Source organism: Lupinus angustifolius, chromosome LG19 (genome assembly GCF_001865875.1).
Source record: "Lupinus angustifolius cultivar Tanjil chromosome LG19, LupAngTanjil_v1.0, whole genome shotgun sequence".
NCBI classification, from domain to species: domain Eukaryota; kingdom Viridiplantae; phylum Streptophyta; class Magnoliopsida; order Fabales; family Fabaceae; genus Lupinus; species Lupinus angustifolius.
The window spans coordinates 4,655,331-4,727,419 of NC_032027.1; the positions used below are offsets into that span (position 1 = coordinate 4,655,331).

General features: G+C 33.9%; 5 protein-coding genes and 1 pseudogene across 8 annotated transcripts; 3 read left to right on the forward strand and 3 right to left on the reverse strand.

Annotated features, from left to right (window-relative positions):
- On the reverse strand, positions 15,354-25,032 carry LOC109333694 (uncharacterized protein At3g28850-like). 3 transcript variants are annotated; one of them, XM_019569243.1, is made up of 2 exons: positions 23,715-25,032; positions 15,354-15,370 (listed from the first exon to the last, which is right to left on the reverse strand). In XM_019569243.1, exon 1 carries the CDS (start codon positions 24,929-24,931, stop codon positions 23,717-23,719), a length of 1,215 nt encoding a protein of 404 aa, XP_019424788.1. In that variant the 5' UTR covers positions 24,932-25,032; the 3' UTR covers positions 15,354-15,370; positions 23,715-23,716. The 3 variants fall into 3 exon arrangements, with proteins under 3 accessions (XP_019424788.1, XP_019424787.1, XP_019424789.1); XM_019569242.1 differs by lacking the exon at positions 15,354-15,370 and adding an exon at positions 23,441-23,663 and having other exon boundaries at positions 23,710-25,032; XM_019569244.1 differs by lacking the exon at positions 15,354-15,370 and having other exon boundaries at positions 23,689-24,341; positions 24,372-25,031.
- LOC109333587 (pentatricopeptide repeat-containing protein At2g36240) lies at positions 27,880-30,018 on the forward strand. The gene has a single exon (XM_019569095.1). It carries the CDS (start codon positions 27,926-27,928, stop codon positions 29,426-29,428), a length of 1,503 nt encoding a protein of 500 aa, XP_019424640.1. The 5' UTR covers positions 27,880-27,925; the 3' UTR covers positions 29,429-30,018.
- On the forward strand, positions 41,258-44,450 carry LOC109333615 (iron-sulfur assembly protein IscA-like 2, mitochondrial). Its single transcript, XM_019569136.1, has 4 exons — positions 41,258-41,565; positions 42,130-42,260; positions 42,353-42,461; positions 44,193-44,450. Exons 1-4 carry the CDS (start codon positions 41,371-41,373, stop codon positions 44,256-44,258), a joined length of 501 nt encoding a protein of 166 aa, XP_019424681.1. The 5' UTR covers positions 41,258-41,370; the 3' UTR covers positions 44,259-44,450.
- LOC109334387 (protein CIA1-like) lies at positions 50,953-55,908 on the forward strand. The gene is made up of 10 exons (XM_019570139.1): positions 50,953-51,240; positions 51,367-51,513; positions 51,595-51,813; positions 52,106-52,170; positions 52,472-52,537; positions 52,629-52,700; positions 53,472-53,534; positions 54,035-54,104; positions 55,140-55,223; positions 55,626-55,908. Exons 1-10 carry the CDS (start codon positions 51,049-51,051, stop codon positions 55,689-55,691), a joined length of 1,044 nt encoding a protein of 347 aa, XP_019425684.1. The 5' UTR covers positions 50,953-51,048; the 3' UTR covers positions 55,692-55,908.
- On the reverse strand, positions 54,277-58,644 carry LOC109334388 (annotated as a pseudogene).
- On the reverse strand, positions 67,055-71,628 carry LOC109334386 (cell division protein FtsZ homolog 2-1, chloroplastic-like). Of its 2 annotated transcripts, XR_002106094.1 has the most exons (9): positions 71,494-71,628; positions 70,454-71,216; positions 69,550-69,849; positions 69,050-69,140; positions 68,294-68,418; positions 67,965-68,057; positions 67,597-67,662; positions 67,139-67,517; positions 67,055-67,095 (listed from the first exon to the last, which is right to left on the reverse strand). XR_002106094.1 is itself a non-coding variant. In XM_019570138.1 (8 exons), exons 2-8 carry the CDS (start codon positions 71,105-71,107, stop codon positions 67,389-67,391), a joined length of 1,458 nt encoding a protein of 485 aa, XP_019425683.1. In that variant the 5' UTR covers positions 71,108-71,216; positions 71,494-71,628; the 3' UTR covers positions 67,135-67,388. The 2 variants fall into 2 exon arrangements, 1 of the variants encoding a protein (XP_019425683.1); XM_019570138.1 differs by lacking the exon at positions 67,055-67,095 and having other exon boundaries at positions 67,135-67,517.

Here is a 72,089-nt window from a genome sequence, read left to right on the forward strand (position 1 = left end):
AGTTCAAGACTTAATGTTGAAACTTTATTTTCAAGAGCAATGCAGTTCTGACATGAAGATGATGATGGTTTGTTTCTAAATACATCTAACTCAGTTTTTTGTTTTAGAAACATTTTTGTGAGTTAGACATATTCATCATGCAAGTCATTAAATGTAGTTTATAATTCAGAAGAATATAGTTTAGTGCCATTTACCTCTTCATCATCAGAAAGAGGAGATGCCATTAAAGAGAGACGTGATTGTTCTTCATTTTCTTGTTCAGATGCGGAACTGGTATCATTGTCTTCCCAAGCAATATAGGCTCTCCGCCCGGTCCTCATTTCATTTTTCCCTTTGAAAGAATTCTTTTTCAGGTTTGGACAGTCCATCTTCATATGACCATGCTTGCCACATTCAAAGCATGTGAATTTTTGGTTTGAAGTGGAGGCGTCAATGTTCTTGGTGAATTTCCTCATTTGTCCAGTTTTAGCACCCTTGTTCCTTTTAAGGAACTTGCTGAACTTCTTTAAAATAAGACTCATGTCTTCCATCTCCTCCTTCTCAGATTCATCTTCTGATGATTCATATTTGTCTACTTTTGCCTTGAGAGAGATATTCTTCTTTTTCTTCTCTTACTCTTCATGTTGGTCAAGTTGGTCGAGTTCTAATTCATATTCCTGCAATTTACCAAACAAAGCAGCCAAGGACATTTTTGATAAACTTTTCTTTTTAGAAATGGATGCTACCTTCGGTTGGCACGTTCTGGTGAGTGATCTTAGAACTATCAAGTTCAAGTCACTATTTGATAGTACCTTACCAAGTGCAATAAGGTGATTTGTAAGGTGAGTAAATCTCTTTTGAAGATCCAGAATTTTCTCTCAAGGTTTTATACGAAACATTTCATATTCTTGGGAAAGAGTGTTAAGTTTCGATCTCTCTACTTCCTCAGTTCCTTCCTCAGCTCCTTCATGTGTAGTCTCTAGAGTATCCCACATTTCTTTGGCAGATTTGAAGTTTAATACTCTAAAGAACTCGTCAATGCTAAGTGTTGAAGTGAGGATGTTCTTTGCTTTAGGATCATATTGCACCTTCTTTTTATCTTCATCATTCCATGAAGATTTGGGCTTTACTTCTCTTACACTATTGACTACGATGAAGAGTTCATATGGTCCTTCTTTAATTGCATTCCATATGTCAAAGTCTTGAGATTCTATGAAGATTCTCATTCTGATTTTCCAAAATTCATAGCACTCTCTAACAAAGCTTGGAGGGTCATTGATATTGAAACCTTCTCCTAGGAATGATCACGAGGCCATCTTCAATATAGGACCAGATTTGAGAATAACTTACTCAAAAATAGCTCTAGTGTCAATTGTAAGACTAAGATTGCAACTAAGAGGGGGTGAATTAGTTGACTTAAAATTATGGCCACTTTCTACAAAATTAAGAGTTAAGTGCAGTGGAGAAATTATGTAGAAAATTAACAAGTAAAAAATCAAGAGATAAAGAAGAAGAGAGTACACTGAAATCTTATATTGGTTCACCTTCTTGTCCACCGAAGGCTAAGTCTAGTACCCTTGCAGCACAAGAGATTTCTTCACTAAATATTATGAGTTGTAATTACAAAATCTCACCTTGAGACCTCTATGCACCTTACACACTCACTAATACTTATGTCACTCTTGAAAAACACATTTTCAAGTGACTCTATCCCTTTTCTTATCACAACCATGTGAAAGAAAGATTTCTGAAATGTCAATGAAGAATTTACACCAATGGCAGGATTGCTTTTACAAGTTTGGAATGTAATATCACTTGCAATCCGATAACTCTTTGTATGCTAGGTAATAATGCTCTTATATGTTTGTAAAACATTGAAACACTTTACTTTAAGCAACTCAGAAAATTCACTTTGAAAGTTTAAGAAAAAGTTGCAAAAAGTGCAGAAAATATTTCAAAGAATTTTCAGATTTTTGTTTGAAAGTTTGTGTAAGAGTTCTATGTTTGATTCTGAGTTTTCATCTCTTTAAATAGGCTTTCCGACCAGCCATAACACCTCTTTGAAAGGGTAGGAAATGATTGGTATGAAACCATTTTCTTTGGGGTGAAAACCATTCATTTAGAAATCTAAAAGTGATGCAACAACTCTCAGTAATCGATTACAGCCTTGAGTAATTGATTACTCAAACACGTTGTCCAACTAGGTATTTAAAATTTAATTATAGTAATCGATTATCCTGCATAGTTTTTGTTGGGTAATTGGTTTTCTCACTTATATAACATGTTACTTAGATACACTAACATGTTACACACTATTTTTTAAAATTGTTTTGTTTATACTTGAAGTGTTTCAATTTTATTAAAAAATAGTTTGAGCATTATTATTATTGTATATTCGAGAGTATAGGATAGAAGTACCTATGTGGACTTAGACTAATTTGTCTTAAAGCTTTGTTTTCTTTGTCTTCATAAGTATTCTTCCTTTTCTTATTTTTGGTGATGTTGGTATCTTCATCAAAACCGTGCCACGGTCAGGAGTAAAGATCTTCTTCACAGAACATTTTCAGGTACCTCCACTGGCGGGTCCAGGCACTATTCCGAACAAGATATAATATCTCCTCCATTCTACCGGGCACTCGTTACGAACCATTCCTCCTGATAAAAAAGCACATTGGGGGTTTAGACAAGATCTCTAGCTCGTCAGAACTAGATTCTCCATCGGACATAATTAAAGAAGTAAAAAGAGGAAAGAGGAATTACCAGTTGAAAGGAAAGAAGCCTCTTGAAGGAAAGATTATTCGCTCGGATTCAAAAATGATCAAAGATTCGGCAATAAAAATCGCAAGTAAACAATATGGAGAACATAGAAGAAGAGAACCCATATTTATAAGGAAGGGCCCAAGCCCAGATCTCCCTAGAGGCCCAACCCAAATCGTATATGCCCATCCAAAATCACTCAAGAGCGATCCAATAGTGGCCTAAGAACCTAGACAGCAGACCTGAAACGAGCAGATGTGTCGGTTGGATATTCCAAACGTTTAGAAAAAACGCCAAGCGTCCCTCCATGTGTCCGAAGAGGACATATAACCATCATGACCTACTCCTGGACCTAGATGCTACCATAATCCATCAGACCGGATGATAGGGCAAATCGCAAGTGCACGATTATATCGTCAAGTAATAAAATATTGATCCCACAAGGACTAGAAAATTCCTTTAATTTATACTTAACTAAAATAAGGAAATAAAATTGAATTTAGAACGATTGATGAATTAGCAAGAATAATTATGAAAGTATTAAAAAGGATTTAAATCTAATTTAGGGAGAGTTCCATGATAAGGATTACCGCCTTTACACTCCCAAATCCTTGTTTTACTCATTTTCATGAACTTTAAGTTGTGAGGGTGAATTGCTCTTTGATATGTGTCATCATCTCTCAAGATCCGACATGTATACTCAATTGAAGTCGCACCTACTCTTGTGGTACAGTTATCAACCAAATCTTTTACTTGGATCTTTCTATCCAATCGCTTTGTAGCAACCCAGGGTGAATTCCAGAACCCCCAAGAATCCTAATACTACTCTCGTGAATTAGGATTCTAGTTTGAATAACTGAATGGTCAGATAGTTAGTTTCACCTCTCGGTTCTTCCCCAATGTATCTAAGAAGTGTAATTTGTTGGCCAGACAACTCACACGAATAAAACTCAGTTTAATGATTCAAATCACAACACTCAATAAAATATAAGTAAGAACAACTATTTATTGAATATAAAAGGGCATAGCCCCAATCCTATAAACAAAGGGAATTATTCACTCATGATGGAGAAGAGAATACCAAATTCTAAATTACAGAGACGTAATGTAAAGTATAAAGTGTAAAGTGTTTATCATCCTTGAGAGAGAACCATTATTTATCCTCATTACAAAATATTGGGATAAGCCCAACAAAACAAATCTAAAAAATAGGAAAATAATATAACATCTATGATTTCTTTTGGCCCTTCAATTGCATAGCCTCAACACTAAATTCTATCTTCTTGCATCCAATCTCTACTTTTTTTTGCTTTAATTCATCTAAACTGCACAACATAGCCAAAAACATCCGCTCAACCCGAAAAAAGAGAAATAAAAGCTAAAAACAATCCTAAAGTCCAAATTTTGTCCTAAAATGCAAGTTAAATGCAATGCAAAAGTAGCATAATTTCACACTCATCACCGGAACATCGTGAGTCTACTAGCTCGGTCCGCTTTCGGCCGACCTAATAGACTGGGGGCAAATGTTCCACCCCAGATAAATTCGAGTGTTTCCTAGCCCGCCCCGGTGCGTGCCTGTGTCTAATCCTACCATTGTTTACTTGCCCATGGTGGGTCAGACCCTCTGTCAGCACCATAAGTGCTCCTAACGCGTCTTTAATGCCTCTGGCACATCATTAATATCTATAACTCCGTCATTAATGTGTCACAAATGCCTTTAATATTGAATGACATTCCACCTGCCATAACGCCTGCACATTCTACCTGTCCCCGACAATTCGACAAATGAAGACCTACAAACGGAGCAATGACAACCCAATATGTCCCCATTATACCTGCTACGCTCTAACCAATAGTCGAGTGTCATGTCAACGATCTCTAGACTCTATAAATATAGAGCCCTACACAGGGAGTATAATTAATTCTCATTCCCTCAATTATTGTTACACTTATTTCTATTGCTCTAACTTCTCTCTTATTTACTCTCTCTCTAAACATTTTACTGACTTGATCGTCGGAGAACCTTTTCAGGTACCTCCCCTGACGGGTCTAGATGCTACTCCGAACAAGACTTCTGATCTTCTCCATTGTACCGGGCACTCGTTACCGACCCTTCCTCCTAATATAAAAGAACAATATCCAACCTCTTCATTTAATTTGGTCTAATTTTAATTAACTTATATATTATCGGGTGTTATTTGATTTAGATAAGATTTAAAATTAAAATTAGAATTGATTATATTTTAGAGCTTTAAATTAGATAGTGCCATATTTTAATAATGTTTTAATTGTTTTAGCTCCTCACTTAAGACACTCTTGTATAAACTATTTGGAACCGAAGTACCTACATTATATTATATGTCATTGTTTTCAAATATTTTTACCATATGTACATATTTAAATGTTTGGCAAAATATTTGCATAAAATATAATTTCATATTTCAAACTAATATATATAAGAATAAACAATGTTAAGAAGACTTAATGAGTTATATTTAATCAGATTTATGATCATATTCGAGTTCAAAACTTAGATTAATCAACGTTTAAGATATGGTCTAATTCGAGTTCAAAAATTAATGTGATTAATATTTATTTCTGGATAAGGGAAAAACCTGATTTCACCCATGTTCACTCCAACTTTGTACTAGTAATGAAAAAATAGATAACTTACCATTTAATTTTATGATGCATATCATTCTTATTCTTATCATTAGATCGCAAAGGGCCCATAAAAAACCATAACATAAGAGCAAAAAAGTTATCTAAGATTTCAGCTAGTCCATCAAAGTCTTAAAAGGGTTGGAGTTCGATCCACAGTGTAATTATAATGGAAGACACAACTACAAGGCATTTAAGAGTCATCATAGAGTTCATATATTAGCCCGGCTGATTGACATGATAAGAGCATGATCTCAACCATGACGTCACTATAGTTTTATTCAACTTAAGCTAAGTTCATATCACTTTTTATAAATAGAGAAAATCATTAAGCTGTCTAATTTCACTCAACCTCACTTTTTGTAGCATACATTTGTTATCTATAGTACTGAGTTACGCATCATAGTTCAATTTTAGATACTCACCCAAAATAATCTAAGGTCAAATCTCAACATGATACAACATTGTTGAGACACTCCAAGGTCGATCTTCAGCTCAGTTCAAGGTCAATTCATTAAACTCAAAGTCAACTCTAACACATTTCAATTCATAAAAAATCACTACCACATTATCCCTCATTCCAAAAAAACACTCACATTCGTGTAGAAGCAATTAAGCCACAATCATATGAATTACGTTAGACGTTTTTGGTATAATTAAGGGTATAACCTCACTCTATAGGTAAGGAACTAATCCATTTTAAGATGTGTGATTGTCCCTTCCAAATAAAACATTTGACATTTTGGCCAATCTATGGATCCAATGAGGTCTTACACTACTAGATAAAAGATTACATTACTAACACATATGAATTATCATGTTATCGTAAATGCCTGAGTCAAATTAATTAAGTTACATAATCATAGAGTTGAAATCTTCCCGAGTACTAGACCCTCCAATAAGGTTCTGAAAACCCTAAGAGCCCTCCCACAAGACTCTCATGACACTCCTTCAAAATGGTGAGAATTCTCTTGAAGTTTTTGGACAGTACTAATCTTCCCTTATGTAGCAATAACCCTCATCTGAACTCATACCCCTCATGGCTGTTTGGTGACACTAGTAGATCCTGAATTACCTACTTCCATATGGGATCTAGTGTTACTTCTTTGGTTCATTCCTCCTTCTCAAGCATGGAAACCAAATATAGGGCTTTATACATCTCCCTTCTAGATAAGACATCTACTACAAAATTTTCTTTGTTTGGTTTGAACTGGATCTCAAAATCCATCCCGATCAATTTCACAGCCCACTTGAACTGCTCTTCTGTGAAAGATTTCTGATTAGTGAGGAACTTGAAGCTTCTCTGATCAGTCTTGATGATAAAATATCTTCCTAATAAGTAGTATACTAGTGTCTCCACCTCTGCACAACCTGAACTAGAGCCATGAGTTTCCTTTCATAAAATGATTTTTGTTGAGCCCTTGGATACAACCCTTGACTCCAAAAATCCAAAGGCTTACCCCATTTCATTAAGACTGATGTTATCCCCTTGATAGAAGCATCTATTTCTACTACAAATGTTTGGGTGAATTCAGGGACTACTAGTAAGGAAAGTTGAACCATGGCTGATTTCAAAGCTTATGTAGCCTTCTCAGTTCATAAGAACCCATCCTTCCTCAATAGATTAGTGAGGGGTTTGGCTATCTTTTCATAATCCCTCACAAATCTCTTATAATAACCAGTGAGTCTCAAGAACCCTCTAAAACTCTTCATATCTTTGGGTCTGGGCCAAGAGCACATGGCTGCTACCTTTGTTTTGTCAGCTTCTACCCCTTGACCAGAAATCACATGACCCAAGTATTCCAGCCTAGCTTGAGCAAATGTGCACTTTTTTGTGTTAGCTCTTAAAGCATGCTTTTGCATCACCTTTAATACCAACTTCAAATGCTCCTCATATGTTCCCATATCCTTACTAAACACCAAGATATCATCAAAAAAGACTGAGACAAACTTTCTAAGAAATGGTTTCAACACTTCATTCATCAATGCTTGGAAAGTAGAAGGTGTGTTGGTTAGCCCAAAGGGCATAACCACAAACTCATAATGCCTTCATGAGTTCTAAAAGTAGTTTTCTCAATGTCTTGGTCTCTCTTCCTAATCTGGTGGTATCCAGATTTAAGATCCAGCTTAGAAAAAATATGAGCTCCTCCTAACTCATCTAATAATTCTTCTATGATAGGAATGGGAAATTTGTTATGGATAGTTACCTTGTTGAGTGCTCTATATTCCTTACAGAATCTCCAACCTCCATACTTCTTCTTAACCAAGAAAATAGGACTGGAATATGGACTTATGCTAGGTCTAATCACCCCTACTTGTAGCATTTCTGTCACCAATTTCTCAATTTCAGTCTTTTGGTAATAAGGGTACTTGTAGGGTCTCATATTAAGTATATTGGCTGCTTCCTTTAGGTAGATGCATTGGTCTTGCTTTATCCTAGGAGGAAGGCCTTCTAGGCCTACAAATACTCCCTCAAAATGTTGCAACACAGCCTTCACCGATGTTGGAATACTAATAGAAGGACTAGGGGTACCCTCTGGATTATCATAATGCAGTAATAACCCTTCACCCTCTTCCCTCAACACCTGCATGAATGCTCCCAAAAGGAGTTGAGTATTGGTTAGAGCTGGATCTCCTCTAATCTTGTGGACTATTCCTCCATTTTTCAATGTTAACTCCAACTTTTCAAAATTTGCCTTCACTTCCTCCAAGCTAACCTAGAACCATATCTAACCCCTTCAATTCAAAAAGATAAAACTCTTGGATTAATTCTAATCCTTGAAACACAAGCGTCAACTAAATGCATTTACCCTGGCAATGAATTTTGTGTCCATCCCTTACCCCACCATGTATCTATGAGTAGTTTGTACCTCAATTTGCAACTGATCCACCATTTTAGAGGAGAAGAAATTGTGGGAAGCCCCACAATCAATGAGTATCACCACCTCTCTATCCTTCACAGAACTAGTAACCTTCCAAGAATTTGCAGTGGTTAGTCCTGCCATGGCCTAGAGTGATAATTGGAAACAATGTAAATTGGCCTCCATTGGTACTTCAAGTTCCCCCTCCACTTCATCCTCATCCTCCTCCGTCAAAAGAATTCTTAAATGTTTGTTCTTGCATCTATGATCCCTATTATAGGGCATATCACACCTGAAGCGCAACCCTTTTATCTTTTTTCTCCCTTATTTCAACTCCAATGAGGTGTTTGAAACCTCCTCCTCTACCCCTACCACCATCCTCTAATTAGGAACTGCTCATAGTGATAGAAGCACTGCCCATAGAAGACTAATCAGACCTCTTATCTGCCTAAGGCTTAGACTCTACAGTTACAAGTCTAGTAGGAACATTAGATCTAGTGTAACTAGTAGATCTGGGATAGCTGCTGCCATTCACCTTTCTTGCACAATAACATTCTTTTCCTCAATCATTAAGGACTTGTGTATTTACCTCAGATAGACTTGGATGTTCAAACAACCTTACCTCAGCTTTGATCTCATCCTGAAGCTCATTCAAGAGGATTCCCTTGACAAATTCTAGGTCAATCTCCCTGACTGCTCCAATATACTTCTCAAATTCATCCACATAGTCTTCAATTGTCCCCACTTGCTTCATGCCAATAATTTTTCGAAAGGATTTTGCACCATGGAAGGTTGGAACCTTCTAACCACAAATGTAACACCTTAATTTGGATAATAAAAATGTAAAAGATAAATACCCATAATATCACTTAACTCTATAATTTAGTTCACTACTTATAATTTAAATATAAATAAGAGGAATATAATTCAAACACATCATGACATTTCAATCAATTTTCATATAACATCAATCGTCTCGAATCCTCAGTCCATGATTAAAATTTTGCACACAGCATGACTGCTAGAGGTGTCTGCCCCTCACCCGGTGCTCTGAGTTCATAGGAATGTCTTATCCTGTTTCTAGTAATAAGTCCGTCTTCATACGACTGAGAGTTCATTTGCTTTTATCCATGCCAATCAACAGACCATAAGATCCCCTCAATAATCAACATAATTGAGTAATAAACTTCTTCAACAGTTAATAATCAAACACCATAATTGGGTAATAACCATCTTCAACAATTAACAATCAATCAATATAATTAGGTAATAATCATCTTCAATAGTTAACAATCAAACACTATAATTGGGTAATAAATTAATTAAGCTAAGGCTGGAGGGGTACTATCTCCAACTAACATATATTACTTACGTTAAGGAATCAATTGAGCTGCAGGGTTGGCAATTGGCATATGGTATATGTATATAATTGCTTCACCGTGGATATTTTTGTATGTATAATGCATAGTAACAATTGAATCCATACCCACAATGGTAAAAAATTGGATCAACATGCACATGTTTTTATGATATAATATATCTTTTCACAAAGCATATTCATTTGCATCAATAAATATACATTTAGAATCCTAGCAATATACACCCAACTTCATTTGCATCAATGTGGTAGACATCAATAACTCAACACCACAAACATTGGTGAACGTGAAGCACAAAGTAATTCACATTCGTTTTATACAAATTTAACATTGTTTCATCATTGGAAAATTATAGAAGCATTGGTAAAAAAAAGTCTCTTTCATATCTAATTGAAATTGATACAAACATTAGACGTCTACCCATGCAATTGATTATAGAACCACATTTTGAAATCAGCACAATAATTCCAAATTCTAGAGTTGTCCTATCACTTATAGAAATTCTCTCATTTACAATCTTATGGAGCTTAATTTTAAAAGGGCTATAGTGTTACCTGATAATGGATTGATGGAGAAACTTTGTCCCTTTCCTTTCTATTTTCTTTTTCTTCTCTTATAATGTGGAGGAAAGGCTATTTGATAAGTAACAATTCCAGCTTTTTTAAGAATTTGGAAACGGTCAAGAAAACGAGGATTTAGCTTTTTAAAACGAATTACTATGCCTATCCCAATGGTTGGGGAGACCCTAAGGAATATATGGTCTCCTTCATTAAATTCTAGAGGTCTTCTTCTTTTATCAGCATAACTCTTTTGTCTACTTTGAGTAGTAAGCATCATTTCTTTAATCAAGTTAATCTTTCATGTAGTCTCAACCACTAGATCTGATCCTAACATGGTTTTCTCTCCTACCTCAAACCAGAAAAGTATGGACCTACACTTTCTTCCATGTAGGGCTTCATAGGGTGTCATCCCAATATTATAATGGTAACTATTATTGTAGGCAAACTCTATCAAAGGTAAGTATCTATCCTAACTATCTCTTTCATCTAAAACACAAGCTCTAAGCATGTCTTCTAAGGTTTGGATGGTTCTCTCAGTTTGACCATCAGTTTGGGGATGATAAGCAGTGCTAAGGTTTAACTTAGTTCCAAAAGCCTCCTGAAAGGCCTTCCAAAATCTAGAGGTAAATCTAGGATCTTTATTAGAAACAATGTTGAGAGGCACACCGTGGAGTCTGACTATCTCCTGAATATAGAGTTCTGCTAATTTTTCAAGTGAGAAAGTTGCTCTAATGGGTAGGAAATGTGATGTTTTGGTTAATCTATCAACAATCACCCAAATAGCATCCTGCTTTGTTTCGGTTCGAGGCAAGCCCATGACAAAGTCCATAGAAATATTATCTCACTTCCATTCAGGTATTGCTAAAGGTTGAAACAGACCTGCAGGCTTTTGGTGTTCTATCTTAACTTTTTGGCAAACTAGACACTTTGCTACAAACTTAGCAACATCCCTTTTTATACTAGACCACCAATTCTATCTCTCAAGTCTTGGTACATCTTAGTGGCACCAGGATGCACAGTCAACATACACATATGAATTTCCCCTAATATTTCCTCCCTTAGGCTCCCCTCCTTAGGAACACACAACCTTCCATGGAACAAGATAAAACCTTCTTGACTCTTATAAAATCATGATTCATGTAGTATATCCTGAATTCCAAGATCTAACTCTTGTGCCAACTTCAGCTTAGTCAAAAGATCATTAGATATTTTCAATGTAGTCAATCTCAAACTAAGAGCACTTAAGGTCAGGTCAAGGTTCATATCTCTAAATTCTTCTACCAATGACAACTCACGAACCATCATATGTAAGGTCTTTCTACTCAAGGCATCTGCCACAATATTCGCCTGCCCTGGGTGATATTTCAAGTCAAAGACATAATCCTTAAGAAATTTCATCCATCTCCTTTGTCTCATGTTTAATTCCTTTTGATCAAATAAGTATTTAAGACTCTTATGGTCACTAAACACCTCAAATTTCACTCCATACAAATAAGGACTCCAAATCTTTAAGGAAAAAACTACAACTGCAAGCTGTAAATCATAAGTAGGATAATTTCTCTAGTGAGGTCTAAGTTGCCTAGAAGCATAAGCTATAACCTTTTTACTTTGCATAAGTACACATTCTAACCCATTTTTAGACGCGTCACTATAAACCTCAAAATCACCTAATGCGTCTGGAATCTCTAATATAGGAGTGTTGGTTAATCTCTTCTTAAGCTCAAAGAAACTTTCTTCACACTCTTGGGTCCATACAAAAGGTACTCCCTTACGAGTTAAACTAGTCAAAGGAAAAGCCAAAAGAGAGAATTTAGGAATGAATTTTCTGTAGTAACTAGCTAAATCTAGGAAGATCCTAATCTCACTAACACTCTTAGGTTGTTTCCACTGTAACACTACATCAATCTTATTTGGGTCTACCGAAACACCCTCATGAGAAATCACATGCCCCAAATTTTTTACCTCACTTAACCAAAACTCACATTTTTCAGGCTTGGCATATAACTTTTTCTCACTCAAAATCTGTAAGACTATCCTCAAGTGTTCCTCGTGTTCTTGATAGGTCCTAGAGTATATCAATATATCATCTATAAATACCATAACAAACTTATCTAAGAAAGGCCTAAAGATTCTATTCATGTAATCCATGAACATAGCTGGTGTATTTGTCAACCGAAAAGTCATCACACGGTACTCATAGTGCCCATACCTAGCCCTAAAGGTAGTCTTAGGTATATCTTCAGGTTTAATCTTAATTTGATGATACCCTGACTTTAAATCAATTTTTTAGAATAATAAAGCTCATCTCAATTGATCTAGAAAATCGTCTATCCTAGGAAGAGGGTACCTGTTTTTAATAGTTATCTTATTCAATTGTCTATAATCTATACACAACCTCATACTCCCATCCTTTTTCTTAACTAAGAGAATAGGTGCTCCCCAAGGTGAAACACTCGGTCTAATGAATTTCTGAGCTAATAATTCCTCGATTTGTCTCTTAAGTTCACTTAGCTCTAAAGGGGCCATCCTATATGGTGCTATGGATATGGGACCAGATCCTGGAATTAAGTCTATTGAAAACTCTATTTCCCTATTGGGTGGTAAGGTAGTAATTTCCTTAGGAAAGACATAAGGAAACTCACTTACTACTTTAGTAGACATTATATCAATAGGGGCCTCAGAATCTAAGGAAGCTAAGAGAATGTATCCTTGGGCTCCTTCAAGCAGGCAATTCGTGACTTAAGTGGTATTTAAAAACGTGTGAGATTTTGGAAGTGATTGGGAACACAAAGAAGGAAAGTCAACCATCTTAGTGGAACAACTTAGTACCACCTTGTTGGAAGACAACCAGTCCATACCAAGAATAACATCAAGACCCTTTAAAGGCAAACATATTAAGTCAATCAAAAACATCCTATCAAAAATAAAGAGTGGGCATTTCAAACAAGCATAAGAAGTAACAACGTTCCCTTTTGTGGGGGTTGAGACAGTTAAATCATAAGGCAACTTAGTCACATGGATGTCTAACTCTACCACACAACTTTGAGAAATGAAGGAGCGTGAAGCTCCAGAATCGAATAATACAATTATAAAAAATTCCTTAATCATGCACGTACCTTGGATCAGATTATTTGATTCGGTAGCCTTCTCCCTACTAAGAGTGTAGACTCTCTGTGTGGCTTAGGATCTTTGGTTGGATTGATCATTCGTCTTTAACTGTGGGCAGTCCCTTGCAATGTGTCAACTCTGAGTGCATCGGTAGCATTTTCCCTGTCCAAAAAGGCAAGGTCTTCCTCCATGAATCTTTCAACATTTCATAATATCAGATTATAAGGTTCAACTTTCCATTGAGGTTGTTTTCTTTTCCCAATATCAGGTCTAGGCTTGAAGTTCTTGTTAAACCTTCCTCCATCATTTTTATTATTTTGTACTTGCCATTTGTCTTGTCTTTCTATCTCCACTGCTTTTTATGTTTGTTCTGCAATCAAGCATTTTTTCACTACTATAGAGTAGTCTATAATTTCAAAAGCTCCCACTATGTTGTTGATGTTTGATTTCAATCCTTGTTCGAACTTCATCGCCTTCCATTCATTGTTAGGATGGTTCACTAGGTACCGAGAAAACTTTGAGAGTTCCTCAAACTTTCCTACATATTGACCCACACTCATCTCTCCTTGCTTTAACTACAAGAACTCGGTTTCCTTCTCATTCCTTACATTTTGGAATATACTTTCTCAAGAATGTTGACCAAAATACCTCCTACATGATAGTAGTCCTGAGTGCATCAAGTCTCCCTCGAGCACTTCTCCATCAATGTTTTGCCTCCCCCTTAAGCATAAACACCGCAAAGTCAACCTTCTATACATCACTACATCCCATCACCTGGTGGATCTTCTCTACATCTTGAATTCATCCCTCGGCAGCCATTGGATCATACTCCCCTTTGAAAGATGGTGAAGCATGTTTTCTGAATTCATCCAAACTTGCATATCATTGATGATTAACTCCTTCATTCACATTATTCTGGAGTTGTGCGAGGATCTGATTAGTAGCAGCTGTCTGCTCTGCTAATGTGTTGGCTATTTTCTGGAAGGTAATAATTAAAGGGTCATCAATGGAGTGCTCATTATTGTTGTCACTCCTTGAACTCCCTGGTCCTACCATAGTTCTGTATACAAAGCACAAAATATTGAGTTAGTTACTCACAACATAATGTACTCAAGTATTTAGAATGTTTGGAAGACTAAGAACAAACAAGGGAACACAACAAGACTCCATCCAGTTTCTAATGTCCAGTTTAGAAGTGATTGAGTGTTACTACAATCCGAGCTGAATCGAACTGCTTTGATACCAAAAATATAACACCTTAATTTGGATAATAACATACAAGCGAAAACATGTTCATTAAAAGGATCTCATAGCATTAAACTTTCCTTAATGTAGAAGAATAACACCTCAATATATAAAAATGAAATAAAGTATTATTAAATTAAATCAACATCATAAATTGGACTTCATCTAAAAAAGATAAGAACAAAGTCTTAAAATACCCTCAAACACATAAATATCTCCTTAATAAATCATAAGATAAAAAAAATAGCAAATAATAAATAAGCTATCATCTACAATGGTTGCTTGACTACGGTTCTTCCACGTGGTACTTAATCATTTCTTATAAGACCCTAGAAATGTCAAAACCCAAGCATAGTGAGATGAAATCTTAGTAACACTATAATGACAAAACTTTAGAAAATATGATATTACTAGTCACACCAAGTACATAAAATCTCCATAAAAATGTAAAAGATAAATAGCAATAATCTCACTTAACTCTATAATTTAGTTCAATACTCATAACTTAAATATAAATAAGAGGAATATAATTCAAATACATCATGGCATTTCAATCAATTTTCATATAATGTCAACGGTCTCGAATCCTCAGTCCATGATTAAAATTTTGCACACAGCATGTCTGTTGGAGGTGCATGCCCCTCACCCGGTGTCCCGAGTTTGTAAAAATGTCTTATCCTGTTTCTAGTAATAAGTCCGTCTTCATATAACTGAGAGTTCATTTGCCTGTATCCAAGCCAATCAACAGACCTTAAGATTCTCTCAATAATCAACATAATTGGGTAATAAACTTCTTCAATAGTTAACAATCAAACACCATAATTAGGTAATAACACTCTTTAACGGTTAACAATTAATTAATATAATTGGATAATAATCATCTTCAATAATTAACAATCAAACACTATAATTGGGTAATAAAATAATTAAGCTAAGGTTGGAGGGGTACTATGTCCAACCAACATATATTAGTTGAGTTAAGGATGCAAATCACTTGAGCTGCAGGGTAGGCAAATGGCATATGGTATATGTATATAATTGCTTCAGTGTGGATATTTTTGTATGTATAAATGCATAGTAACAATTGAATCAATACCCACAGTGGTAAAACATTGGATCAACAATGACATGTTTTTATGATATAATATATCCTTTCACAAAGCACATTCATTTGCATCAATAAATATACCTTTAGAATATTAGCAATATATACCCAACTTCATTTGTATCAATGTGCTAGACATTAGTAACTCAACACCATAAACATTGGTGAACGTGAAGCACAAAGTTATTCACATTCATTTTATACAAATTTAACATTGTTCCATCGCCTATTAATTGGAAAATTATAGAAGCGTTGGTAAAAAAAAGTCTCTTTCATATCTAATTGAAATTGATACAAATATTCAACGTCTACCCATGCAATTGATTATAGAACCATGTTTTGAAATTAGCAAAATAAATCCAAATTCTAGAGTTGTTCTATCACTTATAGAAATTCTCTCATTTACAATCTTATGGAGTTTAATTTTAAAAGGGCTATAGTGTTATCTGATAATGGATTGATGGAGAAACCTTATCCTTTTCCTTTCTATTTTTTTTTCTGTCTCTTATGGTTGCTAGGGTTTCCTTTTCTCCTTACTTTTATGTTTTTGAAGAATCTAATCTCTTATTTACTATTAAATAAAAATACTATCTATTTTATTCTCTTAATTAATAATCATTATGATATTCAAATCCTACATATATTTTAAATTATTACACAATTTATTTAACTAACACTAGACATATTAAAAAAATCAGATACAATCATTTCATACAAGCTCAAAATCATACACACTAATCATTAATAATTCAATTTATTATTATTATTATTATCATTATTATTAGGTGTTACAACAGCCACCTTGAACCCCTCCCACGAAGAATGGGCGTTGCACCTGCTCCACTATTTGTACCAGCTTAGTGCTTTGCCTTCTATAGCCATCAACATAGCTTGCATTTTCTCCTTCTTAGTTACCTCCTTCATAAAGAAATACCCCTCTAACCTATGGGTCCAGTCAAAAGCAACATCTCCTGAAAAAATGGGAATTTCCAGCTTTCTCCACCTTTCCCTTCCACGATTTTCCTTGAATTCATGCTCACCCCCAAATTCACTTCCTTCATCTTGCGAATTAGGAACCCTAGCTCTGGTTGTGAGTTGGGCCATGCCTCCTCCAAACTTGTCATCTTTGCCTCATTCAATTCACTTGAATTTGTTGTTCTTCTCATCTCCCCTCATTCTTGAACCCAATCTTTAGCATTTCGTGTCATTCCTCCTGTAGAAACCATAGGTAGAGTTCTCCTTAGAAGCATGTGAAATCAAGGCACCAGGATGGTACTCTGATATTAGTGTTAGAAATAGATTTTTAGAAGAAGAGATTTAGAAAGTAAGTGAAAGAATAATGTTTACGATCTTCAATGATCTTGAACAATTTCTGTATTATTCAACTTAAACTTAATGTTATGATTAAATTAAACTTTGAGAAGAACTCCCAAGAATAACTGATTCCCCAATTAGTTATCTTTTTCCTCCAATTCCTCACTTTACAAAAGATGATTAACTAGCATTCCCCCACTTTCTATTTATAACATTTCTTGCCTAACTAACTTTTATTCTAGCCTTATTTCTTCTAACACACACTTTTTTAATAAGGGGTTTATCCTTATTCCTAACAACTAGACCCTCCAATACTGGAATGTGAAGGAAATGAAGAACTGTAACATGTGCAGAAAAAGGAAAAGAGGAAAAGACAAATTTGGTTGTGGACAGAGAAAATGGAATGGAAATTGTTACATCCATAGGACACGTGGCTGAAGATCCTGAGGCAGAAAAAGTGAGCAACAAAAGGGCCAAGAAAGAGAATATAAAATGGAAGGATTATGTGATGATTGGGGGATGATATGAATGATGATAACTTTCTCTCCCTGACAGATTATTCTTTTTCCCACTAAATCTTCTTCTTCTGCACTATGACACATTTATCTTTCTGTTAATAATGTACTAGCCATGAACTTCTATTACTTCATGAGTCATAGCTCATATGCACCTTTTTCTACTTAATGAAGTGTTATTTTTCTCTTAATTCCTACATTGCTATTTCTACTTGTTTCAATTGGTGCTTTCATTGAGCTTCCATGGCGTAGAACACCAGATTGAAGGATTTACAAGCTACAGTGACGTTTCACTCTGATGAGCTTCATCGATTGACTCAAACGATGGATGCTAGATTCAACGAGCATAATGATCATATGGATCAAATTCAAAGAGCACTGCAACAAATTCTGCTCAACACTTCTCCCATTGGTGGAAATTAATCGAACTCAGGTACCTCTCTTATTGCTCCAGAGCATGCAGTTTTGTCGGTGAAAGATATTTCCTTCGGTTTTCCTCATTTCGATGGCACTACACCAGTTTTGGAATGGATTTTCAAGGCTGAGAAATATTTTAACTATCACAACACCCCTGATGTATCTCACGTTGATATTGTTGCAATGCACTTTGATAAAACACAGGCATTGGAGTCACAATTTGGGCCTTCCCCATATGATTTTCAACCAACTAGCCCCTAAGATGAGATCAGCCCCAGAAATGGGCAGAAGAAAAATAGGTAATTGGAATGAGTTCCCCTGAGCGTGTACATTAAGATGTTGTATTAATCCTTCAGCATTCATGTAATTGCCTTTCCCCACCATAACTTTGAATCTAGGAATGGGAGGGCAAGTTTACATCTCTCAAAGGGGATTCAGATCTTATTCTTGCCCATGCTGAACTTCACCACATCAGACGAATGGTTCACACAAAGTCCATTGTTGAAATTTACAGCATGCACTTATTGGAGCATGTTTCCAATTCTCCTAAATTGTAGCTAGACAATGATGTTATGCACCCTGAGTTAGCATTGTTACTTCACAAGTACAGTGAGGTGTTTTCCACCCTTGTTTCACTTCCCCCATCAAGGTCTCATGACCATTATATTCCATTGTTGTAAGGCTCTAACCCTTTTAAGGTTAAACCTTACAAGTATCCTCATAGTCAGAAGGAGGAAATTGAAAGATTGGTCAGTGAGATGTTGACTCAAGGCATCATTCAACCAAGAAAGAGTCATTTTTCTTCTCCAATCATATTGTTTAAAAAGAAGGATGGTTCCTGGAGAGTGTGAACTGATTATAGAACTCTAAACGCAATTACAATTAAAGACTCTTTTCTAATTCCAATATTGGATGAACTCATTGATGAATTGTTTGGTGCATGTTTTTTCTCCAAGCTAGATCTCAGATCAGGCTATCACCAAATCTAGCTTAATCTTGAAGACAGATTCAAGACTGCATTCAGAATTCATCAAGGCCATTGTGAATGGTTAGTCATGCCCTTTGGCTTGACCAATGCACCAGCTACATTTTAGAGTCTCATGAATGACATTTTCAAAGGTCTCTTAAGGAAGTTTGTACTTGTTTTTTTATGACATATTGGTCTATAGTTCTTCATGGCAGGATCACTTATTTCAGTTGGAAATTGTGTTGCAAATCATGCAGAACCATAAGTTGTTTTCCAAATTCTCCAAGTGTTCATTTGGGGTTCCACGGATTGAATATTTAGGCCATACCATTTCTGGTGCAGGGGTTGCTATGGATTCAGATAAATTGGTAGTTATACAACAGTGGTCATAACCTATAAGTTTGAAGCAACTAACAGGTTTTCTTGGCCTTACTGGGTATTATAGGAGATTTATCAAGAACTATGCTTCCATTGTTGCTCGCTTATCTGATTTACTCAAGAAGGATTCCTTCAAATGGTCTCATCATGCCTCTATTGCCTTCTCACACCTCAAACAAGCCATGATGTCAGCCCCTATTTTGGTTGCCCCAAATTTTTAAAGCTCCTTTCATTCTTGAGACTAATGCCTCTGGTTATGGTATTGGTGCAATTCTCAGTCAGAATAATCATCCCATTACATATTTCTCCAAAACGTTTTCCCCTATGATGCAAAGGCAATCTGCTTATGCTAGGGAAATCTTTGCTATCACTTAAGCCTTAGCCAAATTCAGACTTTATCTCTTAGGTCATAAGTTTGTAATCAAGACTGGTCAAAAGAGTCTGAAGGAGTTGTTGGAACAGACCGTACAAACTCATGAGCAACAACAATGGTTGCCTAAGTTTTTAGGCTATGATTTTACTATCCAATATAAGCCTGGCAAGGATAACATTAGAGTTGATGCTTTATCCATAAGCTTCTTTATAGCCTGGTCCCAACCCATTAGCACTTGGTTGGAGGAATTGATTGCCTTACAAGAACGGGATGTTGTCATCAAACCCTTAAGAGCTACTACCTTATTTGTCTCTACACCCAAAACTGAGTATGCAATGTGTCAGGGTGTGATGCTTTACAAAGGACGAATTATGGTGCTTGTTGTCCAGGAGTTCAAAACCAAGTTGTTGCAAGAATTCCATGCTTCTAAAATTAGGGGTCATGCTGGTATGACCAAAACCATTACAGCTATCTCTTCTCAATTTTTTTGGCCTGCAATGCATTAAGAGATCCAAAGATTTGTGAGAGAATGCTAAGTTTGTCAGCAGGCTAAGGTTGAACATGTTATGCCTGCTGGTTTGCTTCAATCCTTACCCATTCCACATCATATTTAGGAGGATATTGATATGGACTTCATCACCAAATTACTCGGTTTTAATGGTTTCACAACTATTTTTGTGGTAATTGATAGCCTCTCTAAATTTGGTCATTTTATTCCCTTAAAAATAGATTTCAATGGTAAATCAGTAGCAGAAGCTTTCATCAACAATATTGTGAAGCTCCATGGTATCCCAAAATCCATTGTTTCTAATAGAGACTGGGTCTTTGTTAGTTCTTTTTTGCAACACATCTTCAAAGCTCAAGGAACCAAGTTGGCCATGAGTTCTGCTTATTATACTCAGTCGGATGGTCAGACTAAATTTTGAATAAGACATTGGAAATGTACATACGATGTTTTGTTTTTGACAATCCAAAATCTTGGGTTAGAATGTTGTCTTGGGCTCAATACTGGTATAACTTTTCTTATCACCACAGCCTCAAAATGACCCCCTTTCATGCCATATTTGGCAGAACACCTCCCTCAATTCTCAAATATGAATGGCATACTAAGGATTCTCCTTCGGTTCAAGCTGCATTACTTGAACGAGCCAAATTGTTGAGACAACTTAAGGCAAACTTGTTAAAGTCTCAGAATTATATGAAGATCCAAGCTGACAAAAAGAGAAGAGATTATAGATTGGAAGTGGGCGACTTAGCCTTGGTAAAATTGCAACCGTACAGACAGAATTCAGTGGCCTTAAGGAAAAACCATAAACTCAGTCTAAGATACTTTGGCTCATTCCCGATAATCCAGAAGATTAGGGAAGTTTCTTATCAATTACAGTTGCCACCCTCAGCCAAAATTCACCTTGTTTTTCATATTTCTCTTTTAAAGAAGTTTCAGGGCACCTCGGCTCATCAGTACTTTCCTCTACCCTTAACTATTCTACCTGAAGGTCCTCTTGTCCAACCTCTTAAAATTCTTAAATTGAGAATTGTGGTCCAGAATTCCAGAGAAATTCCTCAGATTTTAGTTCAATGGGAGGCAGCTAATATTAACGAAGCCATGTGGGAAGACTTAGATGACTTTCACCAATTTTATCCTCACTTCAACCTTGAGGACAAGGTTGTTTTTTAGGGAGGGAGAATTGTAACATGTGCAGAAAAAGCAAAAGAGGAAATGACAAATTCGGTTATGGATAGAGAAAATGGAATGGAAATTGTTACATCCATATGACACGTGGTTGAAGATCCTGAGGCAGAAAAAGTGAGCAACATAAGGGTCGGGAAAGAGAATATAAAATGGAAGGATTATGTGATGATTGGGGGATGATATGAATGATGATAACTTTCTCTCCCTGACAGATTATTCTTTTTCCCACTAAATCTTCTTCTTCTGCACTATGACACATTTATCTTTCTGTTAATAATGTACTAGCCATGAACTTCTGTTACTTCATGAGTTATAGCTCATATGTACCTTTTTCTACTTAATGAAGTGTTATTTTTCTCTTAATTCCTACATTGCTATTTCTACTTGTTTCACGAACTTATAATAATTTAATTTAAAAATAAATAAAAATATGGACTCTTACAATTTTATTAGTGTTATATGTTAATATCTCTACAAAGTAATGGACTCATGATGATGTAGTTGTTGATGCAAGCGGGCTTTTTATTTCATAGCCTCTGGTTGCTATGATAGTAACCTATGAGGATTATAATTAATTAAGAAAAATACATAAAAATGGTTATAACCTTCAAATTTAATAACAATTATATTAACATTTCAAAATTACTACCATGTAATAATACAACTACGGGAAAATCTTTCAGTTTCTGATTTATGAATAGGATCAATGGATTAAACTCAGGGTCCAGTAATGCCTTCAGGAGCTCCAGCTGTTTCTTGGAGACTGATCTCACCTGCATGTCAAAATAATCATTCATTTCTAAATTTGAAAACAAACAAAAATGACCAACGATGCGCTTGAACTGAAGAGAAAAGCTATTAGGCTATCAATCAAAGGTGGTGAAACTGTTGGGGGAGTGATTACAAAGTGAATGGAGAGCCATTGTGATCAGTTTCGAGTTATAAAAACGTTACAGATTTTGTTTTAACTGTTAGAGTCTAGATTTGTATAGTGGATCAAATATTAGATTGAGTTTTCTTGTGTCAAATATCTAAAAGCCAGTTAAAATATATGTAATTATGGAATTCATTAAGTGAATGAAAATAGATTAGTCACATTTATATAATTATATTCATAAATGAGTATGTGTGAGAAGTAATTTAGATGACAATAATTATTATTATAAAAAATGAGAATAATTACTATAAATTACTAACTTTTTATGTGAACAATGAAAATTAAAAGAATTAATTATATGACAAATAAATAACTTTTAATCTTACATGTGGTTATAATGCCCAAATTAATTATTCTCACCATTTTTATATGAAAATTATTCTCCCCTCTCTGTATCTTCATTAAAAAAATGATCCCATCCAATGGACAATTAAATAGACAAACATCTTCTGAAATACGAAATTCAGTATTCTCTTATTAAAAAACAACGTGGAGAAGAGCATGTTGAGTTTTATAATGTCTTCCTGACCGTTGGTTTTAGTGTCTTGTACATGATCAACTTAAAATAACATAGATGGGTGGCTAATATATAGTAGGATTATGCAGATATAAAAGATACATCTACTGATATGATTACGGTATAATTGACAGGCTGTGAAACAGTGAAAGCATTTTAATAACTTCACAAATGATTCATATAGAACATGTTAAATCAAACATTTATGTAGTTTGTACATTTGATTAGAATATCCATATATATTCTTTTCCCTAACAATCAAAGTATCTTATTACTCTTCTTTTTAAGTTATGGGTGAAACTGATAGAACTTTCTACACTGCATTTCTTAAATCATCATCCTTAACTAACATACCACATTATAAAAAGATACATGAATACTTATTTTAACTACTTAAAGTTTTCCCAAAATATCAAAAAATGTGTGTACAATTAATACTTTTAAAACATATTTTATGTGTTACAGACTATTTTAACTTCCATCTATGATTGACTATTAGTTTTTTTCCATCAAGGGTACAAGTGAAAATTTTAAGGTAAAATGGAGTATTAACTATTAACTGAAGATATATTTGTAATGATGGAAAGGAAGTGACAATAAAGCCAATATCGTGTAAACTTGAATTAGGTAATTAAAGTGAAGGAAACACAGGCATATCTTAACTATATTAAGAAAAACTAATCATTGTGTAAACTCGAATTAGATTATTGAAGGAACAACAAGAGTCTTAAATACAATGGTGTGAAATAAATCTAACACCAAACTTGGGACTAAAATAAGCTTTAGAACCCTCTAAACATTAGGAACATGTAAAACATACCAAAGATCACTCTTTTTTCTGTCTCATCCAAGAAATTGATGACAGAAAAAACCATCACAAAATCCATACAATCACACCACACATGTCCAATTTTCACTAACATTAAGAACATGTCCAATTTTCACTAACATTAAGAACATATAGGACACTGAATTATCCCATTCTCATTACACTGGCTACACCTCACACTCTTCTTTTTATCCTCATCAAGAACCTTACAACTTCCATCACATTCCATGCACATCACAAACCTCACACCACCACACCATTTACACTCACCTAATGCCTTAGGAATCCCTTCAAAAAGAGCACCTAATTTATCCTCTTCTTCCAACTTCACAACCTCTTCTGCTCCTCCAATAAACTTTCCCTTCACAAACATAACCGGAACCTTCACTTCTTTAGTCCCCATTAGCTTCCTCAACTCCTCCTTGAACCCCGAATGCATCGATACATCGCGCTCAACTACAAACACATTGAACGATTCAACAATTGCTCGAACCTTATTGCAGTCCTCAAATGTCTTTCTTATTCCTCTTAGCGTGGTAGTGTAGATCACAACACAATTTTCTCCTCCCTTAGGACAATTCATCTCAAATTTCTGAAGAAAAGTCTCTGAACCAAAACATTTTCTCACTCTTCTTGCTTTCGGCGTAGCCCAAACCATTCTCTTGATATGTTCCTCTTCCTCTACAGACAGTTCCTTTTCATATGAAGCAACAAGCTCTGGATCAAACAAAGGACTATCACTATTCTTTCTCAATGAATCACTTCCAAAACCGTTCCTTGGAGACACTTTCAAATTATTCAACTTCAACATTGACTTACATGTACTTGGACAAGAATAACTCTCTTTAAGAATTCCTTTAGGACTATAACTATAATCCAAACATCTCATTCCTTTAACTCCATTAACTTGAACCTTGTTCTTATTCTCTTTACCTGAAAGCTTCCTCATACTTTTTGGAGAACCAAAATCATTGAACGATTTCAAAGGGCTTGATCTTTTATCAGGGGTATTGATCAACCCACGAAGAAAAGGACTCGACTTTGGTGTTTTCTTGAGTTGAGTTGAAATGGGTACTCCTTCTTCAAGACCCTCCATGAGTTCCCAAGCATTTATAACTTCTGGGTCTTCACCACCGCGAACAGGTGAACATTTATGGAAAACAACATTCTTTGGTTCTGAAACAATGGTTGTTGTTTCAGTGAAAATGGGTTGTTGGTGATTATCTAAGTTGAGTGCTCCAAGGGTTGAGGAAGTGAGAGAAACCACGTGGTTGAAGCCGCCATTGTTGAAAGTGACATGTTCTTTCTTGACATGTTTGGAAGAGACGCAACCCATGGAAGAAGAGAGTGAGTGGGGTTCTATGTGAAAAACTATGTTTTGTTTTATTTGGTTTTTAAGGTTAAAAGGCTTTAGTTAGAGGAATGGAAAAAATGACAAACAATACAAACGGCTCTGAAAGCCCTTTACCAACCGTTACTCATTCTACAACGGGCCTAACGGTCGGAAAGTTTGAATATCTTCATGTTACGAGGTTTTCTTTGTTCTTTTTGTTTGAGTAAGAAGCCCGTGTAAATGTAATAACGTAAACACAGTAGTGAAAGATATTGGTTTAGTGTTGTGGGACTCATGGGATATTCTATTCATGAGAGTGAGAATAAGCACAATCCAAGGTTTACTTGCTTTACTCATACATACAGTTAATAAATAATTAATTTATATTTTAATTTTTTTGACCAATAAGAAATAGGGATACATGAAGTAGTATAAAGTTTGATAAAGAAGATGTGTCTCTTCCTTGATATACTTGATTATGTACAAAAAATACTTTGATGTGTTGTTTACTTACCAATTAATACATGTATCATGAGTAATGATCATTTTTATTAATAGAGAAATAAATACTATACAATAACAAATAAAAAATAATATGTAATATCATCTTTATCATTTTATTTATTATAAAATTATATTTTTGAAACAATTATTTTTTATGATTGGGCAATATTTTATCATTATGTATAAAATGGCCTTAATTGATAGAGTATTAAATTTATGCACTGACAGTGTAAAGATGTATACAGTTAGTGCATCATCTACAGTTCATTTGGATTACTTTTTCTGAAAAATCAATGATGATTGAAAATGAATATTGTATGATGCAGTGACAGTATAAAAAACTCTTATATTGTCAATACATACATCTTTTTCTCTACTTGATAACTTGGGCGAGAGAATATTTCAAGGGGAATTCTTTAAAGAGTAAATGGTATTTGTATCTTCTGAATTTTAATGAGATTATATACATAATTTTTCATTTTTTACACATATATAAGTCACTCCTAATTTATATATATATTCTATTGATTATCCCTACTAGAGAGATAAATAGTGTAATTTTTTAAATAAAAAACTAATAAGTGTATATTAGATAAGCAGAATATGATATATATTATGAAAAGAATTTCAAATATTATAAGAGACAATATATCTTTATTATTTTGGTTCGTTGCAACATAGTATAAAACTGATTTAAATATTTACATAGAATTATTGATGCAATTTGTAATGAACGAAAAACAATGAAGAAACATTTATTCTTTTATTCTATTTGGATTTGTCTCCACAATATACAATGTTTTGTTTAATTTAATTATACTTATTATTTTATTTTGCTTAAAATGTCACATTTATCTCTCTTCTCGGGATAGTTAATGTAATTATATATATAAGTTTAAGGTTATTTGTGTAAGTAAAAAAATAATGATTTATATAATTTAACTAAAACTCAAGAAATATTAGTGTAATGTATCTATATCTATACTATATATAAAGTCAAAACTTGAAATAACTTCTCTTATGGTGTAATTTTCATTTCCTATATTGCCCTTAACATTATTTAATTTTTACAAAAAAACTATATAATCCTAAGCAACTACCACCAATACATTAATTAACCATATATCTCACCTTAAATTAAACATTATCACAATTTACTCATAATTTACTAATCAAATTTGTAAATTATAATATATTAACTTAAGTAGAGACATACAATACGTTATATTTATAGACAATTGTATTTATATTTTTAGTGTTATTATTTATGATGAAATTTTATTTGGAATTAAAATTTTAATATGTTGGTAAAATTTTATTGACTGTATGTATATACATATACAGGTTTATTTCTCTTTTCTTGAAAGAGCCAAATTTAATTTTGAAGTGATTAATACAATAACAATTTATTTTAAGGGCTAAAGTTATTAACAAATATATTAGTGACTAATAATCTAATATGATAATGAAGAGTCAAATTTATAAAGCCTTAGCCTTTGTTTGGGAGTTAGGAGGGAAAGAAAATGATAGATATCAATGAGTTAGGAAGGGGGAAGTGAAGGGAAAAGGAAGTAAACTAATGATAATGTAATAATATTTCTTTATTTTCTCCTTAAAAATGTAACAATATGGACAATAATATATTATTACTAAACATATTTAATATTTTGATATTTTATATCTAAAAAACCTCAAATTGGAGGAACTTTAAAAATAGACACATAGAGGATTTGAGAAACTCTCCAAAACTTTCTCATCTCTTTGATCCAACTCCCAAACAAGGGGACGTCTTTCTAAAGTCATCTCTTCCCTTCCATTTCCCTCCAAAACCTCACTCTCAAACAAAACCTAAATCTATCAAAAATAAAATCTGTTATTTAACTCAAAATCTTATTATTTGGTTTGATGAGTTAGAGGGGAATGAAACAATTAAAGCAATTTCCCATTAGGGAAATTGAGATTGAATGAACTTTAACCATCAAGCTCAGAATTCTTCTCAACAAATTTGGGTGCACCCAAAATCCCAAATATATAAAATGAGAAACTTTCTAATTCTTTTTCCATTTCATTCAATCCAAAACTCCTATAGCTTACAACTAAAATGAATTTATCTTATACTCTTTGTCACCTTTTAATATTTTAATTTTTTTCATATTATTCCAAATCTTTTACTGTGTTAGAAATTCATTATATATTTTGTTTTTCAACTATACTAATTACACATTTTTTCACCCCAATCTCTTTATTTTTTATAACATAATTTTTAATGTGGACTAAACAAAGTCATTTAATCAAATTGTACCAAAATTCTATATAGTTCAAGATTTTGTTAAAATATGATAATCATACCCGAAAAAATGTATGCACATTATCAAAAAGAGAGAGGACTAATAAAATGAGTCCCACCAATGGGCCACTCTTTTAAATCTTCCAATTCCATAGATTTTTGTCTATAGATCAGTCACGAAAGCATCAATCTCTGTATAGACCAAAATGGGTTTGAAGAAATTCCTAAAACCAATATCAAAAGCACACCTTGATTACCATCCCTTACCACCACTTTCTCCAATCCCAAACCCACCACTTCCAACTCCACCACCACACACTTCACCTCTTCCACCATCTCCTCCCACTCTCACCCTCTCTCCCATCCCTCACCACCACTTCCACCACCTCCAACTCTTCCTCAAAACCCATCTCTCTCCTCCCTTCACCCCTCTCTCCCTCCTCCACTTCCTCAAATCCAAACTCCACCACCACCCTTCTTTCTCACACTATGACTTTCATATCTTCAATTGGGCATCAAAAATTGATTCTTTTCGCCACACCCATCTCACTTTTCATTGGATGGCACAGAGTCTCTCCATAACGCACCGTTTTGATCAACTTAGAACCCTCATTGAGTTCATTGCATCAAATCCGTGTCCATGTTCTGATGGTACTATATTCTCTTGCCCACAAATTGAACCTATTTTTAGGTTTTCGATTCATGGGTATTGTAAAGTTGGGAACTTTGATGATGCCCTTTACGCGTTTCGGACAATGTGTAGGTTGATTGATGGGAGGCCTAGTGTTGAGGTTTGTAATATTTTGCTTCATGGGTTTGTGAAATGTGGGAGGTTTGATAGGGCTTTGGAGTTTTATAATGATGAGATGGTTAGATATAGGGTTAAGCCTGATGTAGTTAGTTTTAATATTTTGATTAGTGGCTATTGTCGGAATTCACGGTTTGAGTCTGCTTTAGAGATGTTTAAGGAGATGAGGGAAATGGGGTGTGATCCGAATGTGGTTACTTTTAATACATTGATTAAGGGGTTGTTTAGAGAGGGGAAGGTTGAGGAAGGGATTGGGATGGTAAATGAGATGATTGAGTTGGGATACCGGATTTCGGATGTGACTTGTGAGATTTTGGTGCATGGTCTTTGTAAGGAAGGAAGGGTTTTGCAAGCGTGTGAGATGTTGGTGGAGTTGTCGAAAAGGGGAGTTTTGCCAAAAGGGTATGATTATTTTGGTTTGATGGAAGTTTTGTGTAGAGAAGGAAATGTTGTTAGAGCATTGGAGCTTATTTATCAGTTATGGGACCGAGGAAGTGTTCCGAGCTTGATTGCTTGTACTGTGATGGTTGATGGTTTAAGTAGATCGGGGAAGAGTGAAGAAGCTTTGAGGTTGGTGGAAAAGATGGTTAAAGAGGGTATGGTACTGGATATTGTGACTTTCAATTGTGTCCTCCAAGATATTTGCAATGTGGGAAGAACAGAAGAAGCAAATAAATTGAGATTACTTGCTTCAAGCAAGGGTTTGGAACCAGATGCCATGACATATAAAATTTTAGTGACTGGGTATACAGAAGAGGGCAATCAAAAGGAGGGAGAGTTAGTGGTAGATGAGATGTTGGATAGGGGATTCATACCTGATCTTGCTTCATATAATAAATTGATGAATGGATTATCTAATTGCCGACGCTCTACTCTTAAAGCCAACAAATTTGGTTGCTGAAAATACAAGCATTATATTTAACATGGTTATCAATTTACTAGACTTGGAGTTCCTGGGTTCAAATTATGGAAACAGCCCCTTAGCTTGCAAGGGTAAGATTATTTACATCTACCATCCTCAGGTCCCACTAAGTGGGAGCCTCGTACTTCGGTCGACAGCATTGGTGAACGTGGTTATGGAATGATTGGGACTAGAGTTATCATAATGCTTTGAAGTCAGCTGGAGTATGATTATTTGTTTTGCACAAAGATGAAGGTAATGCGAAGATCTCTTTCAATTTGGGGTGATCTAAACTTCCAAGTCCCATCCTACAATTTATTCTTTTGTGTGGTCAACGCAATGACCTCTGTCAAAATTTGAAGGCATACCTTCATGAAACATTGGTTAGCTTTCACTAGTTTTCTTTCTCCTTAGCACATTTTCACTTGTTTTTGTATCATATCAAAGAGTACTATATTTTTAGTTTAGATGAATAGTGAGATGTATTGGAGGTTAAAAAATGTACTAGCTCATGTACACAGATTTTGCAATGCAAACATACTAGGTGAAGGAAAAGAGAAAATATTAGATTTCTTCAAAACTACAGCACCCCGAAAATCACACAGCTAGAAGTATGACTAGATATACATGACAATTTGTTTGATTGCCTTTATCATCTTTATTGCCAGAAACTTGGAAGCATTTGAAAGAACAGAAATAATTTGGTATCCGATTGTTATTAGGACATCTCCTTACCTAGTTGCATAGTTTTTATGGGAGTAGGTTTCAGGAAACAAGGTTGAGTTAAACAGACTTGTGTTAGACATTATTAAACTTCGTAAATAATAAACATTTGAATATCTGTATTAAACATTTTGTTTTGGTCAAATTGCATTACGCCACTTCAATGTTTGATTTGTAATGATTTTGAAATTTCAGGGGCTTGAGTTTTATTGCCGCCATTGTATTACCACCTGATGTAAACCCTCCTAGGGCAGCCTTTGATTCCAAGGGCAAGAGAAGTTATGATGGTCCTACAACTAGGGCCAAAGCCAAGGCAGGGATCCTTAAGGTCTCAAAGGACACAATTGACCCAGGAGAGGGTATGTGAGGAGGACATTTATGTCCTTAGGTCACTTTCTACTTAGGTTTATTTTATTTTCATTGATTCAAATAAATGAGATTGCATTCTCATATAGTCTTAGGTTTATTTTCATTCAAGTATTTTTAATATTTAATTCATGTAATATGGGTTGGGATTTATTTGTAACATGGTCCATATTTCGTGACCAAGTAGTTCACTTAGGTTCAAGGGTAAGCCTTTCACGTGGCTAGGGCAAATGGAAGTCAATGCATGATCATTTCAAGGAAGGAGGCACGTAAGGAACTCTATCTATAAGGACAAACAAGGAGATAAGGCAATTCAGCTAACACTTTATCTCTAAGGCAAACAAGGAGATAAGGCATGGAGGGAAAACGAATTTAAAAGAAGATAGGTTTGTTTTAGCAATTTGAATTTGAATTTGAATTTGAATTTGGATTTGAAAGAAGATAGATTTGAATTTGAATTCAAGGGTATATGGCACACGTTTTCAAACTTGGAGATAAAGAGAAGATTATATGAAGATTAAAGAGAGATTAATCAATCTCCCAAAGATGCACACGGCTAGAAACAAGGAAAGAAGATAGGAAGCTCAATCTTTTAAGGTGCACAAGGCTATAAAATAGGGAATCCTAATCTCATCTCCAACCAACAACAAATCAGATTGGATTCAAATTAAATATGATTAGTTCCTCAAGATGAAGTCAAATTGATCAAGTCTCTTCCTTCTCCTCAACAAATTCGGCCAACCATCCACCAAAACCGAATTACACTCAAGACTAAGTCAAACAAGCAATTCAGCTCAACCAATTGATATTACTTAGGATTTTATTTTTATGTTTAGGTCCTCATCCACATCCTATCCTCATCCGCATTCTTGTCCTCATCCTTCCCTCTTCCTCATCCTCATCCTTAGCCTCCTCTTCATCCTAACCTCATTCTCATCCTCCTCCTATCCTCATCCTCATCCTAACCTCATCCTCATCAAGGAAAGAAGATAGGAAGCTCAATCTTTTAAGGTGCACAAGGCTATAAAATAGGGAATCCTAATCTCATCTCCAACCAACAACAAATCAGATTGGATTCAAATTAAATATGATTAGTTCCTCAAGATGAAGTCAAATTGATCAAGTCTCTTCCTTCTCCTCAACAAATTCGGCCAACCATCCACCAAAACCGAATTACACTCAAGACTAAGTCAAACAAGCAATTCAGCTCAACCAATTGATATTACTTAGGATTTTATTTTTATGTTTATTAGAAGATAATTTGATTTCTATCTTCTATTTTATCTATTCAGCCAAGGCAACTTTGCCTATTTATATTTTGATCAAATCATTAATAAAAGTTAAGTTGAATTTTGAGTAAATTTGAATTGTTTTAGTTGAGAGCACTTCTCCTAAACTCTATCCTTTGGCCGTGGCCATTGATGAGCTTTTATCAAGCTTCTTAAGCTTGTGGCAAGCAACACTTGACTTATCAAGCTTCCATGCTTGTGGCGTCTTCCATCTCATTCCTCTTCCACCTTCTTCCTTATCAAGCCATCACAATCTTCCCTACACTTTCCCACGCCCAAATCAAAAGACAACCCTTACATATAACCCCCAACCGAACCCAACCATCCCTAAATCACCTCATCTCCCATTGATCCGAAACCATACACATCACTTTACCCTAAACAGCCACAAATCATCATCTACAATTACAAGCCAAAAACCCTTAACTCAAACCCCTCCAACCCTAAAATTACCTAACCAAACCGAGGCCATAAAACCTCAAACCATACACAAACCCTAGCCTACTTATACAACCCCAAACCGAAGCAAATCAACCCAAAAATTGCCCTAATTTGACAAAACCGAATTCACACATTCACAAAGCCTAATTTCAAGCTAAACGATCCTATAATTCTAAGGCAGCCCCTTGAGGTTGTCATCAAGTGGTCATCAGAGCTACTTTAGCTTGAGCAATGTCAAGTCCAGAAAGGAGTCCTACGGTTTCACCAAGATCAGCCTCACTAACCGTGAGACTTCAAAACATGATGGATGCCCAATTCCAAACTCTTCAACAACAATTGGAGGAGTTGAGGATCCATTATGATAGAAGGCTGGATGAACAAAATCATGGTAATCATAACCATGAAAGAAGAAGAAGGAGGCCTAGGAGAGAGGAGAGGCCGAGACATGAGGATAGGTACAATTATTCAAGTGCCTATAATAGTGAAAGGAGACATGGCAGCCGTGGCCATGATGGAACAAACCGTGGCCATGGAAGGAGACATGGAGAGCACCATGGCAGCCCTGGCCGTGGTCATGCTAGCCCAATTCGTGGACATGGAAGGCAAAGAGAGGGTGCAAATACAAGCCCAAACCGTGAGCATAGAGGAGATTTGGATGGTGTTAAGATCAAAGTCCCTACTTTCTTGGGGATGAGTGATCCAGAGGCATATTTAGCATGGGAATTGAAGATGGAACAAGTCTTCAATTGTCACAACTATTCAGAGGCAAAGAAAGTCAAGGTGGCAGCCCTTGAATTTCAAGAGTATGCAATGGTTTGGTGGGATCAGCACCAAAAAGATAGAGTGAGATGTGGAGATGTAGCCATTGAAACATGGGCTGAAATGAAGAGAGCAATGAGAAGAAGGTTTGTACCTCATTCTTACAATAGAGATGTGCATAACAAGCTACAAAGGCTCACTCAAGGGTCCCAAACAGTAGATGAATATTTCAAAGCCATGGAATTAGCCTTGCTTAGGTCCAACCTCAATGAGGACCGTGAAGCAACAATGGCTAGGTTTCTTCATGGGTTGAATCCAGAAATCCAAGATGTGGTGGAATTGCAGCCATATGTGGAGTTAGATGACTTGGTTCAGAAAGCCATCAAAGTGGAGCACCAAATTAAGAGGAAGAAGTCTAAGTACTCCTCTAGTACGTCAAAATCCCACTCTTGGAGAGATGAGCAAAAAAGGGAGAGCCCTAAGGCCAAGGAGGCCGTGGGCAGCCACAAAACCACCCAACCAGCCATGGAGACCAATGGGAAGACTAGAAACGTGAAGTGTTTCAAGTGTCTTGGCCATGGTCACATTGCCTCTCAATGTCCTACAAAAAGGACAATGGTGATCACTAATGGTGTCGTTGAGTCCCAATCCGAACCATCTAGTGGAGAGGAGTGTGATGATGATACATCCATGTTTAATTGTGATATTTTGATGATGAAGAGGCTCTTGGGCAGCCAAGTTAAGAGGCATGAAGAAAGCCAAAAATACAACCTATTTCACTCAAGATGTTTGGTCCAAGGCAAGGTATGCATGTTGATCATTGATGGAGGTAGCTGCACTAATGTGGTTAGCCAAAGGCTAGTGTCAAAGCTAGACCTTGAAACTAAACCACATCCCTCCCCTTACAAACTCCAATGGTTAAGTGATGTGGGTGAGTTGGTTGTGGATAGACAAGTCATGGTACCCTTCTCCATAGGGCAGTACCATGATGAGGTCTTATGTGATGTGGCTCCTATGGAAGCTAGCCACATGTTGTTGGGGAGACCATGGCAATATGAAAAGAACACTAGCCATAATGGTTTCACCAACAAGATCTCATTTATGCACCATGGTCACATGGTGGTGTTAGCCCCTCAGAGCCCTAAACAAGTCCATGAGGACCAAAAGAGGCTAAGGGCTAAGATTGAAGAAGAAAGGAAGGAAAGTGAGGCAAAAGCCAAGTCCATGGCCAAGCCTACACTTGACATTGTTCCTACTCCCAAGGCTGAAATTTTTTCTACACTTAGCCATTCTTTGAAAGATCATGGCAAGGATAGGAAAAAGGATAAGAATGAAGGCAATTCGAGGACGAATTCATTTGAAGAGGGAGGGGATGATGTAAACCCTCCTAGGGCAGCCTTTGATTCCAAGGGCAAGAGAAGTTATGATGGTCCTACAACTAGGGCCAAAGCCAAGGCAGGGATCCTTAAAGTCTCAAAGGACACAATTGACCCAGGAGAGGGTATGTGAGGAGGACATTTATGTCCTTAGGTCACTTTCTACTTAGGTTTATTTTATTTTCATTGATTCAAATAAATGAGATTGCATTCTCATATAGTCTTAGGTTTATTTTCATTGTTAGTATTTAATTCATGTAATATGGGTTGGGAATTATTTGTAACATTGGTCCATATTCATGACCAAGTAGTTTACTTAGGTTCAAGGGTAAGCCTTTCACGTGGCTAGGGCAAATGGAAGTCAATGCATGATCATTTCAAGGAAGGAGGCACGTAAGGAACTCTATCTATAAGGACAAACAAGGAGATAAGGCAATTCAGCTAACACTTTATCTCTAAGGCAAACAAGGAGATAAGGCATGGAGGGAAAACGAATTTAAAAGAAGATAGGTTTGTTTTAGCAATTTGAATTTGAATTTGAATTTGAATTTGGATTTGAAAGAAGATAGATTTGAATTTGAATTCAAGGGTATATGGCACACGTTTTCAAACTTGGAGATAAAGAGAAGATTATATGAATCTCCCAAGTATGCACACGGCTAGAAACAAGGAAAGAAGATAGGAAGCTCAATCTTTTAAGGTGCACAAGGCTATAAAATAGGGAATCCTAATCTCATCTCCAACCAACAACAAATCAGATTGGATTCAAATTAAATATGATTAGTTCCTCAAGATGAAGTCAAATTGATCAAGTCTCTTCCTTCTCCTCAACAAATTCGGCCAACCATCCACCAAAACCGAATTACACTCAAGACTAAGTCAAACAAGCAATTCAGCTCAACCAATTGATATTACTTAGGATTTTATTTTTATGTTTATTAGAAGATAATTTGATTTCTATCTTCTATTTTATCTATTCAGCCAAGGCAACTTTGCCTATTTATATTTTGATCAAATCATTAATAAAGGTTAAGTTTTATTTTGAGTAAATTTGAATTGTTTTAGTTGAGAGCACTTCTCCTAAACTCTATCCTTTGGCCGTGGCCATTGATGAGCTTTTATCAAGCTTCTTAAGCTTGTGGCAAGCAACACTTGACTTATCAAGCTTCCATGCTTGTGGCGTCTTCCATCTCATTCCTCTTCCACCTTCTTCCTTATCAAGCCATCACAATCTTCCCTACACTTTCCCACGCCCAAATCAAAAGACAACCCTAACATATAACCCCCAACCGAACCCAACCATCCCTAAATCACCTCATCTCCCATTGATCCGAAACCATACACATCACTTTACCCTAAACAGCCACAAATCATCATCTACAATTACAAGCCAAAAACCCTTAACTCAAACCCCTCCAACCCTAATTACCTAACCAAACCGAGGCCATAAAATCTCAAACCATACACAATCCCTAGCCTACTTATACAACCCCAAACCGAAGCAAATCAACCCTAAAATTGCCCTAATTTGACAAAACCGAATTCACACATTCACAAAGCCTAATTTCAAGCTAAACGATCCTATAATTCTAAGGCAGCCCCTTGAGGTTGTCATCAAGTGGTCATCAGAGCTAGTTTTGGCTTGAAACCCAAGTCATGGCCAATGAGGCCAACCAAAGGACAAACATCTTCCTTTCTAGGTGTTTGGTCCAAGGAAACATCTGCCTATTAAGTATTGATGGTGGTTGTACCAACATGGCTAGTTCAAGGTTAGTTTCAAAACTAAACCTTGAGACTAAACCACATCCCACTCCTTACCAACTACAATGGTTAAGTGAGATTGGGGGGATTATTGTGAACCAGCAAGTGGAGGTTCCCTTTTCAATAGGGAAATATGAAGATGTAGTTCTTTGTGATGTGGTTCACATGGAGACCAGCCATATACGTTTGGGTCGTCCATGGCACATGGATAAGAGGACCATCCATGATGGATTTTCAAACAAATACACTTTTTTTCACCAAAATCGAAAGTTGGTGTTACGTCCCTTATCTCCTACACAAGTGATTGAGGATCAGAAGACTCTGAAGAAAAAAATTGAGGAGGAGAAAAAGGCAATTGTGTGTAAAAAGGAAATTGAAAAAGAGGGAAGTGAGAATATTTTGGTTCCAAAACAACCCCTACCTCCACTACAGGGTAAAGAAATTTTAGTTACTACTAACAAGTCTCAGGAGGAGAAAAAGGCAATTGTGTGTGAAAAGAAAGTTCAAAAAGAGGGAAGTGAGAATATTTTGGTTCCAAAACAGCCCCTACCTCCACTCCAGGTTAAAGAAATTCTTTTTACTACTAACAAGTCTTTGCCTAGTTTTATTCACAACATTTTGCAGGAATTTGGAGTGAACCTTATTAAAGAAGAAGCACCTATTCATCCATACATTTTGGAGGCTGACTTTTACATTGGGCAAGTTATTCATATGGATGTGATTAGCACAAGCCTTGATGACTCAATTCTTACGAAGTTTTTTAAGGATGAACGTTTCCTCACAAAATTACTATTTGGTGCATGTGTTATTGCTGGACTATTCATCAAGGGTATAATCAATGATGAATATGTGGAGAATTGGTTGTTACAATTCAAGAAGATGGTCTTTGATCCAGGAGGTGGTGATACCTCAAATTTGAGGACAAATTCTTTTCAAGAAAGAGGGTATGATGTAAACCAAGGGGGGCAACCTATGATTTTTGGAGGCCATGTTCTTGCAAAGAATTTATAGCATAGTTTGGTTTATTTTATTTGCATTATTCAAATAAATGAGATTGCATTCTCATGTAGTCTTAGGTTTAATTTCCTTCAAGTATTTTTAGTATTTAATTCATGTAATATGGGTTGGGAATTATTTGTAACATTGGTCCATATTCATGACCAAGTAGTTTACTTAGGTTCAAGGGTAAGCCTTTCACGTGGCTAGGGCAAATGGAAGTCAATGCATGATCATTTCAAGGAAGGAGGCACGTAAGGAACTCTATCTATAAGGACAAACAAGGAGATAAGGCAATTCAGCTAACACTTTATCTCTAAGGCAAACAAGGAGATAAGGCATGGAGGGAAAACGAATTTAAAAGAAGATAGGTTTGTTTTAGCAATTTGAATTTGAATTTGAATTTGAATTTGGATTTGAAAGAAGATAGATTTGAATTTGAATTCAAGGGTATATGGCACACGTTTTCAAACTTGGAGATAAAGAGAAGATTATATGAAGATTAAAGAGAGATTAATCAATCTCCCAAAGATGCACACGGCTAGAAACAAGGAAAGAAGATAGGAAGCTCAATCTTTTAAGGTGCACAAGGCTATAAAATAGGGAATCCTAATCTCATCTCCAACCAACAACAAATCAGATTGGATTCAAATTAAATATGATTAGTTCCTCAAGATGAAGTCAAATTGATCAAGTCTCTTCCTTCTCCTCAACAAATTCGGCCAACCATCCACCAAAACCGAATTACACTCAAGACTAAGTCAAACAAGCAATTCAGCTCAACCAATTGATATTACTTAGGATTTTATTTTTATGTTTATTAGAAGATAATTTGATTTCTATCTTCTATTTTATCTATTCAGCCAAGGCAACTTTGCCTATTTATATTTTGATCAAATCATTAATAAAAGTTAAGTTGAATTTTGAGTAAATTTGAATTGTTTTAGTTGAGAGCACTTCTCCTAAACTCTATCCTTTGGCCGTGGCCATTGATGAGCTTTTATCAAGCTTCTTAAGCTTGTGGCAAGCAACACTTGACTTATCAAGCTTCCATGCTTGTGGCGTCTTCCATCTCATTCCTCTTCCACCTTCTTCCTTATCAAGCCATCACAATCTGCCCTACACTTCCCCACGCCCAAATCAAAAGACAACTCTAACATATAACCCCCAACCGAACCCAACCATCCCTAAATCACCTCATCTCCCATTGATCCGGAACCATACACATCACTTTACCCTAAACAGCCACAAATCATCATCTACAATTACAAGCCAAAAACCCTTAACTCAAACCCCTCCAACCCTAAAATTACCTAACCAAACCGAGGCCATAAAACCTCAAACCATACACAAACCCTAGCCTATTTATACAACCCCAAACCGAAGCAAATCAACCCAAAAATTGCCCTAATTTGACAAAACCGAATTCACACATTCACAAAGCCTAATTTCAAGCTAAACGATCCTATAATTCTAAGGCAGCCCCTTGAGGTTGTCAAATTGCATTACGCCACTTCAATGTTTGATTTGTAATGATTTTGAAATTTCAGGGGCTTGAGTTTTATTGCCGCCATTGTATTACCACCCGCGGCGTAGCCTCCACACTGCCTTCTTTTGATGCATTAGATTTGATGGTGGTGAAGATGCTATATTGTGGAATTTATTTATGCCACTAGTAGTCTTTGTTAAGGTGCAATAGCTTCAGTTTGTATAAAGTAGTATCATCTGTAGTTACTAATGGATTAGGAGTTAAAAAGATTCCTTGTAATAGACAAGGTCTTGGTATGTATAATTTTGCAGACAAGTTGAAGTTTATTTGTGCTACAAATGCTTGTATTTTAACGAACAGATCAGAGAAATGCAAGTTATTAAGAATGTGAACAAACCAGATGACGCGAACCTCTAAGGGTGGTTTGTGTTTTGGCCAATCGTTCTTGCCTAAAACTTAATTTGACTCACGAAAAATAACACTTTTATATAAATGGTCATGTTTTGTTTGTAATTATAGGAGAAATGTGTATAGAATTAGTGTTTGGGCCGAATTATTATTTATTTTTGGTTTATGAACATTTATGTGTTTGTGTTGGATAAAAGAAAGTGGAAAATGATAAAGATGGAGGCACCATAAGTAAAGTAGCCTGATAAGTTAATGAGGTTCACCATAAGGAAGGATTCTTGATAAGAACAAGGTTAAGGTGTCACACCAATGGTGATACGTCTATGAACGCCACAAGAACTAGTCTTGATATGTTCTAAGTTAAGAGCAACGCTCAACTAAACAGGAATTAATCCAAACAAAATTCAACTTAATTCATTCATCGTCAAAAGCATACATAAATAGAAAATTCTGAAATTGACTATGTCCTAATTGGAAATTTAAAATCCTAATTAAACATGTAATTAAATAGTCTTTAGTGAGAGTTTAATAGCTGATTTGTTTTGACATGAGTTGGTCGAAATTCCATTGAATATTCAGCAATGTGTTTATTTTTTCTTTGTTTGGTTGAGTTTGAATGTGGATAGATTCTTCAAAGATCTTAAATAAGGAAAGTATTTAATTGGTGAATTAACTCTTGATTTTCTATGCCTTGGCCCTGAGATTACTTGAATGAAATGATGACATTGTATCTTTGCAAATCTGATTTGAAATGATGGAAATTGATACACTTACTTGGATGAGCCTCGATGACTTGCCTTTCTTGAATGAGTCTTGTCTTACATACTTTGGATTACATGCCCAACCCTCATATTACATGATTTAAATAAAATACTTAACAATAATTTAAAATACTCCTAAGATTAAGATAAATGTTAAGACTACCCGTGAGGATAAAATCTCAATTTATTAAAATAATAACTAAAAATTATCATAATTTCTTTTCAAGAATATGTACTTCAAGTGACTCGCCTACTTGTAAAATTATTTTCCACAAATTATAGGTTGCCCCCTTAATTTACATCACCCTTGTAACAATATTCCCATAAACCTCATCTTAGATAACTCAAATAACATGATCATTTCTAAGGGAACTTAGTTCTAATCGAGATTCAAATTTCTCGTGGAAACAGAATCACTAACACTGAGTTGTTGCAGTAACTCTATAAAATCTTTACCTTTGTCTGAGATATCTAATTTTAGCAATGTAAACTTTTGCTCTTCACTTTGAGTTTGTTGCATATTCTCCAATGCAAAAGTGATTAAATGGAGACATGATCCATTGTAATCAACAATCAAAAGTTATCAATATACAAGTTTGTAGTCCTTTATCAAGAAAGAATTTAGCACATTGGCTATACAAACAATAAGATTATTGCTCAATGTTTAAGAGGTTATGAGTTCACATTATGGAAATTATCTCTACATGTGCATAGTAAGGTTGTACACATCTATTATGAAAAAGTAAGATTCGAGGGAGTCTCACACACTGGATCATCCTTCTATGTTTTATAAGAAAAGTTTTAAATTGTGATATACAACAAATAGGGTTGAAAATTAACCGAGTTAAACTAGAGTTCAATTCAATTTAGCTCGATAAGGATTTACTCGACTCGAGTTGACAATAAACTATGTTTCTAGCTCAAATTCAGTTTGGTTGAAGTTCACAAATTGTTGAATTCGATTGTCAGCTAGAATTCCTTTGGTTCGTCAAGAGTTCGTGAATTGTTTAATTCAATTCATTAGCTCGACTAATTCAATTCATTAGCTCGAACGATGATTATTTATTTAATATATAAAATTAAATATTTTCTACCGTACATATATATATAAATAAATTCAATTTATAACAACCAAAGATATCAATATGGTGAATCGAGAAACAATAATTAATGGCCAACATTATCTGAACATTACCATATATTGATTGGAAATTTGTTCCAATCCATAAAGAGAAAGTTGTTCATATTGAATCAAGATCAGAAAATGAAACTGAAACAGAGAGATTGGGAAAATCTGAGGTTCTTACACTAACAATCAAATATTGTTATTCTGCTTATTGCAAAAACTTCAATTTTACCCAAATAACCTTATCAACCCCTTTCATAATTCCTCACCAATTTCCGAACCGTTGGATTATTTATTCGATGACGTGTAAAAATCTGGACCGTGAACTAAAACAAAATTTCTAAAATAAAAAAAACGCAATCGAAATTGGGAGAGAAGAACGAAGCTCTCGATTCATTTCCATGGATTCATGAAATCAACAGTTACATTTGTTTAGAGAGAGAAACTATGTCGACGTCACTGATTCGAAGGCTTGCACCGTATTTGGCTTCGCGATTTCGTCAGAACCAGAGGTTTATTATAACCGCCACAACAACAACCTCTTCTTCTTCTTCATATTCTTCTTCTGCTCCTGTTATTCATCACGCTTCATCTTCTTCTACTTCGACGGAAACCGTTAACATGACCGAAAGTTGCGTTCGGGTACGGTTCCTTATTCGCTCTATGTATTTTGTGTTCAGGAAGAATCGTGTTAAATTTTGAAAGCGTTATTCGTCGTTTTTTGATTTAAGATGTGTTTTCATTTTAGCTTTTATATCTTTTACTATAGTGAGATTGTATCTTATCATGTTAAAATTTGTTTGTGTGTTTCGTAGCTACTAGCACCAATCAAATATAGCTTATAAGCTAGTGTTTGATCAAACATGAATTACTGTGTTTAATATGGCTTATTTGAATAAGCTAGAAGGTTATAAGCCTGTATTTGATAAGCTGCGTAAGGTAGCTTATGCTTAAGCTAGGGGTTTATTTCGGCTAGGTTATTAAGTTTCGAAACATTTCAACTCGTAGGTTATTAGATTTGAACTATATTATAAGTTTTCAGATAACTTATCATCTATTTGAGTCAAACAGAGTCTGATAGTCTATATATCTTTATATCCTTGTTGTGTCATTTCTGTGTATTTGTGCTAAATATCTCTTACTTCCTTGAACTTGAACATTTCAAACATATAATTTATGTCAAACCATTTCTGCAATATGGATCAGAGAATGAAGGAACTAGAAGGAAGTGAATCATCATTGGCTGGAAAATTGCTTCGTTTGAGTGTGGAAACTGGCGGATGTTCTGGATTTCAATACGTTTTTAATCTTGATAATACCGTTAACTCTGATGACAGGTATCTATTTGCCTTTTTGCCACTGAAATTGAACATGCTAAAACCCTTGCATTTGACAATTTTAGAACTTACTTTTGTTGTTGTATTGGTAGAATTTTTGAGAAGGAAGGGATTAAACTGGTTGTTGACAATATTTCCTACGATTTTGTAAAAGGCGCAACTGTTGATTATGTCGAGGAGCTAATCCGTGCTGCTTTTGTAGTAAGTAACTATGTTCACATTAATTCCTTTGCACTTCACTCCTATTAAAACATGGAACTTTATTATAACGTTAATATGTATTGGGTCACACACAGTAAATAAGGAAAGGGTTACCGTTAGATTAAGGTGCACTAGCGAGAATGTCGTACACATGTACCGAGAGCAGATAGATGAATGAAGAAGTATTGAAATAGTACGGATGAAAGTTTCTTAGGTTGTATTATTCTCTTTTGGAAACTTTTCTATCAGCTGTAGTAAGACTATGGAAAGGGTTGCCTATATAGGCTGACTTAAAGTGCAATAGTGAGAGTGTTGAAGCAGTATGGTAATAATTAGGGAAGAAAGTTTCTTAGGGCAGATTCCCCGTTGGAAAATTTGCTATCAGCTGTAGCAATTCATATCCTTCTGTCTAGTTGAATCTTGAAACGCATGAGGACTTGCACATTTTTTTATACTATCAGAACTCTTTTGCTGCTGCAACCTGCAAGCATATCTTACAAGTGATCTGAAGGAAGCTTGTTCTGGGAAATGTCCATTCCAATGCCTGTTGCTGACTTGCATGTGTTAATGCTGAGTTAGAATTAGAGAAATATCACTGCTATATTCAGGTTCAAATATATTTGACTTGTTATGTGATTATCCAAGCAATGCCTTTAATGCTCTTAGAATTCTTTCCATACAAAAATTTAAACAGAAGATTCTTTGGTGCTCCACACATTTTAAGAGCATATTAAGCGATACAAATTGCACTGGCTTGTTATTTGGATATTGCAGTTGCTCTTCTGACTAGTTTTGCTGGGGAGAGCACTGAGGGCATCTATCGTCTAACACCTTTTTTTTGGGCACACCTCTATCAACAGTTCAAACTTCAAACTAAGTAGAGCTGTCAATGAAGACGTGTCTGGAAAATGTGATTGACATAAGAAAAAAATTGTTGATAGGATAATATTGGCTCGGAAGAGGAACTGTGGCTCAACACCATAGACCAGGGCTACATGTCAATTTTTAAATTGTGAAACAGGTTGGAGTATGATGTCCTCCTAAAATACGTACAGCACCATAGAAACTTCAAATTTTAAGGACCAGTATTCTCTGAACCTTAATTATGTTAGTAAGTACCCTGTGTAGTCACAATTAGCCATTATCAGCTGTGACAATTTTTGTGACAAAAAAGGTTTAATCTCATACCCTTAAAAGCGATGTGCACAGTTTACACTTGGACCAAGTGCAATGCCCTTGGATTGTATGTGAATGTGTCCATAAAAGTGTTAATGTGACTGCAGACATATTTAGAGGCAAATCAAATGATAATAACATGTGATGAGCATAAGGGAAAAGAGGTGTGTGGTTTGTCAATGAACATGATTTATAATAGAGCATTATGATATTGTTCTATCTATGTAACCGACCCTACCTACTGAGATTAAAGCTCGGTCGTTGTTGTTTTTGAATTTGACACTTCTAAAGTGAGGGGTGCACTGTAGAGAGTGAACTGCAGAGTTTATACCTTATTGTAAAAATCATGGGATTAGATTATCATGTGTATATGGTGTATAAAAAAAGGATATTATCATGTGTGCCATATGTTATACGAGGGTGGTTGTATAATCATAAACCACTGAACTTTTGGTTTAGAGGAGCAAAGTACATTGTTTATGAGGTTGACTAAGCATATTCTTGATTAATCTCGGCAAAGAAAAGTTTACATTCAGTTTCTGCTTTCTTTTGCAGGTGACTGAAAATCCCAGTGCTGTTGGTGGTTGCAGTTGTAAAAGTTCCTTCATGGTGAAACAATAATTATCTTGCTGGTCTGTGATCCTCCACCAATACTTAGATATTTTATCGATTTAAGTCCTTCCAAACTATATTCTATTAATCGATCGATTGAATTGAAGATGGAGTTTATTGTTTGTATAATTATAATACCATTGTAAGCTGCAACTGTACTTGTAATAAATTATCAGGCATTTTATCTAGCCTGTATTCATACAGAGGAGATTTTTACGCCCTTTATCAAATCTGGCTAACAAAGTAGATATGCGGTCTGAAGCAAATTATATGGATAATGCCATATAATGACAATAACTAGGACATATTCTTTCCAATAGAGTTTGGATTAAGTGATATATAAGAGGATTTAGTGAATGGCAGGCAATGAAGTAAACCTTTTTTTTCCCTCTATAAGATTAATTTGAGACACAAGTGGGAAATACTGAAATCATCCCATAAGATTGTAATAAGGAACACATAAGAGAATCAATATTACACAAAGTGAACTTGCCTTCTTTATTTAAACCAGGCCCCAAAAGACGATAAATTTGCTTAATAAGTTTTTTCAGTGCTTCCGCATCCATGTAGTCCAGCCCTATTTGAGTATTTGTACATAAGGACATCACGACAAGGAAGTTCATGTGATTTAAAAGTCTTTATTCAGTCATTGAGTTATCTAAAACAAAGTAATATACAGTCTTAATTTTTGCATATTACTTTTAGATGTCCTTATATTATATGAGTAGCATTATTTTCGGGTAATAATCTACTTACAAAGTTAGTCTACAGGTCTTCATAACCACAATGTGGCATGTATCATTTAAAAGTTGATCATTAATAAAAAAAATACAACCTTGTAACATGTCACCTAATATATGTAAAAAGATTTGTAAGCTAATTTTATAAGAGAATCTATCATTTTTCTTATTTCCATTCACAAATAGTCACAAAACGAAGTCTGCACAGCTTCATTTATAAGTTGATCATTGTTAAATCCAAGTAACTAAGCTCACTCAAAAGCCAAGCAATTTACATTAACCAAAATGTTTCAGCATAAATCGTTAAAAAGATACAGAATTTTGCCTGGTTCAATATTTTATCTTTTCCAGCGACTACAAATGAAACTAAACCTGATTGAAAGAGACAATCATATGACATTTATTGGAAAAACTGGAAACTACTTCCAGTTCATAATGTTCACTTCAAATTTCCATGAATACAAGTAAAACTTCAAAATGGCTAACAAGATGTTCCGAAATTCACTCATCCGTTGGCCTTTGCCCTAGCACAGGAATGTCTTCATATCGTTTCTGCAGAAGAGAATATAATGATAATTACAATAACAATCAAGACTTAATCCAACTATGATATAATATAGTTATTGTTCAAGGGTAAAAATAATGTAAAGTAATAATCATAAAAACAAGAATCCTCAGTAATTAAATAACTATTTGTCCCCTAGCATAGGGAGCACAAAAAATTACCCACAGCTAGACACATGAATCCCTCACATCTATCTTGAAGTTGAAGTTATGATTAAGCTTCTATGAAGTAAAAATGGGGCACAGAAAAACTTTTAACAATCAGAAATGATAAGCATTCATACTCAAAGAAGAAAATACAGAAATGGGAACATGCCCCAAACATGCAACTCCAAGAGTCAGCAAGCTAGAATATATGTACTACACAATTTTTCCTTCCTCGTCATTATATCTACCCAATCCTTATTAGAAAAGATAAGCTTCATCAACAGAAGCAAACCAAGGGCCCAAGGCCAAATTTTAATTGGGCCTCCTAACCCTCATAAAAATGGAATTTGCTGCCCCAAAAATGAGAAGAAATTTTAATCATGACAAATTGATAACCCAATGTCTTATTTTTTCATTTTCTTAAGAAAGTGATCAATCGAGGAAGAAAGGCTACAAATTACAAATTTGTGAGAGATAGATCAGTGAAATAATTAGGTAGAGATAGAAATGGCAATTGGCAGTGAAGAACAATTTATGTCTGGTAATAATTTTATGAGTTCTCAAGATAAAGAAAATGAAAGGGGAGAAGGGTGCCTCGGAGAGAGTGTGTTGTTTGTTTACCCATGCTATACAAAAAGGGCATTATTTTCATTTGTAGCTTTTCCTTTGGGGAAGGGAGCTACCAAAGCACAGTAAACAATACAGATCGATTAAATTCAATGGCAAAACTTTACTGAAATGAAGTGTTAAACTTGCACCATCCCCAAATAACATGACTGAAGTGCAAAAATGATGTTAAACTATTTGCAATTATGTACTCATAAACTCTTAATATCAATTTGTAATGAAGACTGATAAGTTCTGCAGTATACAAGATTTAACAGAACAATTTTAAAATTTTGAATTCTTTTCAAGAATTTTGTAGTACTATGAAGCACGGATACTTGAAAATAGTTGGTTTGTCCATGTCGGACAAGTATCAATGTCACTTTTGGATACTCCTAGACCTAGTTATATATTATAGAGTTTTTAATTTTTGTCAAACCTTTATACCAGTATAAATAAATGAAAATACCACATTAAGTAGATAAACATAGCATTTATTATGCATAGAATGACTCACACTAACCCTTAAAATATTACTTCTCTGTTTTAAGTGAAGATTCATGCCTTTATGTAATTTTATATATTGTACCACAGCCAAGTTGTGTCGTGGGGGTGAGCCTAGGCACAACAGTACGGTTCCTTGCCTTGTGACCCAGAGGTCATGAGTTCAAATCCTGTGCACAAGGAAGCCCGCCATGTTGTGTCTTATAATTTTTAAAAGCTGTCTATCCTGACTTTCATGTATATTCATATGTCATTTCCGAATCGCAATTCCTACCTTTGCACTTAAAGTATAAGGTGCAAGCAACCAATGATGAACAATACAAATGAAAACTATTCCTACTCGTGTGTCTGCAGTAATGGAAACCTAAAAAAAATTACAAATTCTATACTCCCTTAGGTTATCCATAAAAAATTTGCTCATAGAGCAGCTAATACTTCAAAAACAAAAAAAACTTGAAAGCATCAAAAACCTAAATCCAATCCAACACAATCAGATACAACACGAGTCATAATCTAAATCAGATCTCCTAAATTACGAAATATTGAATTATGCAGAAATCAAGGTCAAACAAGTTATTATGTTGAATGCAATTAATCATCATAATATGAAAATAAAATGAATCAATAAATTAAAAGAAGAAGTAATACCCCAACATTGTTGTTTTCCCAGATCTTGTGAACGCCATAATCAACAGCTCGTTCACCGAGGAATGCGCCAACGATAACAAAGGTGACGTAAACAGAGTTACGACGCATAAGCACTTTATAAAGCCCTTCGAAAACGCCACCACCTCTTCTTTGTGCTGCGGATGCCATTATCGATTGATTGGTTTTCTTTGAAGATCGATAATCTAGGGTTTCGATCAATGTTTTATCTCAATAAAGTTAACAAATGAAACTGAGATCAAATATAGATGAGAATAAACCAACCCGGTTCACTTGGACCGGGTTCATGAAGAAAGGGATTGGTCAAACTGCACGTTCGCGAATCATGACGTGGCTTATTTTTATTTGGGTTTAGTTAATTCAACTAAAATTAATTAAATCAGCGTTATTTTTATCTAAAAGTTCATAAATGCTTAAACCATTTTAAAAACTAAAACAATTCATTGATTTTCAAATTTAAAAAATCTGTTAAAGGAAATAAAAGATAAACGCCACCAAACCACACTATGATTATGAATGAACGTTGATTTAAGTGGTATATGTTTGACTCCACTTAAGCAAAGTTTTGGGTTCAAGTCTTATGAATGAAAAATATATCTGCTGGGAAAGTTAGTCTCACGTACATGTCGATATTCTCAACTCGGACATGATTGCCTCTAGTGCGAGGATACATGTGAGAAATCAAAAAACTCATATTACATGTTGTCTTATTTGTGATTAATTGGTTTTAGTTTTTTTGTTTATTAAAATCATTAATGAGAATTTATATGAAAAAGTACTCTTAAACATATTTATAGTTTAAAAAACAACTTAATGCACATTTTTATAAAAATAATGAAGGACTTTTTAGTGGTTGTTATTTAAAATATACAATATTTTAAACAAAAAAGGTACAATTTATTCCGTACTAAATAAATTTTATCGATAATCACTAAAATGAATATATAAAAAATACTATTAACACAGGTTTATTACTCTGAAAGTTAGTTTTTGGGAAGTGCAATTTGTATCAAATTTAGGAAATCAAATAGACGTTTCTGCAAGTAAGTCCATTGAGGAAGAATACAAAATAAATGTTTGAGAGCATAAAATATATTTGTGAGAAAATATAAATTTTTAAAATATATTATATATTGATATTTCCATAAATAAAAGTTATATAATATTTTCTAAAAATAGAGAATATAAAATTTATTGTGAGTGACATAGGTTTAATATTTAGGAGATTGTAGGATTTAAGTTTGGGAATAAAAATTAATCTAAGTTTGCCTAGACTAAGTAATTATATGGTAGGTTTTTTAAATATTTATGACACCAGGACATGAATGACCTAATTTCTTGTGGATTTTAGTATGAGTTACACCTTACTTCTAATTCAAGTGAATAAATTTATTCTTAATGTTTCTTATAATTATGATAATTGGTGTTTGGTTGACCATACTTGTTTGTGTTACATGAGATTATAGGTGAGTTAAGAGTAACAATGTTACAATTCCTTCTGATTTGCATTGGAGTTGGCTATGGAGAATTCTTGTCCCCAAAAAAAATAATGTTTATTCTTCGGCTCTATGTTCATAATTTTTTGTCTACTAGCTATCTTCGTTTCAAGAGAAAAATGTCAATAACAGCTATTTGTGGAAGAGGCAACCCTATGATTGAAAACCTTTTCCATACCTTTAGAGATTGTGGGAACTCAAGTCTAATTTAGTTTTGTTTGGTATACAATGATCAAAACTTTTAGACTAACCAAACTTTCATGTCTTAGATAATAACTCATGTTGGACTCCCTAACAGATGTCTCTTCTTAGGAGAAATATGGTGGTCCTGGAGGTGGCGGAACCATACAGTCCTTGGAAATGTGACTTGGGATATCTCTTACGTCTCCTAAATGTTCACCACAATTTCATGGATTTGTATACTATTGGTACAATAAAAATTAAAGAAACCCTTTTGAGTGTCCATTAGTGTCATCCTGAAACTTGAAGGGTTAAACTTAATATGGACGGTAGCTATAGTCTGCATGATCGAGCAAATAAAGGAGGTTGTGTTATTCATAATCATGACGACTTTTAGTTATGTGGACTTGGTTGGTGGTAATTTTGGAATTGATACTTCTATCCAAATGAGCATAGTCTTGAGTTGACTTAAAAGTTTGGTCGTCATCAAATTATAATGGAGAGTAATTGTCTTGAAATTATTCATATTATTACTAACAAGTGCATATTCGCTTAATCCTATTGTTGATGTGCTTCATAACATATATGGGTTACTTAGGAAAATTTTGGACATTCGACTTTAAAATATTTACACACGAGCTCTGCCCATTTGTAGATAGACATTTCTCATAGACATATACTCTAGTACTTTTTTGTTTATATTTATTCTTCATGTACCTAAAAAACAGTAATAGTGAAATAGTGTAAAACTAATATATCCAACAAACTATGGTTTACTTTATTAATAGTAATTATAAAAGCATAGTTTTTTTTGTACATAGTATAGTTAAATATGTATTACATTGGTTTAAACAATAATTAATATCATAACTACTTATAAAAAATATCATTTTAATTATTCTTTAAGACCTTGTTTGTGAGTGAGATTTTGGAGGGGAAGAGAATGGATGACTTTGGAAAGCCTTCTCCTTGTTTGAGAGAATCAAGGAGAGGGGAAGGTTTTGGAGGGTTCCTCAAACCCCAAAACCCTCAATGTGTCTATTTTTAAAGTTCCCACAATTTAGGGTTTTTGAAGATAAAATATCAAAATAACTAAATATGTTTAGTAATAATATATAATTATATATTATTGTCTATTCTCATTGTTAATTATATTTTTAAGGCAAAATAAAAAATATTCTTACATTATCATTAGTTTACTCTTCTTCATCTGAATTTTCATACTCTCAAACAAGGGAGATGATTTCATTCCTTTTCCCTTCCCTTCCTCCCCTTCCTCACCCTTTGATCTCTCTCATTTCCTTTCCTTCCCAACTCTCAAACAAAGCCTAAAATGACAAACATTATCACTATATACAAATTGGATTTAATATGTATACACTGATGGTGTAAATATTTTTTACACTGTGAGTCAATCATCCACCATTGATTTATTAAACAACATTGACTCTCAAATAAAAGTAATACAAATCAATAGTGGATGATGTGCCGATAGTATAAAAAACTTTACATTGTCCGTGCACAAATTTTAAACTCATACAAATTAATAGTAATAATGGTAAAATTAATGTATTTGAACATTAAGAATATGTAATTACCCTTTTTCCAATAAATATTTTTAAAGATTAAATATAGTTAAAATCAATATTAAAAAAAAAGAAAATATTTCTAGAAAAACTTCTTGTACATAATTACTTGAAAAAATATTTTGATCGAGAATTTCAACGCTGTGATCGAAGACAATTTATGTGGCTTAATATCGTTTAATATGTATAAATAAGAGTTAATTGATGAAGGTCCTTTTCTACTTTTGGTGGCTTATAAGGAAAAGTTGGTGAAACAATTGAGTTACCCGAGTTGAGAAGAAAGTAGAAAGTAGTATCAGTTTTTTATTATATGGCGATAGAAAGCATGGAACTGAAAGAGATTCAAACACTTGAAGGTCACACCGATAGGGTTTGGAGCTTAGATTGGAACCCTGCTACCGGTCACTCCGGTATCCCTCTCCTCTTCGCTTCTTGCAGCGGCGACAAAACCGTCCGCGTCTGGGAACAAAATACCCTCTCCTCCAACCTCTTTACCTGCAAAGTAAGTCAACTATTTTATTTTTATTCTCAGCGCAACTGTAAGGTTTTTTTAATTGTCGGAAACAGTCTCTCCGCTTGCGAGCCGAAATATTTTATTATTTGTTATTCATGGTAAATTGAAATGCAGGCCGTTTTGGATGAAACGCACACTCGAACTGTTCGATCTTGTGCTTGGTCACCATCTGGAAAACTCTTAGCCACTGCGAGTTTCGATGCCACTACTGCGATATGGGAGAATGTTGGAGGTGATTTTGAATGTGTTTCTACTCTAGAGGTATACTTAATTTCATTTGATTTTAGGTTAATTTTGATTTGGATGTTGTTTGTGATGAATTTAGTTTTTGAGTGTGGATAGGGTCATGAGAATGAAGTGAAGTGTGTCTGTTGGAATGCTTCTGGAAATTTGCTTGCGACATGTAGTAGAGATAAATCGGTTTGGATATGGGAAGTGGAGCAAGGGAATGAGGTTGAGTGTGTTTCTGTGCTCCAAGGACATACTCAGGATGTTAAAATGGTGAAGTGGCATCCCACTATGGATGTGTTGTTTTCATGTAGCTATGATAATACCGTTAAGGTAATGCAATTGGTAAAAGGAAATCGGTTGTTCGGTTGTGCGAGCATGTGTATCACAATCAAAATTCATTTAATTTCGTAGTTACAATTTTTTTTTTAATTCCATATATTGTTATTTCGAGCTAATTACCCGAATTCTTTTGTTGAACTGTTTTTCAATATAAATAGCATATCACGTTCTAAAATGGATTTGCTTTTTAATTTCACTTTTGTTCTTCTAGCCTTTAGATAAGATACATATGCTTCTTTTGTAGACCAATGTGATGATTTTCATTGCAATCAATTTTTTCCAGGTTTGGGCAGATGAAGGTGAGAGTGATGATTGGCAGTGTGTTCAAACCTTAGGAGAACCCAATAAGTACTATTTCTTGACCTCTCTTGTTGCTTCCAATTTTATGGAGTATTTGTTTTTTCGTCTTTAAGACACCGTTCTTTTTCAATGTTGGACCAAAATACGTTTTCGAGAAAATCCATCAGAGTGCTTTTTCTTTTTTCACACCACTTTTGTAGGGGTTTGATGAAATTTCTGTACTGTATAGCACAACTCTTTCTGTATTATATAGAAAAGTATTTTGCGTATATCTTCTACACTCTTATAACCAAAATCTCAAATCAATACTAATGTTGATTTGTTCACGTGTAATTGTGTTGTTTGTCAGCGGTCATACTTCTACTGTTTGGGCCATCTCCTTTAATGCTAGTGGAGACAAAATGGTTACCTGTAGGTATGTGAAAATTTTCTCTTGTTCATGCACGGAATTATTTTGGCATTTTGTTTAACTTCTGCGGCATTTTTGACTCCAACCCTTATTGCAGTGATGATCTTACCTTGAAGGTATGGGAAACAGCAAACATAGGGATTCAATCTGGTGGTCAATTTGCACCTTGGTAAGTAACATGGAAAGTCCCCCTCGTGATAGAATAATGGATTCTGTGTTTGATACATTAAATATTAAGATGTTGCGATGTTTCAGATATTTAAACAGAATATTTATGCACATCTATCATGGGTTATTGCTTTATGATCCTGAGACTTGTTAGCTAAGATGAAGAGTATCCTTGTAATATAACAGGTGGAGGATAATGTGCATATGGTAGAACACATTACAATGTTACAAGTAGCATTTAAATTTTAAGTTTTTAACCATCTATAGTGGAGCAATATATGTATATAATATAATCAGTGTTGTTTGGACTGTAGTATTCTCTTGAATATGATACAGAATTTAATTTTCACCCATCTTTGCATCCTGACTGTTAGGACTGGGGTATTCTCTAATCTCTACACCACCAACCTTGTTTATTTCCTTTTGTTTTGCATTTCCCATGTCATATTGTCTTTAACTCAACTTCATATTGAATGATCTGATATAGCATCCTTCAACGCCATTGATATTTCCGTTAACTGTGGCTTTTGGGTCATAATCAAGCTGTCAGTTATACTGTTTTTTAGCATAGTTTGGAATGGCTTGACACTGAGGCTGATTTCTTTCAAAGATTTTAAAATCTATTACATAGGTTTGTGTTAGTAATCTTTTATTTATGTACATGTGCAAATGAGGTATAGATTATCTAATGGCATTCACATATTAAATTATTATACATTTTGCCTTTTGGGACAATATCAAGTTGCTTATTGTTACTTTTTGGTAATTTCAGGAGACATCTTTGCACTCTTACAGGTTATCATGATCGGACGATTTTCTCTGTTCATTGGTCAAGGTAGTTGCATCTTGGTTAACTCAATGAAATTTGCATCTCACTTGACATTTATGTAAATCCTTGAGTGGTTTACAGATTTAATCCCTTCCTTATCCAGTACTCATATTTCACACTTATGGCTTTTAAAAGCCAGCTGTTATCAGTATCATATATGCGACATTGCAGCTATTAAGGATGTTCAATTAAGTGAGGTACATGGTAGGATAATCAGCAATTACCCTTATTTGGAATTTACGCTGACAATTATGTCTGAGTTCTGGAAATTACCCCTGTTACAGTCTGTGCCATAAAGTTTTTGAAAATGTAAACTTTATTTTTGCAGCATTCTGCTTTTTAAAATAATTCCAACCTTTTTTTATTGAAAGCAAGATGAAGATAGTGACTCATGCACTTGAAGTCGGCCATTATGATAGCATACGTTCCCTATCTTAACTAATTTTTACTTAAATAAATCTGATCTTTCTGTATCCTGCAATCTGCATTTTTTGCTGGCATGATAGAGAAGGTATCCTTGCTAGTGGAGCTGCTGATGATGCTATACGCCTTTTTGTGGATAACAATGAAAGTGAGGTATGCCAAATTTTCATAATGTTTTTTTTGTATACTGAAGTTATCCACTAAGATAAGAAGTTAATATGATTTCTATAGTCATTGTTAATGACTGTTATGAGTAGTCCAGAAAAGCTGATGGTCTCTCACCTCAAATCCCCTTCTTTTTCCTTCTTCTTCCTTCTTCTTCTTCTTCTTATTATTGGGTTAAATAATTGCCTTTATTTTACTATTGCATGTGATTATCACTCACTTGACATGTTGCTGGGAGTACATTGATATTATATTGTCTGTGTTCATTTTAGTTTAAAGTGCATTAAGAGTTATAAAAAGGGGAAGCATCCGATTATTTGTGTGCTCATTAAAATTTTCCTTTTCCCTGGTCCAGAAGCCATCTCTGTAATCTTGGACCCTTCTTGATTCTATTGGCTATTTGTGCGTATGGATAAACTTTGAATTTTGTGATCTCTCTGTACTTTCTATGACAAGGACAAGAGTAGCAAAAGGGTTAACAAACCAATGTTGGATGTTTCTTTATTTACAACTCAAGGGCAAATAACACTCAGCCAAACAGATATGCTGTTAACCATGCTTTGCAACCTTTTTTATTTGCATTGAGATTTTTATTTGAATTGATTTATTTTGAAGAGATTAGCTATCAATCAGTAGTGTTCAAAATTTCTAGTGAGCCAGAACATTTTTTATTAATATGGTAATCTGCTTTCTGATTTTCTCCCTATATATGTCGAAACTTGATTCAGAATCTGTAGGTTATGTGCTCTTCTCGGTGTCTGAAACCTGTGGGTGTTTTGAACCTCAACAATTTTGAAGTTGTTATTAAGGGATAAGAAATTAAGACCACATGTACATTGAAATCCAAGTCCCTGAAATATTCAAACATATGCAAAGATTGTGTGATTATTTATTAAAATAATGACCCAGATGAAAAAATATATTTTCAAATGATTGAGTTTGTATCCTTGTAAGATATAGATGCATCTGTCTCTATCAAGAAACCAGATTAAAATTGACCTTCACTGCTTACTTGTGCTATAGGTTGGTGGTCCTCTGTTCAAGCTGCTTTCGAAGAAGGAGAAAGCCCATGGCATGGATATAAATTGTGTCCAGTGGAGCCCTGGGGTAAGATTCTCAGGCACTACTTTAATGGAATCACATTGTTGATGTAGTAAATCCCTCTTTCCACAAACATCAATTAGGTCGATCGGTGTCACCACTAATATTAGATTAGCTTATTGTGTTGTAGCCTAAAGAATGGCCTACTAAATTGCCTCTAATAACTAATGTAAAAAATGTAGCAGTAAGCTTTCAATTACTGAGCATAACTGAGAATTTGCACCTCAAAAGACAATTATCCATAACAGTATAAGAAATTAAAATTTGTAGTTGGGATTGTGTCAGACTATGAGGAATTAAGTTGGTTTCACCTATTACATATGCTTATCAGTCTTTGGTTTATGTTAGTATCTGCAATTTGTATCATTAATTAAACTATTCTGTCTAATGTTGCTTACTACTAAATAGGAGAAGCCACTACTTGCCTCTGCCAGTGATGATGGGACAATCAAGGTTTGGGAGCTGACATCATAGTGCTGATACAAGTTTTCCACAAACTTATACTAATAGTAAAATGCTAGTTGTGCAGGCATTGTCATAGTTCTTTTTCTGTTCTGTTAACAAATATGGAATGTATTTTTTAGGGAATTCAGAAGTGTGACTATTAAGTATATAGAGTAAATTACTCTCCAGCTTGAAACCATAAATTTGATCTTGAGGTTTGTTTAAATGACACTAAGTCCCAAACTTGCACTAAAGTTATACCCATTTTATTGCATTGGCTAACGGTTGACTTTACAGAGTTAAATATTTAAAAAAATCTTTGTTTTTAAGTCAATTAACCATTTGGTCAATGTGTTATATCTTTGTTTCCCTATAAATAAAGATCCAAATCGAACCTTCTGAATGGAAAACACATGTTGAGAGAGTTAGGTTCATTTAGTTGTGGATGCTCTTGGCTAGAATAAAATTTTCTGGTATGGCTAGACAAAAAAATAATTGGTTTTTAGCAAAAAGAAAGAAGTGTAATTGATATTGAAGTGTTATTGAATAATAAGGATGAGAAGTTATTCTGTTTCTACTTCGTTATTATTATCATTGTTCTGTAACCCTCAATTCCTCATAGTTTATATTTCTTTTCACATTTCTTCTCACGATAGTTAATATCATATCAGATTTTTGCTTTTAGTGGTTTAGTTTTTACAGGTTACAAAACTCCATAAAATAAATAAAATATAATGGTTTCTTTTTAGACTAAATTGAATACATATATATAAACAAATGTTTTTAGCATTGGTAAATTATCCCCTTTTAATTTTATGTTGAAATATACTGCTTTTAAAAATAAATAAAAAATAAAAAATTAAGTTACACTTTTCCTATAATAATAATTATTATTATACTAATAGCTAATAATATAAAAGATTAAATACTTAAACAATGTTGAGCAACTGTTAGTCAAGGTTGTATCATGGGGTGAGGTATAATTTTACTTTAAGTATGGGGCTTGTTGTCATTTAGATAAACTTAAGGTGGTGGAGTGTAACTTAACTTTACATTTTTGCTCAATACTTGGTAAAAATAAGATTAAATTATACTGAGTTTTAGTGAAATTACATAAATCACGATTTTATTTTTTACATCTACATAAAACCCATAATTTGTATACATAAATTACACTAGCTATCCATGCATGGGAAATAAATATGATATTTTAAATAAAAAATAATGATAAGTGTAATTAAGTTAAACAAAATATGATACATTATGAAACAAATCCAAATAGTATACGAGTAAATACATTTTCATTATTTTTGGTATAAAATGCATAAATAATTCTATGGAGATATTGTTTAAATCACGCTTATATTATATTGTAAAGAACAAAAAATAATAAAAATTGTATTGAGTCGTGTACTATTTGGATTTGTTTCGACATTATACAAATTTTGTTTAACTTAATTATATTTATCATCATTTTTGTTTAAAAGATTACACTTATTTCTTATGCAAGGGTACTGAGTATAATTTATATATATGAATTAGAGTTTTTTTTATAAATGTAAAAAAATGGAGTACAATTTATATAATTTTATTAAAATTGAGGGAATATCTTTATAATTTCCTCTATGAATAATAACCCTAAGTAAAATCAGGACCATAAGTATGCTTTGAACCATGTTGATAGATATGAATACAACACTTATTAGTATTGTGGCAACTGGGTGTGAAAACAAGGGCTTCCATAACTAGAGCAATATGTAATTCAATAGCACAACCCCACTAGGCTAGTTCTCTAGAATATGTTCATAACAAATGAATGAATCATAATGTGTCATTCCTTTTCTTGTTTCTATATATTGCATATAGAGGAATTAGCATCATAAGTAATAATATTATGCTTTGAAAAAGTTAGATGTGTATATTATGGTTAAAAAGCTACTGATTTTCTTGGCATTTTGACAAACAGGACTTTGTAAATATTTTTTTTTTATAATTAGCCTGCTAGAACTTTTTAACATTTCATAAATTACTCGTCAATTTGAGTTGGAATTTTGGTGACTCATGCTTGAAAAAAAAAACCCTCCTATTAGATTGTATTCATTTGTCACAAGAAGCTGAAAAAATTATATAAATTACATATGGACTTATTAAAGCATGGAAAGCTTCATTATTTTTCAAGGTTTGAGGGAATAGAGTGAAATCATATGGGAGAATATAAATAAAGGAACTTAATTAATCCACAGATTTTGAGTCCTTAAAAAAACACCTTTTTAGTTCCAATATTATCTTCAATTCAACACCACCAAAATCAAAATACTTAACAAAAACAGAAGAAGATTATATATATAAAAATCTCAGGATCAATAAAACCATCCATCATCAACAATATAGTGTTCATCATTAGACTGAATTACAGAAATGGAAAATTCTAGCACCTGTTTTCAATGCTTAATCCAGAAGCATTAACATTCCTACCTTCTTCAACCAAAGCCTCTCTTGCTATAGTGATCCTTGTAGGAACTAAAGGTGCATCAAATGCAGTAGTGCAATCTATCCAATCCTTCAAAAGTTCTTCTTGACCCCATATTTCAGGTATCCAAACACTTCCAGCTACTTCAACTCTATGCCTCTTTAGCCTCTCACGTCCACTATCCTCAGCTATAACACTTTCTTCTTCAACCACTTTTTGTAATGCTATATTTTCTTCCTTGTTGTTGAGATTGGTTTTTGAAGCACTAGTGTTTTGTATAACACTTCTATTATCTCTATGTTGTTGTTCCATGTTGTTGTTGTTGTTGTTGTTGAAGTCAAATGGGTGAGAAGGGATCTTGTCATTTGATTCAGTTGAGGATTGGTGAGCCATGAAAGTGTAGTTTTCTTTCATGCAGAGGAAGAGAGAGAGAGAGAGAGATTAGTGATATTTTTGTGTGTGGTGCATGTGTTACTTGCAATTAGGTTATGAGGGGTGTGGTGATGGAATAGAAATCTTTTTCCAATATCATGTAATTATGGAACTAGATTGCGATCGGTCTCCAACCACTATAGAATTTCATTATTATTAGGGTATATGACACCACATTTTTACGAAAACCTTAAGGTATTAATTTTATGTGTCTTTTCTATTTATAAAGTCTTTCACTCATTCTCGCATATTCAATGTGAGACTTCACACTTGAATAAACTCAACAATCTCCCCCTCAAGTGCGGGTACCACAACTTTCCGGTTCGCTCCCCTTAAGTCCACCATGTCCCACCCGAACCATCGACTCTGATACCACTTGTTGGACTAGACTGCGACTAGGGAGTCTGCAACCACCGGGGAGTTCTATTGTTATCGGGGCATGAGAAGAGTGTAGAATCACATGTGAGATATCACGTCTTGAACCAAAACCTTAAGACATTAGTTTCATAAACATTTTCTACTTATAAACTTTTTCACTCCTTCTCACATATCCAATGTGAGACTTTACACTTGAATAAGCTCAACAGTAATATATATGATGCCTTGCACAAATGAAAATATAATATGTCAATTAAAAAATTTAAATTTTCATTATTATTGTTACTTTTGATTCATTATCATTAGTACATGACAACATATAAGATAAGATATGATATAAGAGATTTCTCAATTCTTTGTTATGTGTGTGGGAAATAAAGCTAGAAATGAATGGGAAATTAGAGTACACGTCAATATCTACAATAGTTTGTTTTGTAAGGTAGTAAGTGACAAACGTATGTGACTTGTCTTTTTTATATGGGAATGTAATCTCACTAATATGTGTGGCTTAGTTCCTACTTTGCTTTGCTCAAATTGAAAATACGAAAGATGGAATGAATTGAAAATGAAAAAGAATTTGTAACCACAAAAAATGACCATCAAGTGTTTGAATTAATTGGTAGGGAGAAATAATCTTTTTAAAATTTTCATTTATTTAATTTAAAATAAAACTAAAAATGAACCCTTAAATTTTTTGGATGTCATATATCGAATTTGGACCCAATACTAACTCTTCAGTATTGAAGATATACCCAACCCAAGCTAGAAAGAAAAGAATTCTAGATATATTTTTTCCCATACATATATTTGAGATTTTATTTGTAAGAGATATTCAAATTTTAAAAATTATAAAAGTTTTATTATATTTATTTCATATTAAAAAAGATTATGGGTTTACCTCATTCATTATTGTGAAAAACAAATGTTATTTGTACCCAAAAAACACAAATGTTATTATATATAATTTATATTTTGTGACAGTTTAGTAATACTTAACCCACATTAATAATTAATATTTTTTGTAAAAATATTAAATTTTTATACTATAAATTTATATTTGTATTCATCTCACAACCTAATTTTTTTGGATTCATCCCTTGTCTTAAGTTTTGATCTTAAATATATTGTAGGTAGTTTTTATCATTCATAATAATCCTACTCAATTTAAGAATGATGAGGACAGGAGAATACATTGGTCCACATCATAAAAGAAAAGAGAAGAAATGAGTGGGAGAAGGCATGCATTGGAAAAGAAGTGAGGGTTGTGGGATTCCTTGGATTGATTTTGGAGGATTGTAAGGTTGATGTTCATCAGAGCTTAATGATATATCTTACTCTAATGGACAGAATCATGGGTCGTCAAGGCGTCCATTCACGGTACCGGATTAATCATATTTTAATAAGTAATATAAAAATATTAGTTTTTGTGTTTTTTTTAAATTCTTTTGCTTCTGTGGTACTATCTAATTGGTCCAGAATATAGAATGAGACATCGTTATAGACATGTGATCTCTATTTTACTATAATGTTACGTGGTTTTGAATCATGCTGAGGTTGGATGATATGATTTTTTAACAAGGTATTTGATTCTTATATGGGTTTTTCCTAATTATGATGTTTGTAATCTAAAAGTGTAAAGTCAATATTAAAAGTTGCTTATTTGATTTTTAAGGGTCAACATTTTAAGTTTTACAAGATTTATTATACACTTTTGATTTCTTATATTTCACTCTTGAAGTAATAGTTAGCAAAACTCTTCATATATTTATGTTTTATTAAATCAAATTTGAAAATTTTACTTTCTATTATGCTATATGTTTTTAATGAGATAGAGAAAGATTTTTTCTTAGATTTTTTTGGTCATTGAACTATTACTTTCCACTCATATTTCCCTTTAATACTGTAAGAGTTAGATGCACTCAATATTGATGGTTCAAAATAAAAGTGGATTCTATTTTCATGGAAACTTTTAACATTTGTAATTATCTATTCACACCCTTTATTATAGAAATCATAGTGATTGTTCTTAAGGTTGTTCTTAACAAAATAAGAACATTCTTATTTTATTCTCCATTGTGTTATTTTTTTTTCCTGACTTTTGCTCTTAAATAAGAGGTTGCTCTTAAGCAAAGGAAAGTAAAGAGAGATAGATATTGTGAAAAAATGTAGATGTTGTGAGACTCAAATAAGAATAAAAATGATATTTGTCACTGTGAGAAAAAATAGATGTTGTTCCTATTTTATGAAAAATTATAATAAATTATAAAATAATATATAGGACTCAAATAAAAATGAAAATGTTGTTCTACGTTGGAGATGCTCTTAATCCGTCATAGTAATATTATAAAATAAAACTTTGACTAATAGTTACTTATAAGGAACCTCATATATATTTTTATTTTCTATAGGTATCCTCATACTGGAGACAATCATATCTGAACTGGAATATCTACAAGGTATGTGGGGGCATATACAATTTTGAAATACTACTTGCATTACCCTTAAAAATATTTATGACTTAATAATTCAACAAAAAGTTTGTTAAAGATCAATTCACATAAACGTTGACTAATAGTTAGTTATAAGGAACTTGAACATAAAATTTAATATAGTAGTTGCATTATTACCCATAAAAATATTCATGACTTAATAATTCAACAAAAAGTTTGTTAAACATCAATTCACATTTATTGTAATATTTTCTCTGAATATAAGACTCTGTTTTTATTTCATTTTTTAACTTTAAACTAATGTAGAAATCAGTGAACTTTTTCATTTAAAAAAGAATGAGTTATTGTTAATAATCATGGAATATAAAGAACCAGATAATAATCTAATTAATCTCAATTTGTCTGTTGGTCAACCATACCCCCCTCTCTCCCTTATGTATACTAGCGTGTTGACAGGCACGGTAGTGCCTGTCAACTCGCTTTCCTATTGTTTGTAATGTGTATTCTACATATTAAGTTGTATTATATATTGTAATTTGCACTTGAATATATATTCGTTTCAGGTAATTGTTCAATCTTAAAGAAAGGATGCATATACAATTATGTTCATCAAGAATAGAGTCTTGATATCTTCACTTAATTTTATTTTCTAGCGTGTTGACAGGTACTTCTGTGTCTGTCAACCCGTTTTCATATTGTTTGTAACGTGTAGTCTGGATGTTTTAAATGTCAAATATTCACATACTCTTTACTCAATTGCATACATTGTGACCAATGTAAGATATTTCATGCATTCCTAATTTTTAATTTAATGGATATATATTGTGACCAATGCAATAGATTTACTCAATAGATTTTAATTAATTAGATAAAAAATCACTTTTATATGTAGAATACACATTACAAACGATATGAAATCGGGTTGACAGACCCGGTAGTGCCTGTTAACATGCTAGAAAATAAAATTAAGTGAAGATATCAAGACTCTATTCTTGATGAACACAATTGTATATGCATCATTTCTTTAAGATTGAACAATTACCTTAAACGAATATATATTCAACTGCAAATTACAATATATAATATAACTTAATATGTAGAATACACACACATTACAAACAATAGGAAAACGGCTTATTAATATAAAATTAGAAGTTATAAAATATGAAATAAATATTCATTGGTATAAGTATATATAAAGATGAAATTAGAAGTTATAAAATAAAATTAGAAAGTTATAAAATATGAAATAAATGTTTATTAATATAAGTATATATAAAGATGAAATTAGAAGTTATAAAATAAAATTAGAAAGTTATAAAATATGAAATAAATGTTTATTAATATAAGTATATATAAAGATGAAATTAGAAGTTATAAAATAAAATTAGAAAGTTATAAAATAAAATAACTTCATGAAAGTTAGGTTAGGTTTTTCCTTTATTAAGTAGTATAAATATGCAACTTATAGTTAATATATTTGAGGTGGTTATATATGATTATATGATTTTTTTAAATTAAAATTTTGAAGGGCAAAATAGGAATATAGAAATTATGCCATGGTGGTAGTTACACCATGTTTTGGCTTTATATATAGTATAGACTTAAATATAAAATAAATAATTTTCATATAGTAAACGTTAATAAATAATTTTCATATAGTAAACGTTTATATGTGAAATTATGTACATTTCATAGCAGGAGAAATGAGAATTCATTACCCCCTCTACATTTTGAAAGTTATTCATATCCGACCATTGGATCAAGGACTGGTACACAAAGAAAATAAATAAATAAACTATTTTTTGATCATAGTTAGACTCTTTTGTTTCTCAACAAAAAGCTTTATAATGTTTTTTAAGGGGATGTTAATAAGAATAAATTACTTCTTCTAACAAATTTAATTATAATCCATTTTTCAGTTATTTTGCTGATTGGAATCGATGAAATCAGATGTTTTAATGCTAATAATATACCAACGGATGTTGGTTCAAGTGATATATGTTTGATACCCCTTAAGTAAGGTCTCGGATTCGAGTCTTGTGGATGAAAAAATGCCTATTGGGAGAGTTAGTCCAACGTACTTGTGGATATTCTCAGCTCGGACATGATTGTCTCCAGTGTGGAGATACATGTGGAAAACCAAAAAAAAAAATGCTAGTCATATTAATTTAATTCTATCAATTGGAGTACCATATACATATCTAGATATTTAAATATTTTATGTAATCAAATTACAACTCATATGCAGCATAACATAAATATATTAGTTATTAAACCAATATTATTGTATAAATAATAATTTTTCATACTAACTAATGTTGTTCGCTTGCTGAACTGATAAATATTTTTGCATTTGATTGCAAGTTCTTGATATCAAATCTAGCATTCACTTGATCCTTAAGATCGATGATTCGATTCCTGGAAATTACACTTGTTGGAATGGACAACTATAAACGCTAAAGAAATTAGTTTCTTACAAAAATGGTGATGAGATATCATTGCTAGTACTAAAAAAATCTAACATTCACTCATGTATAGTGTATGATAGAATTATCAAATCTTTATAGTTTTCCATTTCCGTTTTTATTATAAAAATAGTAAAAAATTGTTATATTAAGTGTAAGGAATATATATAATTAGAGCCATTTAAATAAGAGGAAAATGTATACACTAACTAACGGTGAACATGGGTCGAGTTGGGACGGATTAAGGTTTATCCCTTACCCGACCCTAAATATTGACCGAGTCTTTTTTGAATCCAGACTTGACTCTAGACCTGAAGCTAACCCGACCTAAATATCCACTAGGGCAACCTTTAAACCTGAACCTAGACCTGATTAAATGTAATGCATACTCATTTTAGATAAAATTGTCTCAATAGTACTTATTATTATGAATATGTAATTTGACATATAAAAAGATATATGTATATATATTATTATCAGGTATATATGATAAAAATTAGAGAATCAATCATACTTTCAACCAAAAAGATGTTATTATTTTATACACAATTAAATAGAGACTCTTACAACCATGATGAGTGAGTGACAATGAGACAAAACGGGTCGAGTCATGTTTGGTTCCTACCTGACCCTAAATATTGTGAGTCTAATTTTGAATCCAAACCTGACCTTAGATAGGATGAGACCCAACCCTATTTGAGATCAATCATTATCGATCCAAACCAGATTAGCAGATAGGGTCGAGTCATGCTCACCCTTAACACTAACAGTACAAAAGTTTTTTACATTATCAATTTATCATCTATCATTTATATATTAATTATTATAAACTCTTAAATATAAGTAATATACATAATAATAATAATATATATATATATATATATATATATATATATATATAATGTAAAAATTACATACATATTAAATTCTTTAGAAGAAACAAGCAAAATGTGATAATAAAAAAAAAGCAAGCAAAGTGTAATGTTTTTCCTTTTTTGTGTAAACATAATGTGATAAATAAATGCGTACTTAGTATCATGATGGAAACAGATATTGAGAAGGTGATCAACTTGCTTTAAATTGTTGCTGAATTGTCAAATGAAGCTTTGATTTTTCTATATATGAAAGTGTGGACCATATCCTTACACTCCATGTCACATGGGTGTGTTTTTGTTAGTTTGTGAGAATCAAATTGACATGGGTCATAGTCAGACAAAGCTTTAGGAATTGCAATTTGGAAGTGCTTGGCCAATGTGATTATGAGTGGCCTAATTTTTTGACTTGACCCTTTGGAGTCCTACAGATTCATTGTATCAATCATCAAAAGATTAACGGTTTAGCATTGTTTTCAAGTCATTTTTCCAGGTATGTCAACAGTTACAGTAGGAAAAGTGGGCCTATGCAAGACAATAAACGGTGGTGCTTAGACTCTTAAAACTTCTTACGAATGTCAATTTGGTTAGGTTCAATAGAGCTTGAACTCATCAAGCTCTAAGCTGACCCACTGATACTGGATAAAAAACTTGTCGGATTAGGGATTGAGAAATTATTTTTGGTCCTGCCCGATCATGGCTTGACTCCGGTCGTGTGGTCTGAATTGCAACATCTACACACAACATGACTATGACACTATCCATTAAGCTGAGATGATAATTAAAGTAAAACTTTCCCAAAATACCGACTCTAAGATTTGAAATTTTGAACCCGTAACCTTAACCATTTTGGAGGTTTTCAAGTCTATTTTCTTTTCTTTCCTTTTTTAAATTGAAATGGAAGGGGAAATGTAAACCAGACAAGTTAAACAAAAACCAATGAGTTTAAGCCCTGGTTTATGAGAATGTTCACACCCTCATATCCTGCCTTTGAAACTAAGAAAAACAGTCATAAGCACCAACTCCTAATTACTTTAAACCCATATATTTGTTACCTCAGTTTGTGGTTTGTCATAATCTTTTATATAGTGTGATAGAGCAAATCTTATCCTATTTAGTTTGAATTTTTTTTATCCCAATTTTATCTTAAGTTTTGTTCTTATTGTTATGTTCTCTTATCTCCTATAAAAACAATTCTTTAGAAGAAACAAGCAAAATGTGATAATAAAAAAAAAGCAAGCAAAGTGTAATGTTTTTCCTTTTTTGTGTAAACATAATGTGATAAATAAATGCGTACTTAGTATCATGATGGAAACAGATATTGAGAAGGTGATCAACTTGCTTTAAATTGTTGCTGAATTGTCAAATGAAGCTTTGATTTTTCTATATATGAAAGTGTGGACCATATCCTTACACTCCATGTCACATGGGTGTGTTTTTGTTAGTTTGTGAGAATCAAATTGACATGGGTCATAGTCAGACAAAGCTTTAGGAATTGCAATTTGGAAGTGCTTGGCCAATGTGATTATGAGTGGCCTAATTTTTTGACTTGACCCTTTGGAGTCCTACAGATTCATTGTATCAATCATCAAAAGATTAACGGTTTAGCATTGTTTTCAAGTCATTTTTCCAGGTATGTCAACAGTTACAGTAGGAAAAGTGGGCCTATGCAAGACAATAAACGGTGGTGCTTAGACTCTTAAAACTTCTTACGAATGTCAATTTGGTTAGGTTCAATAGAGCTTGAACTCATCAAGCTCTAAGCTGACCCACTGATACTGGATAAAAAACTTGTCGGATTAGGGATTGAGAAATTATTTTTGGTCCTGCCCGATCATGGCTTGACTCCGGTCGTGTGGTCTGAATTGCAACATCTACACACAACATGACTATGACACTATCCATTAAGCTGAGATGATAATTAAAGTAAAACTTTCCCAAAATACCGACTCTAAGATTTGAAATTTTGAACCCGTAACCTTAACCATTTTGGAGGTTTTCAAGTCTATTTTCTTTTCTTTCCTTTTTTAAATTGAAATGGAAGGGGAAATGTAAACCAGACAAGTTAAACAAAAACCAATGAGTTTAAGCCCTGGTTTATGAGAATGTTCACACCCTCATATCCTGCCTTTGAAACTAAGAAAAACAGTCATAAGCACCAACTCCTAATTACTTTAAACCCATATATTTGTTACCTCAGTTTGTGGTTTGTCATAATCTTTTATATAGTGTGATAGAGCAAATCTTATCCTATTTAGTTTGAATTTTTTTTATCCCAATTTTATCTTAAGTTTTGTTCTTATTGTTATGTTCTCTTATCTCCTATAAAAACCTTGTGTCTATTTAATAAACTTTATGATCTGTCTCAGACTTAAATCTGGCCAACATTTTGGTAACAAGCCCTGACCACACAACTGATATATTATCTGTACAAAACACAAGCTAATTCACTTATTCAAAATGCCAATAAGCCTCAACTTTGAACATAAAACTACGGAAAGTACTTAGCTTTCATGAATGATGGTGTATGCACAACACAGACCTAAAATTGCTAACAAAGGGTAAATTGGAGACCTAATAACACCTAGACCAACGTTATCTGTATCCCTAAAAGTGCAAGGAACCCCCTTTCTTGGTATTAGGAAGCTGGGAGAGTATTAAGCTCTTGGATAGCGTGAACGCCCTTTCTTCTTTAGGAAGTCGGGAATCTCAACAAAACCGCCATCTGTGAAAGATGAAGGTCGGCGATTAAAACTTACGGGGTCTACTTGTGTGAGTTGGCTGGCCTGCACTTTGAACAAATACCAGAATTATGAATCAACATCGCAGAGAGTACATGGAGGGTGGAGTTGGGTTATGCGATACCTGTGTAGGCCTCCCTTCTCTTTCGTCTTGACGCTTGAATCCAGTTGCAATCAATGTTATGCTTACCTATATAAACCAAATAATATTGTTCCCCGTGCTGATCTTATTATAACACACATGAATTTTTAAAAATGGTAGTCTAATGAGTATTCCACCTTAGATGGTAGCAAAATAAGAAAACACACACAAGGTTTTAGCTATTATTCATATTTATGTATTCACAAACATGCTAATTAATGGTGATTGCAGTATAAATGTTATGTCTTTAGAACACACTGGAGTGGGGATATGTTGCCCAACTAATTTTTGTGCAAATAATAGCATATAGAAGTTCATAAGAATATAAGGCATTACAAAGTTAAACTTACTTGGCCACTAAGTGATGGATCTATTACTGCTCCAAATATCAAATTAGCAGTGGGGTCTACAAGGTCATATATAACCTCTGCTGCAGCATTTACCTGTACATGGTTATATTAAAATCCATAGCATGTGAAAGGACCAATTTACATAGAGCATGGTGAGTTTAACAGATATCAGATCAGGAAGTAAGTACTTTCCATAGTCCTTAGATGATCAAAATTCCAAACAGAGGAAAAATTAAGGTTTTTGTTTTGTGAAAAAAAGGAAGAGAGAAACATTAAAGGTAACACGCAAAATGGATATATAGCAAAGAGCCAGAGGGATAGTTAGCTACCTCAAACAAGGTCAGATCACTTCCACCAGTTATGTTCCATACAATTCCAGTAGCCCTCTCTATACCAATATCTAGTAAAGGTGACTGGATGGCATTTAATGCAGCATCTCTTGCCCTTGATTTCCCTTCAACACAAAAAACAGCCACGCGATCAATTTTAATCAGCCCCCACCCTCACGAAAAGAAAAAGGCATGTCGTCAATCAAACGATAATGCATTTATACTTTAAATTTAACAATTAAGTTTAGCAGAAAGTGTTGTAGAGGTAGGTAACATTTATTGCTGAGGACCACTAAATCGTATTCACCATCAATATGTGTGCTTCTCCAGAATTTTGAGGCATGGCATAGTATGATTCATACAAGAATAATCAAGCTTTAATCCCGCTAGGTGAGATCAGCTACATGGATTGAATAACGTCATAATAGTCTATCATAAATCATGTTTATAAGGTCAGTAAACTTTTATAACCCGCAAATTACTTTATTTGTATTTGCTATGTAAAAAATATTTACAACAAAATGCGAACTATGTCTCTAAAACCACTTTGGTTTTATAATATTTCCCCTGTAACATGGACACCATATGGTAAGCTGATTTATGCAACTGTCCTTCTACATATTTACTTTGAGCATCACATTACCCCTCTTAACATTATATAATTTTCAGTAAGCAAAATAAGGTTTCAGTATAATCATTTGAGTCAAATAGAAGATCAGGATTCAGGAGTTGCAGTGCAGCCTCTTCCATACATACCAGTTGCTGTTCCTATCCCCATAAGGGAAGAACCTGCATTGGCCATTATAGCTCGAACATCGGCAAAGTCTACATTCACCAGTCCTGGTACCTGCAATTAATTAAAAAATTATTAATGCCCATTATGAATTTACAGACAGACACCATCAGCTTTAAACCATTGGCAATGCAAAATCAAGGCATCTTAATAGTGGGAAGGCCAGGGTATGTTTTATCTTTGTGCACCCAAAATTGTTAGCAAAAAAAATATATGAACTCAAGCAAATAAACTAATGGTAACACACAATTTTGAAGCAACATACCAAACAACGTTACACCCACAGGAGTAGGTACAACTGGCTGTAGGAAAAAAAAATAAAGACAGAACATGATTTAGGTTCCCAATTCATGCATCCTTTTCCTTTCATTCCTTTACAATGAAAGTTTGTCGGGGAGAAAAAACAAAGCAACAACAACAATAGGTATAGGTACATATCCAAAGAAGGTTAAGAATTCCATACCGTAATAATATCAGATATGCCACGAACACCTTGTCGAAGAATATCATCAGCCAGATTGAATGCCTCAGTTACAGGAGTAGATGGAGAAACAGCAGTTAGCAGCTTGTCATTTGGAATAACTATCAGTGTATCAACACTATCTCTTAAGGCTGCAATCCCCTCTTGTGCTTGAACTGCCCTCCTTCGTCCTTCGAATGTGAAAGGGGTTGTGACAATACCGACAGTTAGTATACCCATTGACTTCGCGACACCAGCAATAATTGGAGCTCCACCAGTGCCAGTTCCTCCACCCATTCCAGCCTGCAAAATGAAATTTAATTTTCAAATTTATTAACATATAACAAGGGTAAGATAGTTGCTTAGCGACCATGACGTCACAGGTTCAAATCCTGAAGCCTTTCCGCTTGTGGGGGTAAGATTGCATATATCTACCCTCCCCATACCTCATTAAGTGGGAGCCTCGTGCACTAGGCCACCCTTACTAACCTATAACAATGAAAAATTTGGCTGAACAATAAGCAAACCTATTTCCAATTTTAAAAAATTAACATATTTGCAGATTTCAAAAAACAACTGATGCTTCCTTATCTCATATGGTCAATAATGGATAGCTATCAAAATCCAAAAGATAAAGGCTTTCGTTTTATATATGCTCTAATAAATTTCCTCCTGAACTTCAAAACTAAATATTATATAAAAATGAAAATCCCTAATGCAAAACGGTATTGAAGTCTACAACGACAACAATAGAAGTCATTTCAGATTAGGGGGTCAACTACATGAATCAAACAAAGCCATTTTTCAAGTCTACTAGTGTCATGTTGAGAAAAAAAATGAAAATCCCTAATGCAAAACGGCTATGCACTTTGAGAAGCTATAATTAAAGAACAGTGTTTGAACCTACCGTAACAAAGACCATATCAGCTCCATAAACTGCCTCCGCTATTGATTCTTTGCTTTCCTGGGCAGCATTCATGCCTATCTCAGGATTACCACCAGCGCCAAGACCTCGGGTAAGCTCTTGACCAATTTGCAAACGGTTATCAGAAAAGACAGGCGACATTCTCATGGCTTGAACATCGGTGTTAACAATCCAGAACTCCACACCACTCATCGAACTCTCAATCATGCGATTGACTGCATTTGAGCCACCCCCACCAACACCAATGACTTTAATCTTTGCCTCATTGTAATTACTAGAACTAGATGTTGATTCTAAGTCTTCAGCAACATTTCCACCAGGGATATCCTTTCTCGGATTGTTCACTTCCCTGCTACGTTCTCCTCTAAGCATAGACACCTCGGGATGTAGTTCTAGAAAAGAGTCTTTACTACGATAAATGCTGCGGGAATTGTCTGAGCTCTTAACTTGAAACAAACCCGATTTTCGGTTACCGTACTTGTTTTCATACATTTTCATGAAACATGATCTCCTATTGTGATTCCCTAACAGTGTTCTTCCTCCGGGAACAGCCAGTACGCCGGCTGAATTTCTAGCATTTGAAGGCGCAAAACTTGTTGACATATAAGTTGCCATTTTTATGGTATCCAAGCTCATTTGGTCTAATAAAACACTCCAATAATGGGGGAAATTAAATTAATTAAATAAATTCAGAGACCCAAAAGTTTGAAACTTGCAAGTACCCCACAATTATTTGTTCCAATACCTGTAATGGGTGGAAATTAAACAAAAAAATCCACAAAATATTAGGGCAAAATTCAAATAATTAAGGAACTATAACATTACACTAACTGCTAGAAGGGTACTAGAAAGTGTGGTAGTTATAAACAAATAATAACAAAAACAATAAAAGAGAGAATGAAAACACAATGGATAAACAAAACAAAGCTCAAAACCACAAATCTCAAGAATGAGCATGTGAAATTGTAAGTATAATAGCACAACATTTTAGTGTGAATGAAAGGGGTAAGAGGAAGAGATACCAATAAATTTTGAGAGCGAAAAGGTGAGAAAGGGTGATTTTCAGAATAAGCACTTTTTCATGTTTTGGATTGTTAGGTGTTGTTGATGATAATAAAATGAAAACCTTGATGGTGCTAGCTAGTGGTGTGACATTCAACAAAACAAATAACAAAATTCATGTTTTCTTCTTTTTTCAATGAGAAAAGGATGTATCCGGACTCTATGATTTTAATATATTGTATATTATCTATAATATTTAATTATTATGAACTTTAAAAATATAATTTAAATAAATAATATAGTGATTGTAACAAATTTTTACATTAATAATAAACATATATTTTTTATCCAATTAAGTGTCCCTCTTGTTCCAAGGTCAAAAAGTAGTTTTTGAAAACATAATTATCATTGAAGTGAATTTAATAGTATTTCTTAACACAACGGTTTACAAGATATGGAAATTGTGCTTGATAAAATATCTCCGATTGTTTTTTGTTTAATAAAAATTTCCTCACTTTTTTTAGTATGTGTTTGTCATTTTGTAAATTGTCTTTTTGGTTTACCAAGAAATTCAATTAAATCTATAGACGAATATCTTAGTATTTTATATTGGTTT

Coding starts and splice junctions, on each gene's coding strand:
- LOC109333694 (XM_019569243.1), bottom strand. CDS start 24,931: ATGGGTTGCGTCTCTTCCAAACATGTCAAGAAAGAACATGTCACTTTC.
- LOC109333587 (XM_019569095.1), top strand. CDS start 27,926: ATGGGTTTGAAGAAATTCCTAAAACCAATATCAAAAGCACACCTTGAT.
- LOC109333615 (XM_019569136.1), top strand. CDS start 41,371: ATGTCGACGTCACTGATTCGAAGGCTTGCACCGTATTTGGCTTCGCGA. Junction 41,566..42,129: donor TGACCGAAAGTTGCGTTCGG/GTACGGTTCCTT, acceptor AATATGGATCAG/AGAATGAAGGAACTAGAAGG. Junction 42,261..42,352: donor ACCGTTAACTCTGATGACAG/GTATCTATTTGC, acceptor TTGTATTGGTAG/AATTTTTGAGAAGGAAGGGA.
- LOC109334386 (XM_019570138.1), bottom strand. CDS start 71,107: ATGAGCTTGGATACCATAAAAATGGCAACTTATATGTCAACAAGTTTT. Junction 69,850..70,453: donor CTGATATGGTCTTTGTTACG/GTAGGTTCAAAC, acceptor TTCATTTTGCAG/GCTGGAATGGGTGGAGGAAC. Junction 68,419..69,049: donor GGGGATAGGAACAGCAACTG/GTATGTATGGAA, acceptor TTTGTGTTGAAG/GGAAATCAAGGGCAAGAGAT.
- LOC109334387 (XM_019570139.1), top strand. CDS start 51,049: ATGGCGATAGAAAGCATGGAACTGAAAGAGATTCAAACACTTGAAGGT. Junction 51,514..51,594: donor AATGTGTTTCTACTCTAGAG/GTATACTTAATT, acceptor GAGTGTGGATAG/GGTCATGAGAATGAAGTGAA. Junction 55,224..55,625: donor GTGTCCAGTGGAGCCCTGGG/GTAAGATTCTCA, acceptor ACTACTAAATAG/GAGAAGCCACTACTTGCCTC.